The 72,089-nt window shown below is 42.5% G+C and overlaps 1 protein-coding gene across 1 annotated transcript; it reads left to right on the forward strand.

The window, feature by feature from the left end:
* Positions 1-16,616: 16,616 nt before the first annotated feature.
* Positions 16,617-56,964, forward strand: EPGN (epithelial mitogen). The gene is made up of 5 exons (XM_068271090.1): positions 16,617-16,694; positions 27,985-28,062; positions 30,265-30,361; positions 46,980-47,132; positions 55,310-56,964. The coding sequence occupies exons 1-5, from the start codon at positions 16,658-16,660 to the stop codon at positions 55,362-55,364; spliced, it is 420 nt and encodes a 139-aa protein (XP_068127191.1). The 5' UTR covers positions 16,617-16,657; the 3' UTR covers positions 55,365-56,964.
* Positions 56,965-72,089: the final 15,125 nt, after the last annotated feature.

Consider the following 72,089-nt stretch of genomic DNA (forward strand, 5'->3'; position numbering starts at 1 on the left):
CAGATAGGGGTCTAATCTGATAGGTAGCAGTGACAGGGGGTGATTGATGGGTAATTAGTGGGTGTTTAGGGTAGAGAATAGATGGAAACACTGCGCTTGGGTGGTGATCTGATGTCGGATCTGCGGGCGATCTATTGGTGTGGGTGATCAGTTTGCCCGCAAGGGGCAGGTTAGGGGCTGATTGATGGGTGGCAGTGACAGCGGGTGATTGATGGGTGGCAGTGACAGGGGGTGATTGATGGGTGGCAGTGACAGGGGGTGATTGATGGGTGATAGGTGATTGGCAGGTGATTGACAGGTGATCAGTGGGTTATTACAGGGAAGGACAGATGTAATTAATGCACTGGCGAATTGATAAGGGGGGGTCAGAGGGCAATCTGAGCGTGTGGGCGGGTGATTGGGTTCCCGCAAGGGGCAGATTAGGGTCTGATCTGATAGGTAACAGTGACAGGTGGTGATAGGGGGGTGATTGATGGGTGATTGATGGGTAATTAGTGGGTGTTTAGAGAAGATAACAGATGTAAACGATACATTTGGGAGGTAATCTGACGGCGGGTTTGCAGGCGATCTAATGTTGTGGGTGGGTGATCAGATTGCCCGCAAGGGGCAGGTTAGGGGCTGATTGATGGGTGGCAGTGACAGGGGGTGACAGGGGGTGATTGATGGGTGATAGGTGATTGGCAGGTGATTGACAGGTGATCAGTGGGTTATTACAGGGAAGAACAGATGTAATTAATGCACTGGTGAATTGATAAGGGGGGGTCAGAGGGCAATCTGAGCGTGTGGGCGGGTGATTGGGTGCCCGCAAGGGGCAGATTAGGGTCTAATCTGATAGGTAAAAGTGACAGGTGGTGATAGGGGGTGATTGATGGGTGATTGATGGGTAATTAGTGGGTGTTTAGAGGAGAGAATAGATGTAAACAATGGATTTGGGAGGTGATCTGATGTCGGATCTGCGGGCGATCTATTGGTGTGGGGGGGTGATCAGATTGCCCGCAAGGGGCAGGTTAGGGGCTGATTGATGGGTGGCAGTGACAGGGGGTGACAGGGGGTGATTGATGGGTGATAGGTGATTGGCAGGTGATTGACAGGTGATCAGTGGGTTATTACAGGGAAGAACAGATGTAATTAATGCACTGGTGAATTGATAAGGGGGGGTCAGAGGGCAATCTGAGCGTGTGGGCGGGTGATTGGGTGCCCGCAAGGGGCAGATTAGGGTCTGATCTGATAGGTAAAAGTGACAGGTGGTGATAGGGGGTGATTGATGGGTGATTGATGGGTAATTAGTGGGTGTTTAGAGGAGAGAATAGATGTAAACAATGGATTTGGGAGGTGATCTGATGTCGGATCTGCGGGCGATCTATTGGTGTGGGGGGGTGATCAGATTGCCCGCAAGGGGCAGGTTAGGGGCTGATTGATGGGTGGCAGTGACAGGGGGTGACAGGGGGTGATTGATGGGTGATAGGTGATTGGCAGGTGATTGACAGGTGATCAGTGGGTTATTACAGGGAAGAACAGATGTAATTAATGCACTGGTGAATTGATAAGGGGGGGTCAGAGGGCAATCTGAGCGTGTGGGCGGGTGATTGGGTGCCCGCAAGGGGCAGATTAGGGTCTGATCTGATAGGTAAAAGTGACAGGTGGTGATAGGGGGTGATTGATGGGTGATTGATGGGTAATTAGTGGGTGTTTAGAGGAGAGAATAGATGTAAACAATGGATTTGGGAGGTGATCTGATGTCGGATCTGCGGGCGATCTATTGGTGTGGGGGGGTGATCAGATTGCCCGCAAGGGGCAGGTTAGGGGCTGATTGATGGGTGGCAGTGACAGGGGGTGATTGATGGGTGATTGACGGGTGATTGACAGGTGATTGACAGGTGATTGACAGGTGATTGACAGGTGATCAGGGGGATAGATGCATACAGTAAACAGGGGGGGTGGTCTGGGGGGGGGGGGGGGTCTGGGGAGAATCTGAGGGGTGGGGGGTGATCAGGAGGGGGCAGGGAGCAGGGGGGGGGATAAAAAAAAAAATAGCGTTGACAGATAGTGACAGGGAGTGATTGATGGGTGATTAGGGGGGTGATTGGGTGCAAACAGGGGTCTGGGGGGTGGGCAGGGGGGGGGTCTGATGGGTGCTGTGGGCGATCTGGGGCAGGGGGGGTACAAAATCAGTGTGCTTGGTGCAGACTAGGGTGGCTGCAGCCTGCCCTGGTGGTCCCTCGGACACTGGGACCACCAGGGCAGGAGGCAGCCTGTATAATACACTTTGTAAACATTACAAAGTGTATTATACACTTTGTATGCGGCGATCGTCGGGTTAACATCCCGCCGGCGCTTCCGTATGGCCGGCGGGATGTTGCGGCGGGTGAGCGGCGCCAGGCGGAGGCGGAGGATCGCGTCACGGATGACGCGATCGCTCCGCCCATGCCCCTACAAGGACCGCCGCCATTTGTCAATACGGCGGTCCTTGCGGGGTGCACTTCCCGGCCGCCAATTGTACATACGGCGGTCGGGAAGTGGTTAAGACAGGTTTGAGAACCGCGTTTTAAAACAGGTTTGTTCAATTATACCAGCAATTGTTCCTACTGAATTTGCGTGCATGAAAAAAGGGCACAGTGAAAAAAGAGCCCGGGTGGATAACAAAATGGCGCGGGTGGATAACGAAATCTGATAACCATAAACATCGCTGACAAACTTGGTTAACTATAAATACCATTGTTAAAACAGACGGGTAATAATAATGAAAAGATATTAACGTTAAAGTTACGTAATTCAACAATACAGCTTAACCCAACCCTACTCTCACACAGAACCTTCCCCTGGTGGTGCCTAAAACTAACCACTCCCCTGGAGGCACCTAACCCTAACCGCCCCCCCCCCCCTGGTGATGCCTAACCCTAACCACCCCTCTGATGGTGCCTCACCCTAACCACCCCCCGGTGTTGTCTAAAACTAACTGCACCCCGGTGGTGCCTAACCCTAACCATTCCCCCTGGTGGTGCCTAACCCTAACCACTCACCCTGCAGAAACACCCTTTTACACATAGAAATTATAATATCTTTGATAACGTAAAATCTGAACATACAAACAAAATAATACGACAAAAACTATAACGTTGCAAGCTTCCAAAATGATAACATACTTCAAAAACTATAATGTTCTAATGTTGTTAATGATATTTATCGCGGCGCCCTTTTTTCAGCTTTTTTCGCTGTATTAATGATAATAACCTTACAGGTAATGGCGGTGCCCTTTTTGACCAACCCTCTGCCGGCGCTCTTTTTTCCTGCTACCCTGAATTCTTTGTATTTCCTTGTAATCGTGCTGTCCTGGTACACAGACATCACTATCTTTAAAATATATATATATTTTTTTTATGCAGTAATATGGGAAGTCATTTTAAATGCCAAGCATCGCTATACAAAATTCTCCTGAAAAAACAAGTAACACAATACTTCTATTCTCCTCAATCTGAGCTCCTCCCAATACTTTATTTTACAAAATTCTCATGTAAAAAAACAAACAAACAAAAACGTTGACGTTCTTCAGCTGGATGACATAGTGCCTTCGTTTACATAAAGGGTTCTGCTATTGCGTCTTCTGTTATCTGCAAAAGAACATTTTTTATGGTGTTCTTTACATAGATCAGTGCTGGTCAACTCCAGTCCTTAAGGGGCGAGATCTTCACACATTTTTGGCACAGCTCAAATTATTGAGGGGACTCAATCAGGAGAGTTGTGGTTCATCAAGTAGAAAATATTTCTTCATTTTTCTGTCCATCCTAAACACTAGCATGGATCTGGCCCTCAAGGACTGGAGTTGGACATCCCTGACCTAAATGAAGAGGGCTTTCAGGCTCACATTTACATCACAAGAGCCTATAGGCACAGATGTCCTGGAACGCTAGACTTTGTCCTCTGTGAACTTACAAACCTCCACCAAACTGCCCCACAAGTGTGCTGGCTTGCCCAGCTGTCACTTCTCCCTTATTTATTTTGCATTCATTGGTAGCTACAGGTGCCCCTTAGTATTAAGTGGCCAGAGGTACCCTTAGGCTGGTTTCACAGTGAGACGTTAAAGTCCCATGTTACAGCAGCCAGTAACACAGCCTAACTCACAGCACTGTAAAATCAATGTTGCTGTTCACAGTGCACACGTTGGGTTACATAGTAACACAGCACGTTTAAACAAAGTGCTGCATGCTGTACGTTATACTGGGCTAAGCCACGTTAGACTGTTTGCACATGCTCAGTAATGTTGGAGGAGGAGGTCTCCCCTCCTCCTCCGCGGCCAGCCACATGGCTAATTAATATTCACTGCACTGCAGAGACTCGTGGTGGGACTGTAGTGCTGTCCGGATCATGAACGAATCGTTAATTTGATCCGGATCTATTTTGTGAGTCGAATCATCCGGATCATCACAATGAAAGATTCGGTTCACAGTGGATGTCTGTCTGGAAGAAACAGGAACATACAGAATGTACAGTGCAGGGAAAGTCCTGTCCTGCTAGTCATTTCACCCAGTCTGCTTCCCTAGTAAAATGATTCAAATGATTTGGTTCAAAGATCCGGATCTTTTCAATGATTTGATTCAAATGATCCGAATCCTTAAAAAGATCCGGACTTCCTATCACTAACCTGGAGCGGCTGCTTTGAGAGCTGCATAACGCGGCTCAATCTGACGTCCAACTTCAACACCATCATGCGTTGCGTTAGGGGCACGTTATGCGACCACAACGTCCCCTAAAACGCAACGTCTTGGTGTGAAAGTAGCCTTAGTGTTAAGTAAGTAGAGGTGCCCCTGCTGAAGGGAGGTCTTGGCAGTCGAATGCCAAGAGCCAGGTGAGTAACTTCCTAATTTCAACTGTGCTCAGGACTCTGCATAGAGAAGGAGGGAGGGAGGCACTCGGGGAGGGGAGTGAGTTGCCTTTCCATCAACAGGCGCCTGTAGGGTGTGTGCATCAAATAAAGGCACACAGAAATTTGGGCGCCTAGTAATGGCGATAGTAAAATATCGGTATTTAATACCAATATTTTACAATAAAGTGTAAAATATTAGTAATAAATACCACTATATAGCTTTTTATGTACTTTTTAAGAAGATCCAATAAAGTAAACTTTTGTAAAGAGGTGTGCTGGATCATTTTGGAAGAATTGGATGGTTCACGGGTGGATCCACAGCACGCTTTTGTCCCCTGCATCATTTGAGTGCTGTCCTTTATATCTTTTTGGTGTATTAAATACCAATATTTTACTGTAGCTAAACCTAACCCAGAAATTTCCCATGACACCTAATGATTAAAACCCTCAACCTGCACAAACTACTTGCCAAATGGCTAACTCTTAATCCCCCCCTCACAAGTTACCTTCCTGACGCCTAACCCTTAAGCGCCTCCCCTGCACAAACTATCTCCCTGATGCCTTATCTTTAAACCCCCCACCACCTCCACTACCTCCCTGACACCTAACCTCCTGACCTCCATCTCGCCGCCGTCAACCCAGCGCCACCTCCACCACCATAAGTACCTATAGAAAAATCGATTTTGAGCCGTGTCACTGACGAACCGTGAAGAAACTCAATCAATCAGTTTTCTGATTGTGTTTCACGTTTCAATTCAGATTGCATGTGTAGGAACCAAAGGCCCTGGGGTCTGGCTAGGCTATTCCAGCTAGATAACAGATTCTACTCAGGAAACCATGTGGCAACTCTGTTCCGGAAAATAGCTTTTGCCCAGCTAACAACTAAGTGTGACTTCTAACTGAAACAAATTTTCCTTTTGCAGACCACTCACAGTTAGGGGTGAACTCCAACCATTTGACTTGCTACTGCCAGACAGAGCTTCCAACCCAGCAGAGACCAGACTTTTTAGAACCTCTCTTGCCATATTTAAAATAACAGTATTTATGCCTTCGTAAAAGATACCGTACTTATGATCTTTATGGAAATTATATGATCATGTGATCAGGTCCTGCTGAGCATCCCCATATTTGATGAAGCTGGAATAACCAGCAACCGGGTTAATAAACTTCCGAGTAATGGAATATCATACAATATTCATGTCTGGTATTACCGTGATCCATATTCTTTGGGGATTGTGAATTTGCTATTATTATTTGTGTACAATGAATGTGGCCTGAGTTATAGGAATGCCAGAATATTTGGGATTGAGGTTCCCTCCACAATTAAGAAAACACCAAGTAGGGGCAGAGCCTCAGTCCACCCCTCAGAGCAGATATGTATGACAGGAACAGGACATTTTCAGCAAAAGGTTCTCATTTTAACACCACGTATGGATTGAAGCTGGCAAGAGAGCCCATGGTTGGCTTCCTGAATCCTGAAACAAAGGAACTTTGAATTTCTTGGATTTCCATACAAAAGGACATCTTCCCTTTGATTTTCTCAAATGCATACCTGCTTTAAACAACACAGAAAGAATCCTAGCCTAGCTGAAGATTTGCTACCTGAAATATTGTGTCATTAGCCAGAGCAGAGTGTTTCACAATTTTCATTCACAGGTTTAGAATAGTCAGAGCAGGTTCCTCTGTCCTTATACATAGGTGGTGGAAGATACCTGAAATGTTGTGTAGTAACGTGGCTGTGCCGCTCGCACGCCCCCTAGTCTGTCTGATGCCCAATTCCAATGCCCAGTTTCAGTGCATCGATTGCATCTATGAGGTTGGATAGTCTGTGTGTTGAAATAGATTGGAAGGCATTGAGCAGTCCGGCCACTAGGGGGCGTGTGACAAGCCTGCTATTTATTGTGCGCCCAAATTACGTCTCAATGCCGATATTTCTATGGGCTCCTATGGTAGTACCCAAACTTCCAGCGCGAGTGGGAGCCCAAATTGCCTGCTTCGCCTGTAGGCACAAGCCTACAATGCCTTCTGGTATATTGGGCCCTGGGGGCTTAGTAATAAAAATGGAGTCCTGACATTTGTTCTCCTATAAAAACACCTGGAAAATGTAGTAATTTGCTGTGTTGTTTTTCTAGATGATGATGAGCCTAGCTCTCAATACCAGCTTCCTCTACAACACTCTGCAAAAAGCAGATAATCTGCTGTGTTGTTCTACTGGGTGATGCAGGATCCTGCAGTAAACATGGGGCCCTCCAGCTCTTGTATTGTATATTGTACTTGTGGACAAAGGAATAAATCCACTGCTCTGCACTACTGGATGATTTGGGGCCCTTGTCTAAATATGAAGTCTTGCCAGTGCTTGTATTCTACAAAAGTTTCCTAAAAAATTGTGAATCTGCTGTATTGTTATAATGGAGGATGAAGGCTGGGCCATTGGTATTGGTATGGGTCACTGTCAATGCTTGCATTAAACAAAATTCAAAATATGCTTTGTCGTTCTACTGGATGATGTGTGTCTTTGCTATAGATATAGAGCCCTGCCAACACTTCTGCAAAATTATAAAAAAAAAGGAGTCATTTTCTGTGTGAGACCTTTCTCCTAATATGAGGCTATGCCAATATACTTGTTCAACAAAGTTTTCTGCAGTTTTCTGACAGAAGTTCTGTAGGTGTCTGGCAGGCAGAGGCACTTTCAGACTTTTTCTACCTAATGGTGCCCATACATGGTACAATTTTTTTCATCCAATCTTACCATTTCTATGTAGTAAGGGAACTGCCTAAATTATCCTTTCAGTATATTCACTTGATATATTAATTTGAGTATGATCAATGGATCATACTCAAAATGGGAGACTTAGCAGTGGGGTCCCACAGCGGTCCATACTGGGTCCAGTGCTCTTCAATTTATTTATTAATGACCTAGTAGATTCAGTAGTGAGCAATGTTGCTATTTTTGCAGATGATACAAAATTGTGCAGAATCATCAACTATCAGGAAGATAGGGACATATTGCAACGGGATCTGGATAGGATGGCTATATGGGCACATAAATGGCAGATAAAATTCAATGTTGAAAAATGTAAAGTCATGCATTTTGGTCGTACCAATGGTCTAGCACCATACAAAATAAATGGGATACAATTGGGGACATCAAACTTGGAGAAGGACTTAGGAGTACTCATCGACAACAAGTTAAGTAATCATACTCAATGCCAAGCCGCTGCAGCTACAGCTAACAAAATTTTGGGATGCATTAAAAGGGAAATAAAAACTCAAGATGCTAGCATAATATTTCCCCTGTTTAACTCTCTAGTAAGGCCACATCTGGAATATGGAATTCAGTTCTGGGCACCACATTACAGGAAAGATATTGCAGTCTTAGAGCAGGTGCAGAGACGAGCAACAAAATTGATACGTGGGATGGAAGGTCTCACTTACCAAGTTAGATAAACTGGGTTTATTTAGTCTAGAGAAAAGACGCCTTAGAGGGGATCTAATTAACATGTATAAATACATCAGAGGGCAATATAAAAGCTTGGCGGATGAGCTTTTTGTCCCTAGGCCTTCTCAAAGGACTAGAGGACATGATCAGCGCATGGAGGAAAAACATTTTAGCCATTTATTTAGGAAAGGGTTCTTTACGGTAAGAGTGATTAAGATGTGGAATGCATTGCCACAGGAAGTAGTTATGGCAAACTCTATACCTGCATTTAAAGGGGGCTTAGATGCTTTCCTTGCATTGAAAGACATCCATGGCTACAATTACTAGGTAATGCCTAATAATGTTCATCCAGGGATTTTATTTGATTGCCATCTGGAGTCAGGAAGGAATTTTTTCCCTTTTGGGGCTATATGGACCATGCCTTGTAAGGGTTTTTCGCCTTCCTCTGGATCAACAGGGATATGTGAGAGAGTAGGCTGGTGTTGTACTTTGTTCTCTGGTTGAATTCGATGGACGTATGTCTTTTTTCAACCCAAATAACTATGTAACTATGTAACCCTTATACTACATAGAAATGATAAGATTGGATTAAAAAAAATTGTACCATGTATGGGCACCAGATGTTTCTGACATTATTGTCAGATCTGACAAGATTAGCTGCATACTTGTTTCTGGTTTTATTCAGACACTGCTGCAGCCAAATAGATCAGCAGGGCTGCCATGCAACTGGTATAGCTTAAAAGGAAAAAAAAATGGCAGCTTCCATATTGGACTCACTTCAGTTGTCCTTTAACCACTTTACCCCCAGCGGTAAGGATTTCTCCATCCCTTTTTCCACCCTGTCACCACCAAGGGACGGAGAAATCCGTACCTGACTGTCCGCGAGCCCGCCCGCTCGTCCGCGCGCCCCCTCGCTCGTTTATGCTGCGGCCCGCTCGCCGGGAGATCAATGAACGGGAAAAACCTTTCCCGTTCGTTGATCTCTGCCCCCCGCAATGATCAGCTGCTTCTACGAGAAGCAGCGTGATCTTTGTGAATAAAAAGTTGCCCAGCCTCCCTGGGTTGCATAAACAAAAACTCACTGTGGCCATCTTGTGGCCAAATAGTAAAACTACACCCTAAAGCATTTTTCATATACAAATACCTTAGTTAAACATAAAAAATTAACCCATTACCTCCCACACTCTAACATAGTAACATAGTAACATAGTTATTTTGGTTGAAAAAAGACATACGTCCATCGAGTTCAACCAGTATAAAGTACAACACCAGCCTGCTCCCTCACATATCCCTGTTGATCCAGAGGAAGGCGAAAAAACCCTTACAAGGCATGGTCCAATTAGCCCCTAAAGGGAAAAATTCCTTCCCGACTCCAGATGGCAATCAGATAAAATCCCTGGATCAACATCATTAGGCATTACCTAGTAATTGTAGCCATGGATGTCTTTCAACGCAAGGAAAGCATCTAAGCCCCCTTTAAATGCAGGTATAGAGTTTGCCATAACGACTTCCTGTGGCAATGCATTCCACATCTTAATCACTCTTACTGTAAAGAACCCTTTCCTAAATAAATGGCTAAAACATTTTTCCTCCATGCGCAGATCATGTCCTCTAGTCCTTTGAGAAGGCCTAGGGACAAAAAGCTCATCCGCCAAGGTATTATATTGCCCTCTGATGTATTTATACATGTTAATTAGATCCCCTCTAAGGCGTCTTTTCTCTAGACTAAATAAACCCAGTTTATCTAACCTTTCTCGATAAGTGAGACCTTCCATCCCACGCATCAATTTTGTTGCTCGTCTCTGCACCTGCTCTAAAACTGCAATATCTTTTTTGTAATGTGGTGCCCAGAAATGAATTCCATATTCCAGATGTGGCCTTACTAGAGAGTTAAACAGGGGCAATATTATGCTAGCATCTCGAGTTTTTATTTCCCTTTTAATGCATCCCAAAATTTTGTTAGCTTTAGCTGCAGCTGCTTGGCATTGAGTACGATTATTTAACTTGTTGTCAATGAGTACTCCTAAGTCCTTCTCCAAGTTTGATGTCCCCAACTGTATCCCATTTATTTTGTATGGTGCTAGACCATTAGTACGTCCAAAATGCATGACCTTACATTTGTCAACATTGAATTTCATCTGCCATGTATGTGCCCATATAGCCATCCTATCCAGATCCTGTTGCAATATGACACTATCTTCCTGAGAGTTAATGATTCTGCACAATTTTGTATCATCTGCAAAAATAGCAACATTGCTCACTACTGCATCTACTAGGTCATTAATAAATAAATTGAAGAGCACTGGACCCAGAACAGACCCCTGTGGGACCCCACTGCCAACAGTCTCCCATTTTGAGTACGATCCATTGACCACAACTCTTTGTTTTCTGTCCATTAGCCAGTTCCCTATCCATGAACACAGACTCTTCCCCAGTCCTTGCATCCTCAACTTTTGCACCAGACTTTTGTGGGGAACAGTGTCGAAGGCCTTTGCAAAGTCCAAGTATATCACATCTACAGCATTCCCAATATCCATATTAGCATTCACTACCTCATAAAAGCTGAGCATGTTAGTCAAACAGGACCTGTCTTTAGTAAACCCATGTTGATGCTGAGAAATAAGATTATTTTCTACTATGAAGTCATGTATAGTATCTCTTAGTAACCCCTCAAATAGTTTGCATACAACTGATGTTAAACTTACAGGTCTATAATTTCCTGGATCAGATTTTTTGCCCTTCTTAAATAATGGGAAAACGTGGGCTGTACGCCAATCCACTGGGACTCTGCCAGTTGCAAGAGAGCCACAAAAGATAAGATAAAGGGGTTTATCTATAACTGAACTTAATTCCCTTAGGACCCGAGGATGCATGCCATCTCTAATTTTTATTATTTTTGTAATTAAAAAAAAACCAAAAAACATACAATTAAAAAAAATACATAAATAGTTACCTTAGGGACTGAACTTTTTAAATAAATATTAAAATAATTATGTCAAGAGGGTAGAACACCGTTACTTTATAAACTATGGGCTTGTAATTAGGGATGGACGCAAAACTGAAAAAAATGCACCTTTATTTCCAAATAAAATATTGGCGCCAAACATTGTGATAGGGACATAATTTAAACGGTTTTATAACCGGGACAAATGGGCAAATACATTTCATGGGTTTTAATTATAGTAGCATGCATTATTTAAAAAACTATAAAGGCCGAAAACTGAAAAATAATAAATTTTTTCCCAAATTTTTTCCTATTTTCCTTTTAAAACACATTTAGAATAAAATAATTCTTGGCATAATGTTCCACCTAAAGAAAGCCTAATTGGTGGCGAAAAAAATCAAGATATAGTTAATTTCATTGTGTTAAGTAATGATAAAGTTATAGACGAATGAATGGAAGGAGAGCTGAAAGGTGAAAATTGCTCTGGTGCTCAAGGGGTAAAACCCCTCAGTGGTGAAGTGGTTAAACCATACCCTAAAATGATTCCTCCAACACAGAGACACACTAAAAAGCACACTCACCACGCAGAGTGAGATGTCATGTGTGAGTCCCGGGCACTGTCAATAATTGCTGCATCAGCCAGAGCTCAAGTCAGCTGGATAGCGTACTGTTGCCTTAGATGTAGAGTTTGAGTATTTGACTGGGTTCAAATCCCAACTCAAGCTAGTACGTAAAACAGTAAGGAATCTTTGGGCAATTGCTGCACCATGTCAAGACTGCTGCCACAAATTCCTTATTGCAGGTTTTCCGTGGCTGAAAGGGGATCAGTTAAAAACAAAGGATTTTTTTAAAATAGTTTTTGCCTTTTATGGCAACAATGACAGACTGCTGTGGTGTGTTCTTTTGCCTCTTTGCCAAATTATGCTAGGATCCACCTCTGTTCTGCTTCTGGCAGGTTTGGCTTATAGCAGCCAACCCCAGCAGCTCTTTGACACATATGGAGCAAGGGTTTACACGCCATAAGGCTGCCGTGCTTGCATGCATGGTTGATGGAACCTGCTTTACATAGATAGGAGGACTGCACTAGACAGCTAGTTTGGAGGAGAAGAAATATTAAGGCAGTCTCGAGACTGACTAAACACTGAGGCCTGGTGCACACCAGAGGAGTTTTTCGGAGCGTTTTTAGTTTTTAAATCTGCCGCAAATGTTATCCTATGTGTCTGTGCACACTGGAGCAATGAGGTTTTGTAAAAAAACCCATAGCATTACATTGGGAAGAGCTTTTAGAGGTTTCAAAAGCTCTTCCCAATGTAATGCTATGGGTTTTTTTACAAAACCTCATTGCTCCAGTGTGCACAGACACATAGGATAACATTAGCAGCAGATTTAAAAAATCAAAACGCTCAGAAAAACTCCTCTGATGTGCACCAGGCCTCACTGACTTTTATGTACCAGCAGATGGATGCTAAATAATGTTGAATGGGACATGGGCCCCTTAAAGAGAACCAGAGATGAAGCACCCTCATGTATTTTACCATATACAGTATATCAATGGGGACATGACAGTAAACACCTACCCTGCTTTGTTTCTGCATCTCATTTGATCATATTTAGTTATATTTACATACCAAGTAAGGCAACAAAACTGAACTAAACTTTCCACTTCTTGATCTCAGCTATGTTGTGTTTTACATACCTAAATAACTGGTACATAGAGTCATCTCACCTGACAGAAGTTTTAACCTTTCACAATCTAGTAAAAAAAAAAGAGGATTCTCTTGCAGTCGGTGTTCTGAGTGGAGAGAATTTAACTCACTTCCTTGGTAAAACAGGAACCTAGGACAGAAAGTGATGTAATGTACACAATTATCTAGGGTGAAAAATAAATATGTATCCATCAAATTCAACCCCTTGAACCTCACTGCACCTCATTCAAGAGGAAAGAAAGGCAGAAATTATCTTTCCACATCTATAAATCAAAACTACTTTGTAAACAGCTGGTAAAATCTCCTTTCCTTCATGTATAGTTCATGTCTTCTTGTCCTTCGTACAGCTGTTGAAATAAAAAGCCCATTTGTCAAGCTTTTGTTTTGCTCTTGGATGTATTTGTACATGCTAATCAAAACATAACTTTTCAAGTTCCCGCAGGAACAAAAAAGGCATTGGGGGAGTAACCAACAAACACGATGATTATTAGTGAAGGGCAGCAATACTGGGGACACCTTTCCACACTTTAGATCTTTGGTCAAGACAACGAGGAATGTTTTTTTTGGAAATGGAAATATAAAATATGTACATAATAAAGAAAAGAAGGAGCTGCTTGTTAAAAGACTTACAAAATATTAAGAGAGTGCCACAATATAATTCCAGTGATAGAATGCAGATCTATAAGATGTGTATATGTACAGTGGCTTGCAAAAGTATTCGGCCCCCTTGAAGTTTTCCACATTTTGTCATATTACTGCCACAAACATGAATCAATTTTATTGGAATTCCACATGAAAGACCATTACAAAGTGGTGTACACGTGAGAAGTGGAATGAAGATCATACATGATTCCAAACATTTTTTACAAATCAATAACTGCAAAGTGGGGTGTGCATAATTATTCGGCCCCCTTTGATGTTAGTGCAGTCAGTTGCCCATAGACATTGCCTGATGAGTGCTAATGACTAAATAGAGTGCACCTGTGTGTAATCTAATGTCAGTACAAATACAGCTGCTCTGTGACGGCCTCAGAGGTTGTCTAAGAGAGAATATTGGGAGCATCAGCATCATGAAGTCCAAAGAACACACAAGACAGGTCAGGGATAAAGTTATTGAGAAATTTAAAGCAGGCTTAGTCTACAAAAAGATTTCCAAAGCCTTGAACATCCCACGGAGCACTGTTCAAGCGATCATTCGGAAATGGAAGGCGTATGGCACAACGGTACACCTACCACGACAAGGCCGTCCACCTAAACTCACAGGCTGAACAAGGAGAGCGCTGATCAGAAATGCAGTCAAGAGGCCCATGGTGACTCTGGACGAGCTGCAGAGATCTACAGCTTAAAGGAATACTGTAGGGGGTCGGGGGAAAATGAGTTGAACTTACCTGGGGGTTCTAATGGTCCCCCGCAGACATCCTGAGCCCGCGCAGCCACTCACTGATGCTCCGGCCCCGCCTCCGGTTCACTTCTGGAATTTCAGACTTTAAAGTGCGTTGCCGTGTCCTCACTCCTGCTGATGTCAAGGGGGCCGAATACTTTTGCAAGCCACGTAAGTGTGTTCTTGATTCAACATGACCTCATAAGAAAGATATCCTTACATAGCATAATTCCGTTTAAAACTTGATTCACTTATTATAAAAATGCACTCACATATATGGTGGATAACATGGGCACAGAGTATTACCGGCACTCCCCCGTTGCCTCCCGGGCAGGCTCTTCGGTATTCCTTGTTTACGCCGCCTTGTTAATCCACCACGCCGAGACACTTCCTGAATGTCCGTTTTGGCTCCACCCCACATGTTTTGTCACTCCGCGTGACTCATCAGGGGTGTCATTAAAAGACTTGAAATGTCTTCTACAGCACTAATGGGGTCCAGCTAACACTACCTTGTTTTTTTTTGGATATACCTTGTTGACCTGGATAAATACAAACTACAAAGACTTAAAGAGGAACCGTAAGGACATATAGTAGAATGCAGAAAATTATTTAGGATACCCTCTTTTACCTTACCATGGTTTCAGCATAAGAAACACTTTCTACAGCTATATATTTCTGTATATTTCTGTGTAGCCCCAACCTTCCATTGAGGCTCAGCCTAGGCTTTTTATGATGCAGGATTCGCCCCAAAGCATTTTGGGAGACCAGAGATATTTTCTACTAGCTTTAGGATTCTCAGTAAATTAACATTCTGCAGAGATCACCTGCCAGTACTAAAGATGTTGCAGCCTGTGATAAATTTCAGAAAGTAAATCGGGGAGAGGAAAGATTTCGGGCAATCACTGACTTTTATAAAGTATATATTTTTTGAAATTATAAAGGAATATTGCAAAACATAAGCTGTATGTTGTTGCTCTTTGATCTGTGTAATTGTAATCACATCAACAACCAAAAAACCTGACAGAGGTTCTTAAATTTTCCCCCACACAATCAAAACCAAACTTAAAAAAGTTGTGTCTGTAGTTCCACCTTAATCTGCTTAGTAGTCTGTATGGACCTTAATGTCAGACAACAGTAATAGCTATGACCTGTAAAGGACTGTACAGACGCCTGACTAAGGTGGTCGATAATGACCACCTGAGCTGATAGTCAGGCGTGTATAGCTGCCATTGACTCCCAACCTGTGAGTGGGTGGATCAACTCAGCTCCCACGAAGGCCGATCACATTGTCTGCGCCGATCCCCCACCTACCACATGGTGTCATGCACGTGTGCTTTATCATCCCTCTGCCACCCCACAAACAGAGCACGTCGTCGGCTACATAGCTGACACACATCTGTACAGGCCAGCCATCGATGTTGCCCTAGGTGATCAAGTCCCTATCCCCAACGGGCCACATAAACTCAAGAGGTGTGCACACAGCTTAAGGATTGAGCTTAATCCTTAGGTCAACACTGCAGGCAACAAACGCAAGGGGGGTATCCCAAGCAGCACAGACTGTTCCTGTGGAGAGGGAAGGAGGGGTGATGGGGCGTCATACAATGGAGCAGTTTCCGCTAGGTGGGGTACACCCTTGCTCAATGCTCTAGTTTGTCCGAGTCAGTTAGAGATTTGGCACGCCAGATCACTAAGTGACCTCATGGGGCACATGTACACTTGTAAGCTATCAAGTTAATGTCATGCACTTTATAGAACAATGGAGTGTAGAAAACCCACTGGAAGAATTAGTAAGCTTTCTCCCATATTCTTTACATCTAAGCAGCTGTATTTATCTAAAAGTGTTAACGACCCTCAGCGTGATGTGATGTATCCCCAAAAAAATCACAAATTCTTGTGCAGACGCATCTCCTATTAAAAGGGTGATATTTTTTCCCCCTTTAGGGAAAATGTGGACAAGAAGGTGACAAAATAGATTAGAATGGACTCCACCAGTGGGTGTTTCTGTTGTCACATTTCAGCATACTACAAATAATTCTAAAATTATATAAAAAAAAATAGCAGTACGTGTTGAAACTTTTTTGGCATTTGTCAATACACCCACTAGTTTGAATTTTTATGTGGTATCAGCATACATCTAGTTATTCCAATTGTTAATTGTATGGCCCCGGGGAGTTATGAAGCAGGTGTCATGCACAGACAGTTGTGACTGGTTAGGGAGGTCAGGTGACTCTCTGTTCTACATAAGGGACTAGAGTAAGGGCATTCCACCCGAACATTCTATTAATACTTCACAAGCAGTCTGGAGAGATCACACCTGTTCTTCACAATGACTTCACTCCGTCTCTTATCATTAGTGACGTGTGGTAGGTTTTCACTTTTACTGTCTTCTGGGTCTAGTAGTGTAGGTCTGCTTCTTAATCAATTGTTGTGATTGGTAAAAATCAGTTGTATATATTCAGTTACTGAACAGGAGAATCTTTTTGTTTATGTTTTACTAGCATGGAAATAATTTGGAGAAGTGAGTTTTATATTGTTCTTGATGTAACATATGTTTAATGTTAATTATTTTTCTGTTTTAATCTGTAGCTAATAATTTCCAAAATTAATTGTAATCTTAACTTGCTTTCCTTATGCAGCCTTAGCAACAGTACTCCGTGTACACTGTTAGAACGGTTGCTATGTGACTGTCCAGAAATCCACATCTTGCTGCAGGAGTAATTAGATGCATGGAAGGCTTTGTTACTTCCTCAAGCTAAATCCATTCATTCTCCACTTAGACGCACCTGTCTACCAGTTTCTGTTAAAAGCACTGTCAAATACTCATGTTTTATATGCACAAAAAAACCCAAAGTAATCGAGCTTAAATAATGTTTGCCATAAATCCATGCTATATATGGAGGTAGGGGCGTAGCAATAGGGGTTGCAGAGGGCCCTCCCTCAACTAGAGTATTAGCTCTTTATTGGTCATGTGGTCATAATGATCACTTCTATAGATACTTTGAATAGTGGTAATCATTAACTAGCGTTTCCCCATCCCCTTCTTGCACCTCTGACACTGTAGTTGCCATTGGCAAGTTTTGGTGGGCCGTAACAATTGTTATGTATAGAGTGCTTGGGGGCCCCACTGTAAAACTTGCATCGGGGCCCACAGCTCCTTAGCTATGCCACTGTGGAGGCAGTTTTTTCTCAACAACTCTTTAATGGCTGAAGTTGATGTTAAGCTGCATACCCAATCGACAGGTAGTCTTTGGGAAAAATTTACTTAACGCCCTAAAATGATAACAAAAAAACATGTTTGTCTCACAATCTGACAAATGAATAGATTTTTTTTCTGATAATCGTCCTTTCCACAAGGTGAGTATCAGATCGTCCAATATTTTCTAATGTTTGTGTGCACAGGGTAAGCGTGAAGAAGGAGGAAGTAAAATTGATTATAAAAGCATTTTTCTTGGGTCTTTTGCATGAACTGATCATTTGCATGTGTTTAACATTGTAAGAATAATCCATCATTCAAACCTCCCTGCCAAGCCTATGTAGCAGATTGATTCCTCGTTTACCAAAGATTTTAATCTCACATGTGTACACAGCTTTAGGCTTGCTGAAGAAGTTAGTTTTGGTTTGGAAGAGAGCTGAAGATAGGTGACACATCTACATGTTTGTTTTGTGCCCTAAATTCTGCACTATGACTACCATACTTCTGTTACTGGAGCCAAGAGGTAACATAGCAGGATTACTTGTCATGGTTGGAAACTCATTTAAAACAGTAACATGCTTTAGACTTGTTAGAAAAAAAAAAAATCAATTGAGCTGAATTGAGGCCACCCCTACTAAATATCCCTGGGTGTGCCAATTTGACTCAGCGTAAGTTAGTTCTGCAGTTACACTTCCAGGCACAGTAAGGTTAATTTATCATCACAGATGCCAAGAACATTGCAGCAGAGTGGAGCTGTTGCCCAGAGTAACCAAACAAGTTTCAGCTGTTAAATGAGACAAGGTTTCTGCTCAGTTTCTGTGAAGAAGCAGTCAATTTTTATTCTTGTGTTTCTTTGCATAGGCTGATACTGCATTCTCTATCCAGTCTCCCTACATGTACGGTCTAAAGCTAGGTATACACGGAAAGACGGATAGGGGAACCTGCACCAAGGAACGATCATTCCCCTATCCGTTTTTTCATTTTTGCAGAATTCTAAAACAAACAATGGAATGCGAACAATCATTTAAGCGATCTTGTCAATCTTTGCTAAAATCCATTGACTTTAGCGGAAATCTTTAAGAGAGTCTGAAGCCAATAAAATTACCTGTTATTATTCCCCAGTGCTCTTCAGTAGTATGACCAAAGATGATTCGCCGCATCTCCGCGGCAGAACAATGTATTTAACCCCCCAAAATCCCGGTGCAAAATTCTACGACTTTCCAAGTCGTAGATTTTGCTGCCTGGGGAGGCAGAACTGAGCGCAGTAGCTCTGCCCCCACTGTAGTTAATCTCCGCGGATCTCTGCCTATCCCTGCCCCTCTCAGTGAAAAAAGACTGAGAGGCGCAGAGAGAGGCGGAGATTGACTTCACTGAAGGCAGAGCTACTGCGCTCAGCTCTGCCTTTTCCAGGAAATAATGGACGATTTTGCCCCGGGGATTTCGGTGGGGTTAAATACATCATTCTGCCACTGGAATGCGGCAAATCATCTTTGGTCATACTACTGAGAAGAGAACTGGGGAATAAAAACAGGTCATTTTATTGGCTTCAGACTCTCTTTAACGACCATCTGCAATGTGATCCATCATGACGGTCAGATGTATTTAATCAGTAATACATTTTTGTTAACCTCTTGAGGACTGCAGTGTTAAACCTTCCTAAAGACCAGTGCAATTTTCAGTAAATAGGCTACTGCAGCTTTAAGGCCAAGCTGCAGGGCCGCACAACACAGCACACAAATGAGTCCCCCCTCCCCCCCTTTTCTCCCCACCAACAGAGCTCTCTGTTGGTGGGGTCTGATCACCCCCCAGTTGTTTGTTTTTTTCTTTTACAAATATGTATTGTTATTTATTTTTATTAAACAAATGTATTTTTCCCCCCCTCCTGCGCACCCCCAGCCAGCCAATCATGGTGATCGGCTGTCATAGGCTTCAGCCTATGAGAGCCAATCGCTCTCTGGTGCCCCAGGGGGACAGCCGTGTCACACCGCTGTCCCCAGTAAAGCGCTGCAGTGGATCGCAGCACTGTACTTAGTAGAAAGATGGCGGTTTCGCCGTCTAACAGTCTCCCGAGTGGCGATCGCCGCTCAGAGACTGAAGGTGGGGCGGAGCTCCGCCCCTCAAGCAGGAGATGCGTGCGCAGCCTTAGTGCAATCTCCTGCAGTAGCTGGCCCCAGGACCTGACGCCAATTGGCGTTAGGTGGTCCTGGGGTTGCCGCCGCGGTAACGCCAATTGGTGTGGAGCGGTCATAGTGTAGTTAAACGATGTTGCGTGGTGTTGCGAAAAACAAATCATTCATCGCCAAAAAATTGGCCCAAAAATCTTATGGTGGTGGGTAAGGACCTTAAAGGGTTACTCAAGGCAAAAAAGAAATCAGTTTAACTTACCTGGGTCTTCTTGCAGCCCCCTGCAGGCATTCTGTACCTGCGCTGTAACCTGCATCAACCCCCTGAAAGCTGGTTGGTTGCGACCAGTCAGAGGCTACTGCGCATGTGCGGCCCGAGCTGTGCGCACCCTGATTGCGCTCCTGTTGCCGGCAGCGTTCTGTGCATGCCCAGTAGCGACTTCCCTGTACTGCCCATGTGCACAACGCTGCCGTGCATGGGGACAAGGAGGCGCGTGGCCGGCCAGCTTTCAGGGGGTTGCCGCTGCTGGGAGGAGGGTAGAGCACAAAATTACTGTGGGGGGCTGCAAGAAACCGCACATATGATTACAATTTTGCCGGACACTGAGCATGATATTGTAAGCATGGCATTGGGACTTTTTTTGGTCAAACACTATTTATATATTTAATCGGTAGTTGTAAAATGCACAGTGTGGACCCAGAGCTGTCCTGGCTGGCATAATACTGCTGCGACTGTAATGAACGTTCGTGGCAGGGGAAGAAAAGAGGGGACACATGCATGTCACATGCACTGGAAAGGAGGAAGGGTAGATTCTTAAAAGAATCGTTGGATTACTGGATATTTATATTTGGCTTACTGAGTAAGACTCTATGATATGCATCTATTTGTCTGTCAGTTTGTGGTAATCACTAATGCACTGCCACTGGGCATGTTCTGCATTTCTAGCTTGCATCAACCAGTAAATCATTTTCAATCCAAATATTTAAAAGTCGCTCAAAAGTTGAAAAAGTGTGGGCACCTCTGGTCTAAGGCAACAGTACATTCCATGGGGACGTTTTATCAGCATACCACATATGCAAAGTAAAGTGGTGAAGAAGTGAAACAGTTGCTCAGAGTAACCACTTACAATTTTTGATTCATGTAACAGCTAAAGCCAGTTTGGTTGCTCTGGGCAACTGCTCCAGTTTTGCTCCAGTTTTCTTTCCACACAAAAAGGGCTCGTCTCCACTAGTGTGGCGTGCGTCTCGCAGACGCACACCGCACTGAGCAGGTGGGCGGGATCGCAGGCGAATCCCATGAGCCGTGCCATGCACGGCTATGGGATTCGCAGCCTCCACGGCGAATTCTGCGGGGGGTTCCGGCTGAATCGCACCCGCAAGCGATTCCACTGTGGCACCGTCATCCCCTATGGCAGAGTTTCCCCGTGCGAATCATGTGCGGGGAAACTCGGCGGAATCGCCGTAGTGGAAACGGGCCCTAAATCTCTCCCACAGTGCGATGCTGGTACTTCTTAAAGGGCAACTGAAGTGAGAGGTAAATGAAGGCTGCCATATTTATTTACTCTCAAACGATACCAGTTGCCTGGCAGTGCTCCTCTGGTCTATTTGGCTGTAGTAGGGGCTGAATCAAACCTGAAACAAGCATGCAGATAATCTTGTCAGATCTGACAATAAAGTCAGAAACAGCTGATCTGCTGCATGCTTGTTCAGGGTTCATGGCTAAAAGTATTAGAGGCAGAGGATCAGCAGGGCAGCCAGGCAACTAGTATTGCTGAAAAGGAAATAAATATGGCAGCCTTCATATCCCTCTCACCAGTTGTCTTTTAAGCAGCATCTAACTCATTGGCCTCAATTCACTAAGCTCATCTACTCATTTCTGAGCTGTTTCTAGTGTTATCACCATGGTGATAAGGCATGTAGTATTCACTAAACAGTTTACCTCAGGCAAACCTAAACTTAGCTCTTCTGTCTTTAAGTGAAGGAGAGATCTCTAAAGTTAAGGTCTGTACACACGCCGGACTGCAGGCAACGACGGGTCTGTCGTCACCTCCCGCTGGGCGGGTTTTCAGCAGACAGTCCGGCGTGTGTACAGTCTGTCGGCGGACTGATACGGCTGTTTCTGAGCGATACGCCGGGTGGATCGCCAGTCTGCAGACAGACTGTACACACGCCGGACTGTCGCTGGAACGCCCACCCAGCGGGAGGTGACGACGGACCCGTCGTTGCCTGCAGTCCGGCATGTGTATGGACCTTTAATGTTTCAATCCTTAAAATAACTACAGAATTCTAAAGTTAAAGACAGGCTGTTAATTACAGTAACTGCATGTGAAGATAACTACAGTGGAGGTAACGTAAGGACTGAAATGATAAGATAACTCTCTCAGGCCTCTTGCACACTACATGCAATTCCGATTTTTTTATTCAATCAGATTTTTGATCCGATTAAAAAACATAGCAGCATACAGTACTTCTTTAATCAGAATAAAAAATTGGATCGTATAAAACATCAGAATCGCATGTAGTGTGCAAGAGACCTCTAAAAACTTATCTCTACACCTTAACCACTTGAGGACCCACCCTTTACCCCCCCTTAAGGACCAGCGCTGTTTTAGCTGATCTGTGCTGGGTGGGCTGTGCAGCCCCCAGCACAGATCAGGGTGCAGGCAGAGCGACCAGATCGCCCCCTTTTTTCCCCACTAGGGGGATGAAGTGCTGGGGGGGTCTGATCGCTCCTGCCTGCCGGGTGTTGCGGGGGGGGGGGGGGGGGGCACCACAAAGCCCCCCTCCACGGCGAAATCCCCCCCCTCCCTCTCCTACCTGGCCCCCCTGGTGATCCGGGCTGCACAGGACGCTATCCGTCCTGTGCAGCCAGTGACAGGCTGTCCCCTGTCACATGGCGGCGATCCCCGGCCGCTGATTGGCCGTGGATCGCCGATCTGCCTTACGGCGCTGCCGCGCAGCAGCGCCGTACAATGTAAACAAAGCGGATTATTTCCGCTTGTGTTTACATTTAGCCTGCGAGCCGCGATCGGCGGCCCGCAGGCTATTCACGGAGCCCCCCGCCTCGAGCCCCCCTGCTTCCTGATTAATTAGCCTGCAGCCGGCGACGCAGAACTGCGTCGCTGGTCCTGCAGCTGCCACTTTGCCGACGCGCGGTATAAGCGTGCGGTCGGCAAGTGGTTAATAGGGCAAGATGGATGTGTGGTGGTAAGTTTTCACTTGCCTTATTATCACCCGCATGATCTTAGTGAATTGAGGCCAATGTCTTGGAATCAGTTTTGCAAGAGATACAGAGGCCCTTATCCAATTTACTTTTTTCCCCCAAGTTTTCTCCTAGGAGATAATTTTTCTGTTAATCTTCTGTTTAAATATAATTTTGAACACTTTGCAATTGAGTACCAAAAAGTGGGTGAAAAGTTTCTGTCAAAATTATTCTGAGTATTTTCTTAAAGGGCATTTTATTGCTAAGGTGTGAAAATATCACCTAGAAGAAAACTTAGGAGAAAAAGTGAATAGGATCCTCATCCTGCCCCTAGTCTCATAGTAAGTGAATCTAAGATGTGTGCTGCTGATGGAAAAATTCACAGTATGATACAGCATTTACAGGGATAGCTGCCCATCTGCCATGGGTACCTGTTCTCTCTGTTTATGCCCCTTCTGGTGAGTCAAACAATAGCAGTCTCAATGTCAAAGATCTCCGGCGGCAGCCCCATTTCTAGGGGCGCAGTGCAGGAAAGGGGAGCAGCGGGTTCACTGAGACAAAGCCCCAGAAAGAAGTGGACGCAGAGCTCTGCGGGGAGGAGAGCCTGACTGAGGTGTAAGCAAGAAGTTTTAAATCAGGATGATACCATTTATTGGCTAACTACAAATGAATAAGAATAAACAAGCTTTCGGCCTTGCAGCCTTCGTCAGGTTTGACTGAGGTGTGTGTGTGTGTGTATGTGTGGAGGGGTGCTGCATGTGGCTAACTATACTGGGGGTGGGTCTGCCTACCTATACTGGGGTGGATGGGGGGGGGGGGCACTGCAAGTGGCCAACTATACTAAGGGGACAGCTGGCTACCTGTACTGGGTGGGGGCTATATTTAACTACCTAATAATGGGGCCACCTCTGGCTCACTCATACTAGGGGCTGCCTAATTCTGGGGGTTACCTCTGGCTACCACATTGCTAATAGCGTGCTCAATCCTAGTGGGGGAGGGGCGATTTTATACCCTTGCCCTGGGAATGATTTAGCCTAGAAACTGCCCTGGCTGGTGGTCCTGAGCACAGAATGTGACAGCAATAAAAACATGGCACTCTACAAAGAGGCTGTGGCTGATGCTGTATTTATAGCTGTTGTACAATCCTAGACACTTATCAGGAGTTCAGGACGGGAAATGAAGGAAATTCTTCCTGTACTGGATTATTTCCAATGTCTCTGCTGTAAAATCTAGCAACCCTCGTATACTGTAGGTAATACTGAAGCAAACTGGATGTTGACAAAAGGTTAGAACATTTGTGAATGTATGACTGCAGCCTCATACAAATGTCTGAAGTGAGAACTTTTTATTATTATTTGTTTTTATAAAGTCAGTTAGTTAGTTGCCATTCACTGCCTGTGATCTGATATGACTCAGGTGAGGGTAGTTAATCCTAATCACTTATTATCAGACACTTTTTTAATTAATTCACTGCAAGTTTGATGGATCACTTATGGTATGTGCACTTGAGATGCTTGGAGATCTCTGAAGATACTTCATTTATCAGGTCCATAGTGTTGTTAGTCTGTAGCAGAAATCATGGAGAAGTGTGTGATCATTTTGAGTCACTTAAGTGTCCTGTGTAAGCTATGGCAGGAAGTGATAACAGCAAAATCAGGAAGTGATCAAATTGACTGCATGTTTCACCATATTTTATGCCACACACAATCAGCTCTAATAACAAAAATCCACTTATTCTTTTGGATTTTCATTAATACTGAGCACAGCAAAATGTTTTCTTATACATTGATATTAAAGCGGTATAAAACTCTGACATATTATTCAATAAAAACATGTTTTCCTACTTTTTATATCCCATACAGTTATCATATTTGCTTTTGTGCATAAGTATTATTATTCATTTATCCAAAGCACATTTTTTTTGCTCTGAGAGCTGCTATTGCTTTTTATTCATAACTGGTCAATTTATATTGTAATGTACCCAGTAATGATTTCGGAGTAGCTGTCTGTGTTCTGGAGTCTGCATTGCCAGAGAATAATTACATTCCTCACTTGAGACAATTAAGTAAACACAAGATAATCACTAGTTCGGATGCAGCTGTCCCTGCAGGGAGCTTAAAGATAACCAGAGGCGGGTATTTTGAATATTAAAGGCGCGTAAAAATGCCATACCGCCGGCAACGACGGGTCCTCTCGCTGGGCGGACGTTCAGCCGACAGTAGCACGTGTGTATGCACTGTCGGCAGACTGATAAGGCTGATAAAACAGCTAGCCTTCTATTTACCTGTAGCCTGTCATTCAGTCAACGCTCCCCCGCCTCTGTCCCCGCTGCTGCCCGCCCCTGTGAGTTTCCTCCACTCGAAAACTAAGCCGCGATCAGGTCGTACTTCCTGGGTCGCGACTTAGCTTCCCATTGGAGGAAGCTCACGGAGGCGGGCAGCGGCATGGATTGGAGGAAGCTCACAGAGGCAGGCAGAGGCATGTGATTATGCACAGGACATGCCTCTGTGTTCTCTTAAAATTTCAAAATACCCCCGCCTCTGGTTCTCTTTAACCACTTCAGGAACACAGGCTTTACCCCCCCCCCCCATAAAGACCAGGCCATTTTTCACAAAAATGGCCACTGCAGCTTTAAGGGCTCCCTGCAGGGCCGCACAACTCAGCACAAAAGTGATCCTCCCCCTTTTCTCTCTACCAACAGAGCTCTCTGTTGGTGGGGTCTGATCGCTCCCCCAATGTTTGTTTTTTTCCACAAATATTTATTGTATTATTTTTATAATGCCTATGACAGTCCATCACCCCTGATCCCCTGGAGGGAACAGCCGTGTCACACGCCTGTCCCCAGTACAGCGCTGCCTTAGATCGCAGTGCTGTACAGGCATAAAAAATGATATCTTTTAGTCTCCTAGCGGCGATCGCCGCTGGGAGACTGAAGGCGGGTCCCCGTGGCATGTTGTGAAGAGTGAATATGACCATTTCACAATCATATTTCTGTGAAGATATGAATTTTGTGGAAAAAAACGTCATTTTCATGAAGATGAGAATTTTGGGGAAAGCATTTTTTATTTTCATTAAATTTGGAAACAATATATTTCATTTTCATGAAGATGACAACTTTGGGGAAAATATATTTTGTTTTCACAAAGATAATAATTTTAAGAAAATGTACTGAAGTCAGAAAATATTTTTTAATTTTTATTAAAAAAAAAAGAATTTTGGGGACAATATATTTCAATTTCAAAAATGTACCGAAGCCAACAGTGCTTTTTCATGAACATTTCTCTTCTGGTTTTTGCTTTGTTTCCTCTTTTGCAAATTTTGCAAGCTCATCTCTATTTAATAGTCCTTACAATTAAGGTTTACGAATTCAGAAATGATAGCCAGTAATCATAAATGCATCAATAATTTATCAAGATAGTGAAGGTGGCACAGAGTGCCAGATTTCTATTGAATAATTTGTTAAAAGCAGTCTTCCAACTAATTAGAGGATTTTGTTAAAGGAGGACTCTGTAAATTTTTATTACAATGGGCATTAAGTAGAAATAAACTTGAAATGACAAAAATACAGGGAGATCGGGAGCCCAATCTGGTGTATTAACGTTGGACTAACGTCAGGTCACTAGTAGTATAAGAGTAATACTCACAAGTGTGGGTTGCTGGAGGCAACCACTCGTCTTGGCATGTGGGGGAATACCGCCCTCACTCGGCCTTTTCCCGTCCGGTTAGGTCGTCGCTCCCAGAAAAGTTCAGATATGACAGGGTAAACCTGGTATCTGCGGATCCTCTAGGGGGATATAGCACAAGCTTAGAAATGGTTGGAGGCGCCCGTGTCGGATTTACAATATTTACAATATGATTTACAATATGCCTCTCAAAATTTCTGGCTCTTTTAGCCATATGTTTTTTCTGTACAAATTTAAATCCTGAGCGCTTTTTGCAAACTGTTTTTATGTTCTTATTTCAAGCACGTATATTTGACCTGATGAAGCGGCTACGACCGTGAAACGCGTTGTCGATGTGCACAAATAAACTTTGAACCTCCTATTACACGGTTTGATTACTACTAATAAGGTAGGCTATCTCTAGAGTTGTTAGAGCTGTGATATCAGTTACCACATACATGCATACAAACCAGGGACGCTACCTTAAGTCCTCTCGATCCGACACGGGCGCCTCCAACCATTTCTAAGATTAAGTAGAAATAGCATTTATGAAATATACCCTTTAATATGTTTTTGTCCTTCAGAAGTTACAAGCTGCACAAGGTTTTACATTTTTCAAACTTTCTCTCTAGCCATCTGTCTGACTGATACTCGAATGAGTCACTGAGTTATCTATAAAGACAATAAAGCTAAGTACACACGGACCAACTTGCAGCTTTACATTACATTAGTCTGTTGGATGATAATCAGGCATGTGTACGCGTGCAAACAACTTGATGAGCAACTGATAACAGGTGGTTTGATCAGTCCAACTGTTGGATATATGTTGGTCTGATATTATGTAGTTGGTGCGCAGTTGCAGTTGCAGTTGTGTGTACAAGTTGTTAGACTTGTACTTGTTTTGAATGTGTAGTTCGTCAGTCCTTTTGCGTGCGTAGTATGTTAATTGAGTTAGTTGTTTAGCCATCTAGGCATGTGTACGTACAGGTCATGTGGTTTGTCTGGTTGTGTGGTTTGTCATGTTGGTCATGTGGTTGTGTGCATGTTGGACGTGTGTATGAGCCTTAACATGACTGGGGTCTGCCTGAATAATTTGAAAAAATCATCCTTAAGGTTTTATTTAAGCAGTGTGTTTCTCAAGCTATCTTTATGACACATTCAGATAGCAAGAGTTGCAGCTATTAACCTTTGAGGGACATTTTAGAAAGGTAAAATTACAAATGTGATTTCGATTGAATGCCCAATTCAGTGAAACTCTACATAGCTCTTCAATTAAATGCAGACAGCACGATGACAGATCTGTCTATAATATGTCTCTGCAGTCTCATGAGTAATTATGTGTTCTGTATAGCCATGAATTATGCTTAATCATCTTTGTCTCATTTACATTTGTAATAGTATTTCATCAACTGTCATCAGCTGTATTCTGAATGATGTATAAACAATATCTGTCATGTTTCATGGAACCTATAGCACTGATGACTGTGTATGGCGAAGAACCCTCAGCTACCAAAATACCTGCAACAAACTCTACGAAAAGTTTAACAAAGGGTAATGCTGTTGTTTTTTTTCTTGTGACACAAAAAGAAAATCTGAATAGCATGTAAACAAATAAAATATATAGGAATATGTATTGTATTTTTCAGAATATAAGACGCTCTGAACTATAAGACGCACCTAGGTTTAGAAGGGAAAAAAACGGGAAAAAAATATACTTAACCTGGTGCCTCTATGGTCCAGGAGTGTCTTGTAGATGTTCTCCCCCAATTATTGTGAAACTCTTGTGTCCTCCTGTGTCCCCATTTGGCCTCTTCTGTCGCCCATGTATCCTCAATGGGTCCTCCTGTGTCCTCATGTGGCCCCCATGTGACCTCCTTTGTCCCCTATTACTCCTCCTCTGCCCCCCTTGTGTTCTTTGTCTCCCTTTGTCCTCCTCCTCTCCCCCCATGTTCCCCTCTGCTCCCCCCGTGTCCTCCTTCCCTCCTTTTGAATAGATGAAAGCAACAGAAGCAAGTCTCACCTAATACACCAGAGACCATGGCGGTCAGAGACCTCTCTTATCTCTCACTGTTCCCCTACTGATGGTTTCTGCTAATTGCATCATCAGCAGAAGTCAGCACTAAGAGAACAGTGAGGGAGAGGAGAGGTCCCTGATCACCATGGGCTCTTATGGTTTGGGTGAGAGACGTGCTGCCGCTGCTTTCATCTGTTCAGGGTGAGTGGAGGAAGACATGGGGGGAGCAGAGGATGACACGGGTACAATTCAGGGAGTCCCTGACATTGCGGCGGATCGGCGTTTTTTAGTGGCTGGTGTTCGTAACTTGGGGACTCCCTGTATTTGGAGTATAAAACGCAGTGATTTTTTTCACCCCATTTTTGAGGGAGAAGGAGGTTGTCTTATGTTCCTTGGTACTGGTCCAAGCCCTATCCCATAGAGTTATATCAATTCATACCATGCACATATGAGGACCAATAAGTCCGAAACAGGCTGTACATATGTTGGGTTGGTGTGGCTCTGTAAAACCTATTAGCTACAGGCTTATAATACACCAGCAGTTCTGGATGTGCAGCCTTGCTTTCAAGGGCATAAGGAAATGATTTGCACATTCGAGAGTGATGTATCACGGGGAACCACAGTTGCTAACGTACAGCTAAATTATTGCAAATATCTTCTGTTTTAAGAAATATAATGTATGTGTTACCTATACCTGCAATATCAAGGAACATGCAGACATGCAGAAAGTCGCACACCAAGCAGTATTTGGAGGTGCTGGACCAGAAGTAAAATCACCGTTTAATCTACAGGGTCTGCACGCTCAGTAGAAGCAAAGGATATTTTATTCACATACCAGATGTCCATTCCAGTACCAAGGAACATTTCCTGGCAGGTCCCCTTTGTCAAGGCATTAAATAGAATGGTAAACAGTGGTACCGGATAACCTGAGACTCTACTGTACATGAATGCATGTACAGCAAGATACATTTCTAAAGCCTGAAATATGTATTTTTTGTAGCCTAGAAATGTCACATCTTGTAACAGCACCAGTTAGCTGCACAGACTAGGAGCTTGTTACCCATTCTCCCCACATGAAACTAATCCATTAAATGGTAGCAAATCTGGACACTTCCACATCACAGTCTTTGTAAGGAACCTTTTGGAATAAAGGATATTACATACATCTAATTTTGATTAGCCAATTTGACAACTTCCAAGCAGTATGAGAGCTTACCTACACAATGCGTTCATAGTATTCAAATTCTGTTGTCCCTCACACTACATGGAAGTGATAAAATCGGACAATCAAAATTGGATGTGTCATGTGTGTATGCACCCAACTGTGTTTTACATTCTCATGTTTTGCGCGATCAGTTACAGTGTCTGGCAATACCGAATATTATGCATCCCCTTTTTTTAACTATTTACCAGTAAAGTTTTTTTAACCCTTAGGTTTTGTTTATGCACTATATAATTATATTGGTGTAAACTTTATGTATAGTATCAAAATGAAGCCACCCAAATTCTCTAAAAATGTATGAATTGGTTAGGTTGACTACAAAATTAAGGTTCATCCATTTGATCATGCAGATGTCCACGACCTCAAATATCAGACTTGAGTCCAAATAGGTTAACATTGCTGTCACAATCTCCTCTCTAACTGATGTTAATATTTTCTCATGATCAAAATACTGCACAATGCATTTCAGAGATCAGTGTTCATGCTCTTTACTGACATTCTCATTGTTTCTCATTAGGTATAGGAAGTGACTTTGCATGTCCAGGAGAGTATTCCAACTACTGTTTTAACGGTCAGTGTGTATTCCACACAAGCCTTGAGATTCCATTTTGCAGGTATGTATCTCAGGTATTTGCCCACGGTATTCACATTCTTAACTCTCTTACATTGTTCAGCCGTCTTAAATTCCCACGTTTTTTACACTGACTGGGATACCAAACATGTCATACTGTAACAATAACATTCAAGCCTTCAGCTCCTGCTTCAGCTAGTTATGTGTGCTTGCATCATGTATGCTGTGAGTGGGAGCAAACAACTCTCAGGTCATCCAGAAAACTCCAGGCAGCAGCTACTGACTCATACATGTCAACCTTCCACCACCTGCCACCTTAGGCTAAGTGCTTAATATGCCCGATGGCAAATTAACTCCAGTAGAATGAGGATATACAGGAACCATCAGTGACTGCCCTGTTTGTTTTAAACTAAACAATGTTATGTGATAAATGCTACATTTGTAATTACATCCCTTTCACTTAACAGCTATTGTTACTTCTAGGACATTCAGGCTTTTAAATCTCTAGAGGTCATAAGGCTGTAAAGACATACCTTGAATTCCTGTTCCCTATCATGCGGGTTGAAGGAACTGAGCTTAGAAAGACATAGCTGCCATATAATGACATAGTTTGAATGTTATTACCTGTATGGTTTAATTCCTTGTTTGCCTTTAGTGTAATGTTTTTCTTGAAATAGACATGCTGTGTCTAGACTATTACTTATTTTGTGTTTTATTTTACTTATTTATGTAGTCTTAACAAAGCAGACTGTACCTATGTAGATACATTTGTGCCACCTCCAAAGCATGCAGACCCATGATGCCACTTTACAGATTTATTAATTTTTTGCTCACCCTTACAGTGAGGCGGGTGATCTATTAAACACAAAATACTAGGCTGCCATCACCTCCTTTTGATACTAATACCTGCAAATAGAACGGTTAAAAAACACCCTGTTCTGACTAATAACAATTCTCAGTAGCGATCTTCAGAAGCTAGAATTCGGTTTGTGTGGTTGAATAGCAGGGGTAGCTGAACAAATGAATGACTTTTAGAAGTCTTTTATTATAAATGCAATATAAATAATTAATATATACAGAAAATCATTAAAATCAACAATTATAGAGACAATCGTAGCGCAGTATAAAAATAAAAAGGGAAGAAAAATACGTATACTTAAGGTCAGGTGAAAATATGTCCTTTCTGGGAAATCTGAGCACATGGAAAATGTCCTTTGTTTCAGTTCAGGAAATGACTGCCAGCCACATGGTCCCCTGGCTGGCTGGCTTGATCAGGTGATGGTACACAAGGGAGGATTGCCCCTCCTTGTATGCATCCTGGTTTTATGGAAGCTAGTTTTGGGGGTAGAACAAAGCCGGCCCCCTCCGGTTCACAAACCAATCACAGTTCATTCCCTTGGAGAGAGATTGTAGATTTACCTGTAAAATGCTGTAATTCAAAAACAGGAAATGCCATATTTGGGCGGATGACAGATTCATACTCTTCAGAATATGACAATTCCTATGACATCAGACTTGGCTACCACATTATGTTTAGTTCCTGAGAGGTTTAATACTTTGTCGTGGCTTATCCCTGACCCCCCCAAGACTGGTATCAAAATGTCCATCAAGACACCCCAAATCAAATTATATAACTTTCATACCTCTCATATAAACAGTATTCCTTAAACAGGCTAAAAATCATATACCACATTTATGTTCCCTCTGTCTCCAATGGAGTCGAGAAGTCTGATCTCCTGCTAGGTTTATCCTGTCTCTTCAAAAAGGCAGCAACACTTTGCCATTTGGGCTTACTGCTAGGAGCTTTCACACCTAGGTGTCACTGGCCCAGGAAGGAACTCCTTTTGATCAAGTTAATGTACACAAACAGGTCTTATCAGAGAGCATACTTGGCTCTCATGAAAAGAACTCTGCTAACAGCTATGAAGAAAACAGAGACCACCCAAGCTGACTGCAAGGACCTACACACATAAGATTTTGATCTGGCACGTCAACGACAATCGGTGCAGCAAACCGATTGCGATCGCGTTCTCTTTTCTCGCGGCTCTTCCGTGACAATGATGATGTTAAATTAGCAATTGACTAAAAGCGGAAGGGAGGGGCTTCATGGTGACTGACAGTCAGCACCCCCACACACACCTTCTCAGCGCCAAGTCAGTCAGGAAGAGAAGAGAGATATTAAGTGCTGTGCAACCAGCATTAGCAACAGGGACTAGCCTGAGCCTATGTCACATACCCAGGTAGTAGCAGGCAGCATAGTTCACACTAAATGTGAGTGATATAGGTAGCCTCTAGCCACCCTGGTCAGCAAGCCAATTTATTCAACCGTTCTAGAAGACAAACCCATCAGCAAGCCAGTTCCAGTGGGTAAAACCATTGTAGCCAAGTCCGCACCAGTGCCAAACCACTTCAGTCAGCAAACCAGTTCCAGTCATCAACTAAGGCCAAGGAGGACAGATTTAGATGACCCTGCTCACCAAGGGTTACCCTCCTTCCACACCCTCCCCACCCAGTGTCGTCACCCTCCCCACCCAGTGTCACCCTCCTCCCACACTCTCCCTACCCAGTTTCACCCTCCTCTCACTCAGTGACACCCCCCTCCCACCCAATGCCACCCCACTCAGCAGCTTCATCCCACCCCACTAGCACCCAGTGAGCAATTGATTAATGCAGGTAACATTTGCTGCATTTCATATATGTGGGGTAATGTATGTGCATTTCAGGTGTGTCAGTGATACCGTTTTCTGAATTTCATGTTTGCTGCATTACATTTATGGGAGGTAACGTTTACTGCATTTTAACAAGTGTGAGAGGTAATGTTTGCTGCAATCCATGTTTGCTGCATTTCCTGTCCTGTGTCAGTGGTAAAGATTGCCTCATTGCATGTGAGGGAGGTAAAGCTTGCTGCATTTCAGGTGATGAGGTAACGGTTGCTGCATTTCATGTGTCGGAGGTAACATTTGCTGAATTTATTACTTGATGGGCCTAGTGGCTGCATTTGCTACTTTGGTGTTGTTGTTGCAGCATTTGGCATTTTGGGGACTCATGGTTATTAATACTACTCTAATAAATGAAACCAAAGAAATAAATTGATATCTTTTGCTGGCAACTTTATTTGGTATGACTGCCTTATTGTTCATGGCATTCCTCAGAGGTTTTAGTTCGCATTCATATGATAGCATCTCACAATTTCTGCGGATTTATTGTCTGCACATGATGCAGTTGAGAATCTCCGGTTTCACCACTTCATGGAGGGTACACTGCTTTCTTATGTGTTTGGGGACGTTGTCCAATTACCTTTAGGGTCACTTTGCCTAACTGTGCTTTGGGAAGAAACTTAGGGCACTGACTTAGGAATTACCCCGTTAAATTACAGTTATCTCCGTCCATGTCATGTCATGGCCACACCTATTTTTAGCCCCACTCACGCCTTTCCTTTTGGGGGGGGGCTGTCTGTAAATAATCATCACCGGGTGTCAAATACACTAGCTACCCACTGATAGCAACAAAACAACAGATTTTGAAAGTTTACATAGCTTTAGGCTGCTTACATACTAAGACGTTACAGGCGCACGTTAGTGCGCCTGTAAAGCTCCCACAACGCTCAGCAGTGTAACACAAGTGGGCTGTTCACACAGCGCACGTTGCGTTACATGTAACGCTGCACGTTCTGCCGAAAGTGCAGCATGCTACGGCGTCAGAGCGGCTATAGCCGTGTTAGACTGTTTGCACATGCTCAGTGGGGGGTGGAGAGGAGGCGGGGAGATGCAGCTACAGTAGCCGCGCACATGGCTACTTAATATTCACTGCACTGGCGACCGCTGATTGGCCGGCGGGACCACGTGATGCGGAGTGTCTCGCTCCGCATCACGTGGTCCCGCCGGCCAATCAGTGCCACTCTAGGAGACCTTATACGGATAGAGCCGCCTAACGCGGCTCACTCTACTGTCCTCTCCTGCACCACCATACGTTGTGTTAGGTGCACGTTATGCGACCTTAACGTAGCACCTAACGCAACGTCTTGGTGTGCAAGTAGCCTAAGAACCATTGATTTTGTCGATACCATATGCACATAAAGCATTAATGCAGCCTTAATAAATACTAAAATATTTCTATATTTTTATAGCGGACCCATAATGTAAAAATTAATTCCACATTGGCTATAATTCATAAAGCATTTCCGCATGCGGAAATGCTTAAAACAGCTGACTTTACCGAACACTCGGAAAGTATTGCATTCATAAAGCCTCTTTCCGCATGAAAAACTGACACTACCGAGCAGAGTGATAAATCACCGCCTTGTGCAGTGATTATCGGAACAAATGTAACAAAATGTAAATTCATAAAGAATACCGCAAGCGGTATGAGGTCGGGAAGTACCGCTCCCTCTGATGTGGCGATACCAATGTAAAGTGAATGGAGACACAGACCTCCCAGGCAGCTGCAGTAGAGCGGAACACGGAGAAATGTATCAACTCGGCTGCTTCCTGTGCTTCCGCAAGCTTACCGCCTGCCTACCGACTGCCTAGTTCGGGGAATCTCCGCACTGCTATCACAACTGGATACATTTTTATGAATGCCCACCCAGAAGTATAAAATACCGGCAGTGGTGTTTTCCCGCATTGATTCTACTTACCGACAGCTCCTTTATGAATGATAGCCATTGTCAGCACAGTCCACGCCAGTTAAAATAGAGTAGCCTGAATACATTTTTGGAGTATATAATTAAATAATTGTTGCTGCTAAATCTCGTACTGATTCTTCAATGGGGAGGTAAGTGATACCTTCCCCTATTTTTATTTATTTTAACTTTGTTTTAATCTGATTGGCGCCTCTGTCTACCTGCTTACTATATATCTGGTCCACCTTGCATGGAGTGGTCTTTCCCCAATTTTCTAACTCTATGGAAAGCGACATCTTAACTTCCCAGAGGGGACGGCCTTAAGTTCCCCTACGGCCTATTAAGTGGTTACCTACAGCTAACCCACACTTGTGAGTATAACTTATTATTCAATTTGATTCTGTTTATCCAAAATACTACACTATAATGGGCTCTCGATTTCTTCTTTTATCATTTAAATAAATGTTTACCCTTAAATCACAATCACACACCATCCCCATAGCCTAATGCTGCCACCACCATGTTTCACTGTAGTGATGGTTTCCTTGGTTTGATGAGATGTTTTGCTCCAGACAGAGCATTTTCCTTGGTGGCTGAAATGTTAAGAAATGTTCAGTTGTAGTCTCATCTGACCATAGCATCTTCCTTTAAACCTTAGGTGAGTTGCCTACATGACTTTCGGCAAACTCAATATGTGCCTTTTTATTTTTAATGTTAATCAATATTTGATAAAAAAAAAAAAATCAAATGTGCCATTGATGCTGACAGGAGTGTGAGAGCCAGAGGTGGAGCATGTACAAAGGACAGCTGTGTCACACAAAGATAACTGTCTAACACACTAAGATTACTAGCAGTATAAGCTGTGGATTCTTGTAAAATTTGCTCGCTCATCGCTAAGATGTCTATTGAAGGGTGGTATCTCTTTCATAGTTAGAGTTTATGTTCTAATGATCACTTCTGCCAACAGTCTCTGTTAGCCATGTGACCATTCATGCATGCTTTGCTTGGCCAGTAGCTATAATTCTTTGACCACATCCCATCCATTTGACCGTGCCCAGTCTTGCTGCAGTGCCTGAAGCATGCTGTCTCTTCTTCCTCTCTTTGTATGTCTTTTTCTCACTTTCCAGTTTTTGAAGTTGTGTAACATATTCGGGTGACTCACCACTTTTGTGCTTGGATAGATGCTTTTCCTTCAGTTTGTGTACTTTTCCTGGCATACATAACTTGGCACCGAGCTGTCAATACCAGTTCTGACAGAGAAGTTCAGCGTAACTGAAAGGAATGGGGCTCAGCAGTAGCAAGGCTATGACACATTTCTTCAGCTGTCTTCTGACAGTGTACAGTGCTGCTGACACATGTCTGTGTCTGAAGCAGCCTCTTACAATGTAAGGTTGGACCAGACCAGAACGCACAGCAATTTCACTATTTCATACATGAGATTAGATGTACTTTGTAGGCACTAGCATGATGAGACCTGGAAATGTGATGCAAATTGATGACAGCACATCATTAACTGCTTCTGGACCTTGGTGATTGATATCTACGGCCTTATTACTGCCTCTTATTCCTGCCAAGGTGTGGATTTCAATGACTCCCACTGCATGGTCTCATTGCTCTCACCACTCTGCCTCTGACACCGCTGCAGCCTGTTCACTGTCCGAATGATAATTGTTCTCCATATGCCAGTAACATAGCTCCCAACTGTCCCTCTTTTGGAGGGACAGTCCCTCTTTGGGAGCCCTGTCCCTCTCTCCCTCTTTCTGCCTCACTTGTCCCTCTTTCTATGTAAATAAATATATTTCTCTACTAAAAAATGTGTTTGATTACTCTAGACTTTATTTCCATCCTTTAAATTGATATATTACTAATTTTAAAATCATTTTTTTTTTCAAAAAGACCTTATACTTTTTGAGAAAATCGAGTTTAAATTCATTCTATTCAATGCATTAAAAAGAACCGGATTATTTATGAACCGGTTAATATAGCTTAGAATGCGTCCTGTGCAGGATGCATAGCTGTGGCTCCCGCTGTCTCTCCCCACCTTCCTTCACCCGTCAACCCCCACCTAGGCTGGCATCCGGTGCACCCATGGGTAGGTGAGGGTGAGAGGTGAGGAGGCAGGGAGGACAGTGGGAGCCGGCAGCTATGCGTACCACAGGACGCATTATCTGCTATGTGGGGGGCGGCGGAGATCTTCAATCAACTTAATTGAATATCGCGAGATAGGAGGATACTGTATCCGTGGGACATTTCCAAGGATATTGTCGTAGCAATTTTTTTTAAAGGTACAGGTAAGTATTTCTGGTTAATTAAGAACATTAAAGGACTTTTTTTGTTGTTGTGTTTTTATTTCATTTAACCCTTTGTGGAAATGAGTAAGGGGTAAGGCCATGGCGGGGATTTACGTTCGTCACCGGCATCATTGCCAAAAAAACAAGCTTTTGTGACCCTAGGGTATGACCTCTTTGGCCTAGGGGCCCGAAACTCACCAGTCCTGAACCCCCTAAGAGTCCCTACAATGCTAGAAAATTTGCCACTGCTGAGCCATCGTCCTTTGAAAAGATTTGAGATTTTTGAAAGTGAAATAGGAAGCCCAATGAAAGCCAATGGCAAAATTCTGCACTTTTGCACCCCCATAACTTTAGTTTGCAGAGATGTAGGAAACCCAAAATTGGAGTGCAAGTACAACAATATGCCTTCTACCTGCATGCGAAATGTCGTGAGCTTCAGACTTTGCTAACGGACATGGCGGCGATTTACGTTTGTCACCGGCATCATTGCCAAAAAAACAAGCTTTTGTGACCCTAGGCTATGACCTTTTTGGCCTACGGACCCCAAACTCACCAGTCCTGAGCCCCCTAAGAGTCTCTACAATGCTAGAAAATTTGCCACTGCTGAGCCATCCTCCTTTGAAAAGATTTGAGATTTTTGAACGTGAAATAGGAAGCCCAATGAAAGCCAATGGCAAAATTCTGCACTTTTGCACCCCCATAACTTTAGTTTGCAGAGATGTAGGAAACCCAAAATTGGAGTGCAAGCACAACAATATGCCTTCTACCTGCATGCGAAATGTCGTGAGCTTCAGACTTTGCTAATGGACATGGCGGCGATTTACGTTTGTCACCGGCATCATTGCCAAAAAAACAAACTTTTGTGACCCTAGGCTATGACCTCTTTGGCCTAGGGGCTCCAAACTCACCTGTCCTGAGCCCCCGAAGAGTCCCTACAATGCTAGAAAATTTGCCACTGCTGAGCCATCATCCTTTGAAGAGATTTGAGGTTTTTAACAGTGAAATAGCAAGCCCAATACAAGCCAACGGCAAAATTCAGCATTTTTGCACCCCCATAACTCTGGTTGGTTATCACCCACCGACTTTAGCAGTTAATAGCAAAGGCCCCCTTACATCCTAGCAACACCAAATTTGCAGAATATGTTAAAAAGATAGTAGGAAACAATATGAAAAAAAATGTATTGTATTTTATGTGCTGGGTGTGAGTGTGGGAAATCTGAAAAAAAATGGCGTGGGGTCCCCCCTCCCAAGCTCTCTGTAACCCCTTGTCCCCCATGCAGGCTGGGATAGCCAGAATGCGGAGCCCCAGCCGACTGAGGCTTCGCACCGTGAGCTATACCAGCCCGCATGGTCCATGGTATGGGGGGCTCTGGGGGAGAGGGGCAGCCAAGCCTTCCCCTCTCCCCCCGAGCCCTTGTCCAATCCATGGACAAGGGGCTTCTACCCCACCTCCGATGCCCCAGGAGGAGGTGGGGGCGACGACTCCCTGGGGGGTTCATAATGGCATCTGGGAGTCCCCTTTAAGAAGGGGACCCCATATGCCCACCCCCCTCCCAGGAGAAATGAGTATAGTGGTAAAAAGTACCCCTTACCCATTTCCACAAAGGGTTAAATGAAATTAAAACACAAAGATGAAAAAAGTCCTTTAATGTTCTTAATTAACCAGAAATACTTACCTGTACCTTTAAGAAAAAGTCCTCAAGCCAATATGCTTGGAAAAGGTCCCACACTATAATCTGTTATGTCCCACAATGACAGTATCCTCTATCTTGCGATCTTCAGAAATACTTACCTGTACCTTTTAAGAAAAATTTCCCACGCCAATATCCTCGGGAAATGTCCCACGGTTACAGTATCCTCTAATCTTAAGTTAAATGAAGATCTCCGCTGCCCCCCCACATAGCAGAGAATGCGTCGCATAGGATGCATAACTGGCGGCTCCCGCTGTCCTCCCCGCCGCCTCACCTCTCACTCTCACCTAGCCTGGCACCTGGTCAGGGGTGTCAGGTGAAGGCAGGTGGGGAGAGCCAGCGGGAGCCAGCAGCTATATGTCCTGCACAGGATGCATTCTAAGCTATACTAACTAGTTCATGAATGATCCGGTTCTTTTTAATGAATCGTCTCTTTTTAATGAATCAAATGAATCGGCTCTGTAACTTTTCCTTTGAAACTTTAAAATCGATTTTCTCAAAAAGTATAAGGTCTTTTTGAAAAAAAAATTCCCTCTTGTTCCCACTGTTCTTCTTAACATTCCCAGCAAATTTGGTGGTTTTTATCTTTTGAGGGGACTTTGCTATCAACCGCTAAATTCGGCGGGCGTTTAATTTTCCCACGGTCAGAAGGATAATTTTAAAATCGATTTTTCTCAAAAACTATAAGGTCTTTTTGAAACATTGTTTTCCTCTTGTAGTCACCGTCCCCCTCTACATTCCCTGCAAATTTGGTGCTTCTACTATGTAAGGGGACTTTTCAATTAACCGATAAAGTCGGCTGGCATTAAAGTCTATGGAAAAAATGCGAACCCGAAAAGTTCTCGGTTCACCTCGAATGCAAACCACCGATGTTCGCGAGAATCGGTTCGCGGGCAAACCAATCGGGCCATCTCTACTCCTGGTCTATTTGGCGGCAGTAGTGTCTGAAGTACACCAGAAACAAGCGTGCAGATCTCACAATTTTGTCAGAAACACCATATCTTCATGTTCAGGGTCTATACCTAAAAGTTTTAGAGGCAAGGCGGACTTCCAAAGAACTGGTATTGCTTAATGGAATCATTAACTGTTTTAAGACCATTCCCCCCCCCCCCCCCGATCTACTTACCTGTGGCTTCCTCCGGCTCCTTCCCGGCGATATGTCCCACGATTCAGCTCCGCTCGCAGCCCAGCGCCCTCGCCGGTACTGAGGCCGACCTCGGGGTTGGCCTCGTACTGCGCCTGCACGAACACCGCAGTCAATTACAGACATGTTGTCCACGGTGTACTGTACAGGCACAGTAGTTCTGCACCTGCGCAGTACACCACGGACAACGTGGCCATGATTGACAGTGGCGCTCACGCAGTCGCCTTATGAGGTCAACCCCAAAGTCGGCCTCAGTATCGACGGGGTCACCAGGCTGCAAGCTGCGTTGTGGGATAGGTCGGAGGAAGCCACGGGTACGTAGATCGGGGGGGGGGGGGGGGTTCATAAAACGGCTGATGATTCCTTTACAGGGTAATAAATTTTGCAGCCTCCATAGCTCTCTTTCAACAGTTGTTCTTTATAGCGTACCTGCAATAACATGTGACAAGACACAGAACAATTATATATATTTATTCTCCTGACTGGCAGACTAAACGCCAGAGCTGCAGCCACTAGCGCACACTCTATAGGCAGTAGCAGTGTTAGGGAATCTTGCCCAAGGTCTCCTCACTGATTAGGTGCAGGCTCACTGAACAGGAAAAGATTCAAACCCTTGTCTCCTGTGTTAGAGGCAGAGCCCTTAACCAGTACACTTTCCAGCTACTGCCTGAAATGAGCTAAACATATACACAAGTTCTCCAAATTCAGATTCAATACGTTCTTCAACGCCTAGGCAGTAATGATCTCACAAAAATAGTACAGTAAAAGTATAAGGACTTGAATTGTATTTTGGTCTGATGACCTTTTCTTTGCTGATGGGAAAAGAGTAACATCAGGAGAACTACTCCCTTGCTGTTAGGGGTGAGTAAGTAAGTGGATAAGAGGCTATTTCCTCTTGACATAGTATATCTCGAGCCATGCAGCCAGCAGTAATGAATCTCATGAAATAACAAGCACTAAGCTCATGTTTATCACACTCCATTTTGTAATATATCATTGTCTGGAGTACACTTTGTGCAGCTTCACACCATCCTACTAACAGATTAGCACTACAATAACTCTGCAACTCTTCTAAAACCTCATTTCTCATGACCAAATTCTATGTACTTAAGGTACCCTCAGCTTTGCTACACTTTCAGAACTCAGTTTGCTGTACACTCCTTAGTTATGGAATCTCATCCTATGGAAGAACCGTTAATCCACTCACAGGGGTCACATCAGAGTTATATGGGGTAGTATTAGCTGGAGATATGGGAAGTTTTAGGAAGCCTCTGCTAGATGGAATATTTAGGACCTGATTGAGAAAGAATGGCCTGAGCTCATCTCACACTTTACAAAAACACCTTTTGCAGCGCAACATAAACTGCTCACTCTAAAAATTCTTTACAGAAATTGATGGAATTTATAGAAATGACTTACAGACTATTGAAAATAGGTAGACTCACTTAGGATGCATGATAGAGGTGTGGTGATTCAGGGACTAAGTTTCTGCACATGTTTTGGTTGGGCCCTGGGGTTAAGGACTTCTGGAGCCAAATACATGATATCGTAGTCATAGACTTATTACTAAGCAATTGGGGTGTACTGAGGGCTCATTCACACCTAGGGCATTTTTTCCCTTTTTTCAAGCCCCTGCAATTTTGAAAATCACCCTAAAAGGCTTGTGCAATGATTCCCTATGGGAGCGTTCATATCTGAGCGGTTAATTTCCGATCTGCTCAGCAAAAAGCTGCCTGTACTATTTTCTGAGCATTTTTGCTCAATAGAAGGTATAGGGAAATCGCAAAGCGCTTGAAAAAGTGCTTTGTATAGCAATTTACCCAGCGCTTTTAAGAATAAATACGTTGTACGCACAGCTGAGCGCCAGAAGGAGAAAAAAAAACATGCGCAAAAAAAATCAGAAATCGCTGCCGCCAGCAATTTCGATTTTACATGTGAACAAAGCCTTACAAAGCCATGTTTCTTGGTCTATTTTTGGAGAGATGCATATTAAGGAACGAAGGCTACTGGGTAAGACTACTTATATTTTATGCCAAGAAACTGGTGGCTCTTAAGTGTAAAATCCCATGTCCCTGACTGTGGTGGAATTTATTGCATCTGTGAATGTGGATTTGCCTGTGTGTAAAAATGTTTATGAAAATTGAGAGTCTACAAAAATGTTTTACAAGATAAGGATCTCGTTGTCCATGTTTTAAGATTGACATGTAATTGTACTCTATGTTTCACCCGCTGCAACTTATCTTATTTCATGATACAACAAAATGATTCAATTTCACAGCAATTCAATAAAAAGGATCAGCTTGTCTGAAAAATCTAAAGCTTTTTTTTCCCAATCAACTAACAATAAGATTGAATTTCACATTTTTTTCGATTTTTATCGATCTGGAATGCTGGAAATCTTTCTTCAATTTTACCAAAGATTGGATAGGGTCTGTTAGATTGTAAATGTATGTGCAACCAATTAAAATCAAACAGAAGTATTAAATTTATGAATACCTTTATTAGTGGAAAGTATAAACAAGAAAGGATTTTTTTAAAGGTTAAAGGTAGTTGAGGCTGGACAAACAGTGGGCCAGTTAAGATGCTTGGTTCTAGATATCTGGTACCTCCTCCCCCCCCCCCCCCCCAAAAAAAAAAAAAAAAAATGAGGAGGGAGATAGGAATAGGCTGCTACTCCTAAAGGGAGTGGAGTGGATAAGGAGGATTTTATAATTTGCTTCAGAAAAAAAATAATGTAATTCGCAGGAAATGTATGAAGACTCCTCCACTGACTTGTGTAGAGTAAACTTTATGTAGCGCCCTGTATTGGAATTTTTGTATGGACCAGACTTAATTGTGTTGTATTATATGATTCGCAAGAGGTAACTGCACAGTGGATGGGTACTTCCTCTTTAGGATGTCCTTTAACCCTTTCCAATCCTTTTTTGAACCCCCCCCCATCCCACTTACTTTTTTCCAGGTTGAGTGTATGTGTGTGTGAATTTGGGTGATCGCTGTGTGCTGAGCAGCGGGGAAATGGTAGGGTCTCCACCTCTGGCCTTTTGTGAATACTCCCCAAGATGTCATGTTGCAGCTGTTTGTAAACGCTGGAGTTGTGCTGTCTTCTCCGCTAATTGGAGTAAATGCAATTATGTAATAGTGTTCAAGAGGGGCTCTTATTAGAGTTTTCTGTAAAGCAAAAATGTAAAGTATACTTTTGTGAAAGACATACAACAATAAACAAGATTTGTAAAACACTTCTCTCCCGTAGGACTCAAAGCTCATAAGCATAGCTCAGACCAGTATTTGGTTGATAGGTAAATTTTGGCACAAAGGAGGAATTATAAAAGTCCACAAATGCCAGGCTAAACAGGTGCTTCAGAAGAAAAGTTTATGAGTAAAATTGCAGTGCACTACCTGCGCATGGTAATTGTATATCTGGTACATGAATGAATCCCTAGGCTTCTATTGCAAACAATAAAATGAAAAGTGCTACATTTACAGTATGCAGAAAAACAAAACTTTCAGGGTTCAAGTAAATGCAATTATCAGTAGCAACAATTCAAATGCACCAAATTGCTTGTCTGCACTATTACACAATAGCAACATCAGTTCTGATTTATTGTATTTCCCCTGCTCTTTAAAGAACAAGCGACACCCATGCTAACCTAGAAATAAAAACCACATATATAAGTAGATAAATACTACTTCTACTTACATAACAGATGTATTGTGCTATCCACGTAATAATTCCTGTGAATTTTATAAAGGAAAAGCAGAAAATCATATTCTAGGCAGTGGCCATCTTGCCAATTTAATGCTGACATCATATCTCCCTGACTCTTGTTTCCCCCTCTCCTTTCTCTTGCTCATTGTGTATTCATTAGCTGCCCTCCTCCCAGAGTCTTTTTTTTATTTACACATCCAATCACTGAGTCACCTCAGCCTTGCTTGTAAACACAAGTGATCAGCTAGGCAGGGAAATAAATGGAAGAGGAGGAATATATTATAGATAAAAAGAACTACCAGCATTCAAAAGAACTCCAAGCATTCAACTTTTTGGCACTGTTTCAGAATCAGAATCAGAATCAATTTATTTTCGCCAAGTAAGTTTGCACCTACAAGGAATTTGTCTTGGCAGTTGCTTAACAAACACAAACAAAAACAATATAAGGACAGACAGTGTGAATATTACAAGTTAAGGATATTATAAGTAGTGGCAGTAAGCAATGTGAGAATTGTTCATTTACAGTTCTGTGCTGATTACTATCAAGTCCTGGCAGCTCTAACGTGGTTCAGCATTAAGTATGGCTACCGCTTAAGGAAAAAAGCTGTTCCTGTGTCTGGAGGTTTTGGTAGCGATTGACCGGAATCTTACTCCTGAAGGCATGCGCTGGAAGATGGAGTGAGCTGGGTGAGAGGGGTCAGAGGCAATTTTGGTTGCTCTCTTTTTGCACCTGCTAGCGTAAAGATCCTGCAGGGTAGGTAAGCTACAGCCAATTATCCTTTCCGCTGATCGGATGATGCGCTGCAGCCTCCCCTTTTCTAATGCTGAGCAGGAGCCGAACCATACAGTCATAGATGATGTTATGGTGGATTCGATGATTGCAGTGTAGAACTGCACCATTCGATTTTGAGGTAGGCCAAACTTTTTCAACTGCCTTAGATGGTACATTCTCTGTTGCGCTTTCTTGACAATAGTGGCAGTGTTGTTGTCCCATTTTAAGTCGTTTGAGATCGTGGACCCAAGAAACTTGAATGACTCTACCTGGGTTATTGTGGATCCATTTATGGTTAAGGGGAGGTGCTGAGGGGGAGATCTCCTAAAGTCTATTATCATCTCCATAGTTTTGAGAGCATTTAGTTCCAAGTTGTTGCTGCTGCACCTAAAGTATGTGATAACTGCAAACCATAACAGCAGAAAAAGTTTTGAATGCAGGATTAGCATCTTTATCACTTAATACACAGACAAGTTGCTGTTGAAATTTGATTTTTATGGTGACAATACCGCTTTAAACAGATAACACAAGATAAGTACAATTATAAAATGCTTTGCTTCTTTGCTGTCCATTGTAAAACTAGCATGTTGGTCAGTGTGGCAGCTTGATTGCATTTAAGTTGGGAATCCTTAAAGAGACTCTGTAACAAAATTTTCAGCCTTAGTTCTTCTATCCTATAAGTTCATTTGCCTGTTCTAATGTGCTCTGGCTTACTGCAGCCTTTCCTAATTGCACAGTGGCTGTGTTATCTCTGTTATATGATCTAATCTGTTTTCTTCAGTCGGCTCTGTCAGCTAAGGATGGAATGTGTGGAATGTGCAGGGCTGCTTGTGATTGGATAGAAGCGATACACACCCTCTGCAGGCCCCCTGAAGACTCTGTATGACTCACACACTCTGCTTATGTGAGCCTATCACAAGCTGGTTAGTTTGTTTGTAAACACTGCCTAAAACTGTTAATTACAAGCCAGGATTGCAGCAGAGAGTGGCAGAAGCAGCACAGAGGGGTCCAGGAGAACATAATGAATAGAATGGTATGCTTTTTGCTGTAAAAATGTTAGAGTACGGATTCTCTTTAAGGCCTGGAATGCACTACCAGTACATTATTAAGCCATTTTTAAGCGCTTGTGATTTGAAAAGCTCTTGCTAATGCAATGCTCTGGGTAAAAATCACCCATAGCATTGCATTAGCAAGAGTTTTTCAAATCACAAGCGCTTAGAAAAGGCTGCTAGCCTCCTTAGCGGTAACCACACGCTAGACTTGGGGTGGAAAACCACAGCTAAGAGCGGTAACCCACTACACTCATGGTAGCCACCGGGAGGTCCATGTAAAGCAGGGGTAGGGAACCTATGGCTCGGGAGCCACATGTGGCTCTTTTGATGGCTACATCTGGCTCACACACAAATCAGTAGGGGTTGATTCACTAAGCTACACTGCTCAAGCAGCGCAGCTTAGTATGGCAGCGCAAGTAAAGTTTTCAAAGTAGGCATGCTACTGCTGTAGCATGCACTACTAACTTACTTGAGCTGCCCCAAAATGAATGGCTGCTCCAATTGTCCAATTGTCCCACTCTGGATCCTGTCAGGTCCAGTGACTTTGGAGGACGAGATCCCCACACTTTTATTGGCCCAATAGGCTGCCTGTCACTTGACAGGCAGCCTATTGGGCCAAAGTGCGGTGATTTTGTCCTAAAAAGTGAATCAACCCCCAAGTCAGATAGCTAATTGTACAAGCTGTCAGTATTTCTTCTGTCTCTCGGGAAAATTGCTGATGTTGCTGAAACCCAAGAGAAGTTAAAGACGTGTCTGACACTTCCATTGCCTAGCGGATCAACTTTATACACACTACCATGGCAACAGGGCTGTGAGCCCTACTGTCCTAGTTGAAAACATATTGTATGGCTCTCACGGAATTACCTTTTAAAAAATGTGGCGTTTACGACTCTCTCAGCCAAAAAGGTTCCTGACCCCTGATGTAGAGCATTGCGTGCAGCGGGCGATTTCACTCACCTCCCGGGCGATCCAGACGCTAGCGGCCATTCTTCTTCCTGTCCACGGAGGCTCTGCATCCCCTGGTGAGATCGCTGACTGTCGTCATGACAACAGCCAGGAATCTCACTATAGGGTTACAGCACCACCCGGAGGACGGAGGGAGAACTGCAGAGCTGGATCCTGAGAGGTGATTAAGTGCAGGGGCTGCTCCAGGCTCTCTCATGGTATAATTTTTTTTTTTGCTTTTAGTATCTAAAAGCACATGAAAAAAAATGGTACCTTTTTTAGACCCTAAAATTAGGAAGGAATCATACCGCCAGGGAGGTTAGTGATTCCCAGGCCTTAAAACTACAAGTACAAAGGTGTGTTTTTCCCTGCACAAGCACAGCACTTGGGAATCATTTGTGAAAATGCTAAACTTCTGCTTTGCCTTCTGTCCACTTAGGTGTTCTTCTGGGTTCACAGGGGATAGATGTGCACATGTTGTTCTACCAGTTCACCAGCCACAAACAGAAGCAACATACATAGCCATTGGAATATTAGTTGGATTATTAATAAGTGGATTGCTAGCCATGCTCTGGTGCTATAAAGAAAAAAGGTATGTACAATTTGATACATTAAACAATAATTGATGTCAATATTTGCAATTCATATACTAGCCTCTGCATTTAAACTGATCTTGTCCTTAAATGGCCACTATTGTGAAAATGTATAAAATGTAAAATACAAGATGTGTTAATACTGACAGATCATGTGCCACTTAGATTGCTCACAGGTAGACTTTATTTCACCAATTAAGTGAATTTTGATGGTATTTGGTTGCAACAGCACCTTTTAGCAGTTTTTCACCTGATTCAATACATTCGTGAACATATTGTGAGTTGTCACAAGATATGCATTTTTGTGTTTTGGAAATGTGTTATCTTGTGTCCATTGACTTGAATTCATTTGGAAAATGTATTATTGCATGCCCATACATTTTCAACCATATAATCATCTGTGTGAAAATGGGGTAATAATCTCATACCCAGATATTTTCACAAATGTTCTAATTTGTGTGACAATGTGACATTTTCATGAAAATTATGGTGAAACAAAAATGGCCAAATTTGCTCCTGAGTAGTGGCAAAAAATATTGGCCTGACTGTTTGTGTAAAGGGCCCTCTACCTCCTACGTGTAGAACTGCAGGTGTGTTTTTTTTTTATAATATAGAAGTACTCGGGGTCTAATGAGCCCCTAAAAATGAAATAGCTTGTTGACTACCGAAAGGCAAAAAAGGTAATGGGCTGATGCAGCTTGGTACTCTGGTGTACAAAAAAAAAGTAAGCTTACATCACAATAAAACAGACAACATGCCTGTAAAATGTGTGTAACCTATATGTGAAATCTGCAGTATTACAAAATGCATGACAAAACCATTCTGGTTAACTGAGCTCATCTTTTAATCCTAAAATAGTCTCATAATTCACGTTTAATGCCAACTGTAGCCTGTAATACTGAAGAAAGGCCAGTAATGATAGCAAGTGCTTGCATTCCGATGATATGGTGTGCAGACATTTTTCTGGAGTCAGTGAAATGCGTCATTGGTGGCAGAATGACAAAACTTGTGCACTTAAAGGTTACAGTGAGATTTGTGATGTTCTGAAAAATCATGAGTTAAGCCATGTAAAGAAATGATCTATCTGCTCTATGCTAAAGCACACAAAATATTGAACTGCCACTTTGTGCAAATGAAAATGAAGGATGAAGACAGATGCATAACTAAAGAGGGTAAATCCCAAACAGCCACAGGAGAGCACAGGGATATTGGGGGCCACAGCTTGTTACTCTCCCTTTATCCAATTCCGTGAATACCACTTCCTGGCAAATACACCTTCTATCCCCCAGTGGAAATGGAAGGTGAACACTAAGTGCCCTTTCAAAGTTTTGCTGAAGAGTCCCATGATGCTGCTTGCTTGGAAGGAAAGCTATAGCAAGTTTGGACAAGATACTGAAGAATAAGGATGTCACTTTACCAACAAAGATCAGGATAGTTAGAGCCATGGTATTTCCTGTAGTAACATATGGCTGTGAATATTGGACCATAAATAAGGTCATATGTAGAAAATTGATGCTTTTGAACTGTGGGCATGGAGAGAGATACTGAGAGTTCCCTGGACTGCTAGAATTTTTTATTTTTTTTCTACATTAACTCTTTTTCTGGGCAAGAACAAAATTTTAGTTCAAATGTTTTGTTCAAAAAGTTTAAAATCAAAAGTTTTACAGAGTATGAAAATAATTTGACAATAGGATTAAATATATCCATTAACAATTGTAGTGGTATCCATGCTGGATGTTTGAGATGATATAAGAACATGTAGTCACCAAGGCTATAAACATGAACATAAGAACTCAGTAAATTCTTTATTAAGACATAGCAAGATAGGCAAACATACTCTTGTTTCAATAGACCTATAGCTAATGGTATATTGTTTTCCCTTGCTGTAACTCAGTGTTTCTAGTAAAATAGGTAACCGTAGTTTTAAAGAGGTTTGTAAGAAAGTTATATAGCTTACTACCATTATTAAATACAGCCTCAAGTCAAAGAGGGTCTCAATCTTTTTTCCATATTTACAATCATATCTGCTAGTGTAATAATATGTCTTGGGGTAGGAATATCCTTGGAAGTCCAGTTTGATAGAATCAAGTGTCTGGTGGCACAATAACAATTTATAGAGGGTACTGTAAGGGTATTTATTCTAATCCGATGTGTAAAATATCTGATTGTGGTGTTAAATTGAAAGGGGCCCAGAGACAAGATATGGCATGCATCGCGAGACCTTGCCAAAGGTCATACTAACGGGCAAAACCATAAGATGTGTGCTAATGATCTTATTTCTCCACAATCTCTCCAACATTCAGGGGGTTTTACTTTAACATATTTAGACATATTTAGGGGTGCAGTATACCAGTTCAACAACATTTTCTGGAATGTTTCCCTATGTGTAATGCACTGCACTTTGAGTATCGACAATAATAATGGTTAGTTGTTAGTTGGATTTGTTCAAGAGTAATGCGTGATTTAAGTTAAAGTGAACCTCCGGACTAAAAATCTACTCAGCAGAACTGAAAAGGCTTGGTGTTTCTTTAACAGTTTCACAGCATCAGAACTGTTTTTCTTACTAAAGCATCGTTTTTAGCTGCATTTTTATCTAAGCTCCACCCATCAAAACAAAAAAGCCCTGGCTTTTTTTCCCTGATGCTGTGCAGAGCATGATGGGATTTCCTATGTTGTTATTCACATTGCCTAGCAACTGGGAGAGGTGCTCAGGACACAGGACAGTTGGAACTGTGTCTCATGCTCCCTGTCACCTCCTTTCAACCAAAAAGATGGCTGCCATCATGAAATCAAACATTTGCCTGTTCTTTTAAAACAGGGTGGGTAAGAGATTGTATTACCTATCTATTTTAATTAACATAACTAATGTAACTTAATGACAGTATGTTTGTTTAGGCTGGCGTTCCTCTTTAAAGAGTCCATGTTTCGATTTATTTAAGAAGTTGCTGATCAGAGTTTCCTAGAAGTTCAGCGTAGCATAAAGATTTTTTTTTTCAAGCAGTATAGGTGCCATAACGTATAGGGTTTTGGTACATTTAGGAGATCATTTTTAATACTGGCCCATAGATGCTGTAATTGAAAATAAGTGTGATGTTTCCCAGTGAGTAGGGTGAATTCTGTTTGGATTTGAAAAAAGGATTTGAGGGTTTAATGGCAGAGAAGGCTGTTGAAATAATTGATTCCTGCTTCTTTCCATCTCCCTATATTTATGAGATACTACTATTAACTTTCAAATATTTGGTCACATAATGAGATCAGATCCTTTGGCTAAATCCTTGACACTTGGAAAAATTAATGAAGAAGAGGACAACAGGGGCTAAGATGGACAGACAGCATATGTAAAACTATGAACATGCCTATGCAACAGCTGAACAAAGCTGTGATGTGATTGACAGATTGGCATGCTCAAGTCGACTAACCCAATGAGGAGAGAGAATGTTGACTGATGTCATGCAAAGAGCTTAGAAAATGTTTTTACTTGCAGTAATAGCTATGCACTGTCCCTATTTATTTATTTATTGTGCTCTGCATCTTTATGACTGACCTATGCATATCTCAAAACTTTCAGGGTTTCACGATTTGCATAGACATACTTGAGCCAGGCGCACGGATGTGATAGTCATGTCCATGACTGCAATTGCTGCAGCCACTGGGATGTAACTATTATGTTCATGCATTTAGCTGGGTGACTTGTGCGCTACTGATGGCCCACAGCAGGAAGGATCGGTAGGAGGGTACAGGTGTCCCATGAGCAAGTCCATGGCTGTTATGTGAGAATGATTGCTGTAACAGCTAGTAACAGTGATCATTCTCAAAAAAAGCATACAGGAAGTACGCGACTGCCTGTAGCAATCATGCGTGCGTTTACATGTGACACCGCCCTACCCCCCCCCTCCCACTGCAGCAGTGATTGGTCAAAGGAATCATGTGATCCCTTGACCCCTGTGACTGCAGTGATTGGCCCAAGGGATCATGTGATTCCCGATCCATCTTCACGTGGGTACTTATCTTATACTTGAATGATGACTGTTACAGCCAATAACAGTAATCATTCATAAAAACAAGTAACAATCAGATAGATTCACTAACCTGCTCTGCTACAGCAGCACGTGTTAAAAACCACTTCCGAGCGCTATACACTATGCGCAGTCATGCTGCATAGTGTCACGTGCGTTCTATAGTTACGTGCGCTTGTTTACATAGTAACACGTGCTCCTTTAACTACCGGGTGCTGGGGAGTATTGCAATCACAATATTTAACTAGCACTGCTGCTACTATGTTAATTTTAACTATGTTAATTAACATGGTAACGGCCACACTGGTGATGTATCGTGGTTGTGATACTTTACAGCACTTAAAGGTGTGTGTGTTGCTATGTAAACAGCAAGTCATTATGGAATGTATGCTACGAAGCTCGACTGCGCATAGTGTGCATAGTGCTCCCAAATAGTTTTATAACTCGCGCTGCTGCAGCAGCACAGTGCAGTGAATCTACCTGAATGTTAGATAACCAGTAAGGCTTTGTTGAAATGCATGTGCAATTTTGCACTTTGCTTTTTAGTGGTGATGCGCACGTTTGTTTTCTGGCTGCGATTCACACGTATAACAAAAAAGGATTCCTTGGTGCATGAAATCACAATGTACGTACAATTCCCATAGACTAGTAGCAGGTGCCGTGCCGGCATTCTATGGCGGACAATGAGCACGCGAAAACACGCAAATGATGCAAAAAATTGGCCACAGGAAAACACTAGTTGTTTTCTGTGGACACAAGTGTGGCCTCTCCTTAAAGAGACACTGAAGCGAAAAAAAATGATGATATTATTATTTGTATGTGTAGTACAGCTAAGAAATAAAACATTAAGATCAGATACATCAGTCTACTTGTTTCCAGTGCAGGAAGAGTTGAGAAACTCCAGTTGTTATCTCTATGCAAAAAAGCTATTAAGCTCTCCGACTAAGTTAGTCGTGGAGAGGGCTGTTATCTGACTTTTATTATCTCAACTGTAATTGAACTGTTTACTTTCCCTCTGCTAGAAATTTAGGTGCCAACACAGGCGCCATGTAAAGCACTGCTAATATTGGTTATAACAGTAAATGAAATTGGGGCCGATGGGAATGCCCACTATAGAGAATTGGCTATCATTATAGCGGCTATAAATATAAAAATAGCAGGCACCCATTATTTATAACTGCAGTTTCTGTAGTCCCGATATGGGAGAGTGAGTGTTAGGCATAGATAGGGGTGTAGCTATAATAGTGGAACGAGGAAAAATACTGTAGGTGCAAAAGTAAAGGTAATAGGCACAACATAATTTAAATAGAATATCAGTAATTTTACCAATATTCACTAGTGGTTATAGTGTAATGGTTAAGGGCTCTGCATCTGACAGGTGACCTGGGTTCAAATCTTGGCTCTTCCTGTGCAGTAAGGAGTCCTTGGGCAAGACTCCCTAACTCTCATACTGCCTATTGAGCGTGCCCTAGTGGCTGTAGTTTAAGCACTTTGAGTCTGCCAGAAGAAAAGCACATTATAAATGTTATTTGTCTTGTCTGTTATTCACAATAGTAGAATATCAGTTATCTAACCACCCCCAACTACTCTAAACTCTATCCACCCACCACCTACTCCTAACACCAACCAGCCCCATCTGAATGAACTGCAAAAAGCCATAGGCGCACCTTAAGAAAATTAGATTGCTGTAAGGTGTAAGGTGAAAACAATCCACTGGCTGAAGTGGTTAAAACACAACTGATGAGGAACATTACTGAATATAATTGATTACATTTTACAATATTCATTTATAAATTATTTATAAATAATTTAGTCAATGTTGGCCCTTTGTAAAATCTTTCCTCACCCTAATTTACATTCTTCAATGTATCCGGTTCAGCGCCGCAGTGCCGAAAATCTCATGCATCCGAGCAACGTTCACCTCCTGTGAGGAAACGCGGAAAAGCCGCCGCGTGTGCCAAGAGCTAGGCGGCTGACTCCGCGTCCTACGCGGCGGTTTGCACGCGTCTGAATGGTGTGGTGGAACGCGGAAAAGCCGCCGCATGTCCCGACAGCAAAGCGGCTGTTTGCATGCAGCAGCATGTGCTTGGTGTGGCTGGGTCTGTTAGTGCACCTAGGCAGATGGAGAGCTATGCTCGCGCGGGCCTGAATTCAGGACCTTTATACCTGCAGAGGAAGTGTCAGCTGATCAGGAAGGTCAGCTGATTCCTGCAGGACTCATGATTGGCTGAATGGTTCGGGCGGGGCAGCAGAGTCCAGCAACTATATATTCTGCTGCTTATTCAGTTGCTGGTTGTCTGGCGTTGTGATCACATACGTGGGAGCACCCAGATCCGTAGTCAGATCCGCAAGTGTGCCGGGACCAGCTGGAGCTGTAATCCTACACTTAGCTAGTTTCTGTTGATAGCTTAAAGTACTAGTTTCATTGTGATTATCTGTTTTGACCTTTTGCCTGCCTGACTATCCTCCTGAACTCTGATCTTGTACCTCGATATTTCTGATACTCTGTTGCCGAACCCCGGCTCGTCCTTAGACTCTGTTTCTGCCTACTGATCTTGTACCTCGATATTTCTGATACCCTGTTGCCGAAACCTGCCTGTACCTGACTCCGCCTTTGCCTCTTGATATTGTACTTTATCTGTCCGTGTGTGTACGACCTGGCTTGTCCGACCTCGAGAACCGACCTCACTGTTGGAGGCGGTTCCCCGTTCTGTCAGTGACACTTTCCTCCAGAGTGTTACTTTTAGACAATCCTTCCTACTCGCAGCCTGACTCCTCCCGTCTTGGAGAGTCCAGGTCTTCGGAAGGAATCCGTGCAGTATACCTTACTGCGCTGAGGCTTAGTCCTCAAAGTGTTACTGTTACACCAAACACTACACTCTACTCAGGTGAACAGAGGTTAGCTGGTATATCGAATTATCGGTGATACTGCAGATCATTTATAATCTGGTATACATCTGTATTCCCAGTGATACTGCAGATCACCGGTAATCAGATCCTCTCTGTGCTTCACCGATCGTTACACCTCCCATTCATTCGCCTATAACTTTATTGCTACTTATCACAATGAATTGATCTATATCTTGTTTTTTCCGCCACCAACTAGGCCTTCTTTGGGGGGTACATTTTGCTAAGAGCCACTTTACTGTAAATGCATTTTAACAGGAAGAATAAGAGAAAAAACGGAAAAAATTCATTATTTCTCAGTTTTTGGCCATTATAGTTTGAAATTAATATACGCTCCGTAATTAAAACGCATGTATTTTATTTGCCCATATGTCCCGGCTCTTACACCGTTTAAACGATGTCCCTATCACAATTTATGGTGCCGATATTTCATTTAGAAATAAAGGTGCATTTTTTCAATTTGCGTCCATCCCTATTTATAAGCTTATAATTTGAAATAATATAATAACATATTCTCTTGACATGCATAATTAAAAAGTTCAGACCCTTGGGTAACTATTTATGTTGTTTTCGTTTTTTTTTTATTGTATTTTTTTTTTTTTTTAATAAAAAAAGTATATGTGGGTAATTTTTGGTGTGGGAGGGAAACTGCTAATTTTAAATGTAAAATTATATTTTTTTTTAATCAAAAATGTATGTGGGTGCAGTTTACTATTTGGCCACAAGATGGCCACAGTGAAAAAAGTCCTGGATGCGAACGATCTCGCATCCAGGAACTAAAATGCTGGGAAAAAGTTTCCTGGGGGCAGAAATACCGCGCTCTCTGCAGAGAAAGCGTCGGTATTTCTGCGGGGAAGTTAGATCGGTGAATGGGAATTATATTCCCATTCACTGATCGGGGGGCTAGCGGCGGGCGGCGGGTGCACGCAGGGAAAACAGCAGTGCCTATCTGGACGAGGAAACTCGTCCAGATAGGCCGAACTGGGTATTATTTATGGCAGCATCTTTGCTTTTGGCAAAGTGCATCGCTGTTGAATGTTTTTTGGGATGGGTGCAAACACATCACATGATTTTCCAGGGCGGGAGGCTGTGGGACATTATAGCCTAGGCTATGCATCATTGAGAGGGTGTGGTTATCAATATATTGCAATGTGTAGATGTAGGAAGTACTTCTGATTCTGAAACAATGATAATTTCAGTTCACGACTTACCTTAAACACGTAATCATTCACTTCTGTTTTTCTCTTTTTCAGATGTCAAAAGTCGGCACGAAATTATGGAGTGTTTAATCGAGAGGAAACACTGTAGGCTTCGAATTTATACATCTAACTGCTGGGAGAAGGATGTCAGCATTGTTAGTGCTTCTTATGCAATTTCTTTACTCCACAGAAAATAAGAACATAGAGTCTTTCCGTTGCTTATAAGGACTGTTGTGACTTCACAGCCATGAGTTGGAAACCCCTTACATTCCTTTACTGGACTGCATACACTCAGCCCCCGGGCAGTCCTCCTGACTGACTATGGAGGATTCTGCAGGGCAGTAACAGGATTAGTAGTCCTCCTCAGAAGTTCAAAATTTTCTTTCATAAAGGAAAGTTGCAGTGACATTGTTACTGCCCTGTATGGGATGTCCTGTATTACACATTTCTGAATTATCCGTTTACCAAGTAGCATCTAAATGTTATAGTCCGGAGGATACTAAGAATGGAATAGCCCAGTACTGTGTCTGTGTCCTATTGCTTTCTCCCAGGCAAATCTGTACTGTATACATGTATATGCCAGGGGTGGCTCATTAGGTGCAAGGCAAATGTCTTAGTTCTGCATGTACTCAGGGATGGGACTACCATGATGCCACCGGAATGTGATTCAGGCGGCAAAATCTAGGGGGCAGCATTAGGACAAACAGTGTGGGCCACCTGGTGTCTGCCTTCTCTCTGCTCTCCCGCTTGCCTTCCTGGCACACACACTGCCCTCCTCATCCACGCATCCCTGAATCCCTGTCCTCATTCGACCGGTGGCACCTGCCGCCCTTCCCTGTGACATCATAAGCAGGTGAGGTGTCAATATATTCCTCTTATTGAGGCATGCTATGGTAAAAACCCATCACTGGAGAGAGATCACTATGGCCAGTCAGAGGAGAAGCTTTGGCATGTAACCAATCAGGCAGGGGTGCTGGTACCAAACCGGCCAATCACAGCCGCCCGCTGCTCTTTTGTTAACTGGTGCTGATGGTCTCGTGGGCTGGACCACAGCACCGTCATTGGGCCAATCACTGCACTCAATGAGTAGCAGTGACATTTGATAGGTGTGTGTGTGTGCGAGGTGGGTTTGCTTGAGACAGCAGAAAGTCTAGAACAGGCCCTGCATGTACTGAAATAGTCACTTGAATCTAATCATTTCCTTTCAAATCCTATATAGAGTGTGTATAGCTACATATTATAACTGGCAATATGCCTTTGGCAGCAAGGATGTGGGATCTGACATGAGATGAGCTCTCTCCTGGGATCCTGTTGCATTTGTTTTCTTCACGGGCATAACAATCAACCAGATTTCATTTTATTTCATTGCCATTGAATACAGATCCTTAATTAGGTTAGAATTACTGGATTGCTTATTTTTTTTTCTCTTTCACACTGTCTACATAGCAGCATGTGATCCTGTATCAATGTTCCAGTGGAGACAGTTCAGTATTATTGAAAGCGCTGCCACTTGGCTCTGTGTCTCACAACCAAAGACAGATTGTATATTTGAGAAGCAATAGGCTTCTAAAAGATCTTCCTGCAGTAAGAAGAACATACAGTAGTAAGGGTATGTCATGTCTGTATTTCATATCTATATGTCCTACCTGAGTTAATACAGTTACTTGAGACAGTATGAAGCTAGAACAAGCCAACACTTTTCTAGTCATGTGCACTTTTTACTGAACCTTGTGTTTGGTACTAAGGTTTTGGCATGAGTTTTTTTAGCTCTTTTTTTTCATATCATTTACATTTGTGTATTATCCTTCCAGATCCTAAAAATGCAAACATTATTCAAGGAAAGTTTGTCCTGGTTTTATTAAGCCATTTACTTTGATATAAACTCTTAAAGCAAACCTAAACCCAGGACTTCCTCTCTGCTCTGAAAAATAAGCAACAGCATAATGGCCTTTACAGTAAACCATTTCTTTGTTACAGCCAACAGAACTCCTACAGAGATTGTGCAGTGTACAGTAGTTACTTCCTGGTTTCATTGAAGCACAGAAATGGTTAATCCCCTGTGTTTACATATACCCTGTCTGAAACCTTGGCACAGATCAGACAGAGGTGACAGCTCAAATTACAGTGGCTCATTACTAGCAGATAAGGGAGAATTAGACAGGCTGTTATCTCTAAATACAAATAGGGTGGGCTCCTCTGTGTTTTCCTTCTCTCATTTGGAAGCGTTTAGGTCCTCTTTATATGGCTTGTTATAAAATTAATTATAGAAGTACCAAACATGATTTCCAGTCATAATTATTTACTACTAGCTTTAGTACTTTATCAGTACTGCATCTACTTTTACTAGTGACAATTTCTGAGGGCCCGTTTCCATTACAGCGGAAACTGGGCCGAATCCGCAGAGTTTCCCCGCAGGCGAATCGCGCGGGGAAACTCTGCCATAGGAAAGTATGGCGCCACCGGCCGAATCGCTTACCTTAGCAATTCGGCCGACATTGCCGTCAGTTTCCATGCGGGAGGCTGTGAATCCCATAGCTGTGCATGGGACGGCTTCTGGGATTCGTCAGCGTTCCCGCTGACAAGGAAGTGCCACCGCGCGTCTCGCAACCGCGTGCGGTGGCCAGTGGAAACGAGCCCTCAGAGAAGAGCATTCTTTTACTAAAACTGTGTGTTGTTACTAGAATTCTGGTCTCTGGTACTATATCAACATGATCAAATACTAAGCAATCTGCTAGAATATTTTTACCACCTACTTGTAGGCTGCTGTAGCTCAGATTTGCTAACCTTGCCCATTTCAGTCATTGGTGCTTATGGCCACTATGATCTAAAAATGTATTGTTTTAGATTTCCCTTTTAATTAAGCTCCCATATAAAGTTGCATAATTAACAGGAAACCTGAAGACCCATCTTGATTAACCACTTAATGACAACGGGACGTTTATAAACGTCCAGTGTATTTGTCGAGAGTGCACTATCAGTTTGTTACTAAATGAGGCACATGTGGTATCATTTTTATCCGAGACGAGTTGTAGAATACATTTTGGTGTGTATTAACCATCTTAGCGGTATGGACGAGCTCAGCTCGTCCATCACCGCCGATGGCTGCCGCTCAGGCCCTGCTGGGCCGATTTTGTTGAAATAAAAAGCAGCACACGCAGCCGGCACTTTGCCAGCCGCGTGTGCTGCCTGATCGCCGCCGCTCTGCGGCGATCCGCCGCTAGCAGCGGCAAAAGATGGTCCCCCCAGCCGCCTGAGCCCTGCGCAGCCGGAACAAATAATTCCGGCCAGCGCTAAGGGCTGGATCGGAGGTGGCTGACGTCAGGACGTCGGCTGACGTCCATGACGTCACTCCGCTCGTCGCCATGGCGACGAAGTAAGCAAAACACGGAAGGCCGCTCATTGCGGCCTTCCGTGTTACTTCTGGCCGCCGGAGGCGATCAGAAGAACGCCTCCGGAGCGCCCTCTAGTGGGCTTTCATGCAGCCAACTTTCAGTTGGCTGCATGAAATAGTTTTTTTTTTATTTAAAAAAAACCCTCCCGCAGCCGCCCTGGCGATCTTAATAGAACGCCAGGGTGGTTAAAGCTTGGACACACATCACCTAAAAAAATAGGTACAGGCAAACTTAATCCAACATAAAAAAGTCATTTTCTAAATTATGATCAATTTTGGGAAAGTTTTAGCAAAGCTACAAGAGACATACGTAGTAACATTTTAACTGTAAGTAGTAGAATAGAGTTGAGAAAGTTTTGGGGTTGAGGCCCATGTCTTGTGTATTCTTTTTAGCCACAAACTGAATCAAAGGCAATTACAATTTTGCATATGCTGTACCAAAATAAAAGTCTTGTAAAATGAAAAAAAAAGTGACAGAATATGAAAGAAACAACATATATTGTTAGCTTAGAAACTTGGCTTTTTAAATATGTATGTCATGAGGGTATATTACTATTATTTTTGCAAATAAGGTCTTATAATCATCATTAGTGTACAATGAGAAAACAAAAACGAAAAACAGAAAAAAGACACCTTTATTTTCAAATACAATATTGTCACCATACATTGTGCTAGGAACATAATCTAAATGTTGTTATAACCAGGATGAGTAAGCAAATAAAACTAGTGGGTTTAACTTATAGTTAGCACTGTTTATTGTAAAGCTAAAACAGATGTAAATGGAGAAATAGTGTGTTTTTCAGTTTTTTTTCTCTACTTTTCCCTTTAAAATGCATTGAAAATAAGGTAATTACTAAACAAAATTATCACACACTAAAAGCCTAATTTGTCCTGAAAATAACAATACAGTAGGATGCGAAAGTTTGCGCTATGTTGTTAATCATCAGGATTTTCCTATATAAATCGTTGGTTGTTACGATAAAAAATGTCAGTTAAATATATCATATAGGAGACACACACAGTGATATGTGAGAAGTGAAGTTAAGTTTATTGGATTTACAGAAAGTGTGCAATAATTGGTTAAACAAAATTAGGCAGGTGCATAAATTTGGGCACCACAAAAAAGAAATGAAAATAATATTTAGTAGATCCTCCTTTTGCAAAAATTACAGCCTCTAAACGCTTCCTATAGGTCCAATGAGAGTCTGGATTCTGGTTGAAGGTATTTTGGACCATTCCCCTTTACAAAACATCTCTAGTTGATTCAGGGTTGATGGCTTCCAAGCATTGACAGCTCTCTTTAACTCACACCACAGTCTGGGAACTGAGATGGCCATTCGAGAACATTGTACTTGTTCCTCTGCATGAATGTCTTAGTGGATTTTGAGCAGTGTTTAGGGTCGTTGTCTTGTTGAAAGATCCAGCCCCGGCGCAGCTTCAACTTTGTCACTGATTCCAGGACATTGGTCTCCAGAATCTGCTGATACTGAGTGGAATCTATGCGTCCCTCAACTTTTACAAGATTCCCAGTCCCTGCACTGGCCGCACAGCCCCACAGCATTAAGGAACCACCACCATATTTTACTGTAGGTAGCAGGTGTTTTTCTTGATATGCTGTGTTGTTTTTCATCCATGCTTAATGCCCCTTGTCATGCCCAAATAATTAAATTTTAGTTTCATCAGTCCACAGCACCTTATTCCAAAATGAAGCTGGCTTGTCCAAATGTACTTTAGCATACCTCAGGTGGCTCTGTTTGTGCAGTGGGCGGAGAAAAGTTTTCCTCTGCATACCGCATCTCTTTGTGTAAAGTGCCAGTGACTACATCTGCAGCTAGATGATGTTGTAGGTCTTTGGTGCTGGTCTGTGGGTTGACTCTGACTGTTCTCACCATTCGTCGCTTCTGTTTATCTGAGATTTTTCTTGGTCTGCCACTTCAAGCCTTAACTTGAACTGAGCCTGTGGTCTTCCATTTCCTCAATATGTTCCTAACTGTGGAAACAGACAGCTGAAATCTCTGAGACAGCTTTCTGTATCCTTCCCCTGAACCATGATGGTGAACAATCTTTGTCTTCAGGTCATTTGAGAGTTGTTTTGAGACTCCCATGTTGCTATTCTTCAGAGAAATTTAAAAGAGGAGGGAGACTTACAGTTGACCCCCTTAAATACTCTTTCTTTTTCCAACAATAAATTTTTATTATACACCAATAAAAAAATTACAACAGTTGTAGTAAATGGTACATTTAGAGGTGAAATTATTGACATACATTGTGAAGGATATTCAGCATTAGGAGATATTCTTATCCTCAACTGGTAAACTAGGTCCACCTACATCCACTAACCTAATCCGGCTGGATGAGGTGAAAAAAGTCACTCAGTAGATTTGTGCTACTGGAGCAGTGGCTTATTGCCATCCAATAGCTTAGATTGCAAGGTAGATGTCATAAGGATAAATTTGTCTTGATATATAGGTTTCCTTAATAATTTAGGTATGTCATATAATATACGATTCTCTATACAAGAGGTGAAGACGGTTTGTATTGACTGAAAATACTCTTTCTTATAATTGGATTCACCTGTGTATGTAGGTCAGGGGTCACTGAGCTTACCAAGCCAATTTGAGTTGCAATAATTAGTTCTAAAGGTTTTGGAATCAATAAAATGACAACATTGCCCAAATTTATGCACCTGCCTAATTGTATTTAAACAATTATTGTGCACTTTCTGTAAAAGAAATAAGAGTAATTTCACTTCTTAAATATCACTGTGTGTGTCTCCTATATGATATATTTAACTGACATTTTTTACCATAACAACTAATTATTTATACAGGAAAATCATGACGATTAACAACGTTGCCCAAACTTTCGCATCCCACTGTATATAGATCATTTAGGTGTGGTTAGTAGTAATACAGTTCTTGGCAAATGAATGGGAGCAGTGATTGTTAAATAGGAGAGATGAACATTGTGATGATGTTGAACCAAGAGGATCATAAGGGGTAAAACAACTTTATTCCCTAGCTTAGCATTGATGCCTAAAGCTCACCATTGACTGTACTGTATCATAACGTTCCAGTGGATTAAAAGGTAGATAGGTAGAAAGTTGTACTGGGCAGTAGCTGATTGATGAAGGAAAATCTTACCTTTGGTTAATATTAAAAGGACAGGAGGGAATTTCCTCTTCATCCTGTTTCATAAATTATTATATGTGGAAATGCAAAAGGATCAATGTAAGGTCATTAAGCTCATAATATAAAAATGCATTCATCCGCATCTAGAAGACCCACTATTTAGTCAGATGACTACGTGTAATGATTACATTTTAGGTAACAGTCAGTCCATTTTTTTAATAATTTACCTTAAAGTGCAAAGTAATTAGTTACTGTAGTTTGCATGTGGTCATTGAACTTTTACTGTTTGTTATATAACCCCAGTATAGTGGGCTTATGGGTAGATCACAAATGAAAAACTGTTCCTTTGAAGATGTTGAAACTCTTATGCCGTAAACACTAATGGCATTGGTCTGAGTAATGTCCTTTGTTTAATGTGATATCTATTTTCTAGATACGTTTGGTATGTGTGTTTATTATTGCCTTCTAGGGAAAAGGAATTATGACTTTAGACTGTGCAAGATAACAAAATACATATCAAGAAAGAGGTTGATACATGGAGCTTTATTTTATGTACAGACAGAACTGAATACCCAAGTAGCTCATCATAATGCAGAACCACTAGGAAAGTATAGGGGACTAAGAGAGACTGGAAAGCCCTCCTACTAAAAAGCAACGCTCAGTGTAATTTGCTTACATCTAGAACTGCTGCTGTATAGCAAGCTTATGGCTTGTACACAGAGCCACATCAACCCAACATGCAGACAGCCTGTTTTTAAACTTTTGGTCCTAACCAGTGCATGGCAGGGATTGATATGGCTCTATGGGATAGGGGCTTGGACCGGTACAAAAGAATACCCAAGTAACTCAGTGTGACCCAGAATCACTAGTAATGTATAGGCAACTAAAAGAGACCGAAAAGACCTCTTACTAAAAGCAACTTAGTATTTCTTCTATGTTACTATTCCAAAGATGGTTATAATTAGAATCTGTGTTGGGCGTGAATGGTCATAGGCCCTTATCCAATTCACTTTTTCTCCTAAGTTTTCTCCTAGGAGATCATTTTCATCTTCTGTTTAAAATAATTACAATTGCAATTGAAAAAAAAAAAACGAAAACTAGGTGAGAAGTACTGTCAAAATGATTCAGAGTATTTTCCTTCTTGCTGGTGGCTTAAAGGGAAGGTTCAGGGAGGGTGGGTAAAAAATCAAAATCAATTTCCACTTACCTGGGGCTTCCTCCAGCCCGTGGCAGGCAGGAGGTGCCCTCGCCGCCGCTCCGCAGGCTCCCGGTGGTGTCCGGTGGCGCGCCCGACCTGGCCAGGCCGGCTGCCAGGTCGGGCTCTTCTGCACTCCAAGGCCCGGAACTTCTGCGTCCCACGCTGGCGCGCTGACGTCATCGGACGTCCTCCGGGCTCTACTGCGCAGGCGCAGAACTACTGCGCCTGCGCAGTAGAGCCCAGAGGACGTCCGATGACGTCAGCGCGCCGGCGTGGGACGCAGAAGTTCCGGGCCTTGGAGCGCAGAAGAGCCCGACCTGGCAGCCGGCCTGGCCAGGTCGGGCGCGCCACCGGAGACCACCGGGAGCCTGCGGAGCGGCGGCGAGGGCACCTCCTGCCTGCCACGGGCTGGAGGAAGCCCCAGGTAAGTGGAAATTGATTTTGATTTTTTACCCACCCTCCCTGAACCTTCCCTTTAAAAGGCATTTTATAACAAGATGTAAAAATATCATCTAGGAGAAAACTTGAATTGGATCAGGGCCAATGACTAGTATGTATAAGGCAAATATGTGCCTGATGAACGTGGCGCAGGGAATTTTTTTTGCCTGGGTATAAACATCTGAAAGGTGGGTTGGCAAAGAATGGTTGGAGTGGAAATGAACACAGTGGAGTGGTAGGAGATATGGGCAAGACAAGTAAGGAAGTACATTTAACTAATACCTGTGCTGTAAATGATTGTCAGAGACAGTCACTGCTACAGACCTGATGGGAATGACCTGGAGTTCCTCTTTAGTTTGTGTTTGGTAGCTACCTACTTGTCTCTGGATGCTGCTCCCATTACAATACAGCATTATTTTGTGGATTTTGCAGTCAGCCATGTTTTTTCTCTATACTACAAGTATGCAAAATATACAGCTTTGATTCAAGCACCTGTTGAATTAGCTATTCCTAGAAAGAAATGTATGGCTGCTTTCATATGTTCCTACAGTATATTGTATGTTGTAATCTATGATTAAAATGTTAATAAAACCTGAATTTAAGAAAAGACAAAAAATGTTTATTGAAGTCTAGCCACAGATACGTGTTGCTGCAACTGCTTGCTAGTAGGGATGGTCAGTGAGATACTGTACAAATAGTTCCATATTGATGCAGGATTAAGCAAATACATGCAGCTTCAAAATAGACCAATCAAAATCCAACTAGGTGGTCCATTTTCAAGTTGGATACATTTGCATACAAAATTTGAATAAACCTGCATCAACTTGCAATTATTTGCATCTCATTGACAAATTCTCAGTTTGTCAACTATGAAATATAATTCTTCACAGTATTTTTAGTTCCCTACCTAAACTGTATCCACCTTTCTTATCAAGACCCTTTCTTGCTGTAGCTCAAAGACACTGTCCTTATTTTATAATTATATTGCTCTATGAAGATTTATTACGAATAGAAAAGAACAGTAAGGTTCGGTTCACACTGCCATTAAAAAAATGTTCCGTTTCGTGGATCAATATGGAAAGGATCCCAATGGATGCTAACAGATCCAATGCAAAGCAATAGGATCCATTCACATCAGTCCATTCTTAACAGATCCGTTCGGTCTGTTCTGGCAAACGGAACACAAGATTGGGTGGTCTGCTGCAATTCCGGATCATGTGTTGCGGGTATACTGAGCAGATGACAATGGATAACAAAACGGAACACACAGATGAAAAACTGATGCCCAGTGTTAAAAACTGATCCATTTGAAGGTTCAGTTTTTGATCCATGCAGTTTGGACTGGGTCTTAGAGTCTGAAGACATTAGTGCACTTCTGTCCACTTTTCAGCAACACATCAATGTTACAGACTGATAAATGTTGCTGAAAAGAGGAGATAAGTTGACATAAGTGAACAGAGTGTTCAGGCTTTTACTGTAGAGATTGGGAAGGGCTACCTGCCACCTTTCCAGATAAGTTTCTTGATAAGTTTCCCAGTATGCATACAGACCGCTCTATACAGGGGCAAACGCAGGATTTTTAAGGGGGGGATTCCTGAAAGTTCCAGAAGCACTTATGTCCTCGAGTGCTTCCGAATACAGGTGGCTCCATACTGCCCATGCACAAAGGTGCGCTGGCGTATTACGGAGCTGCCTATCTTTGGAAGTACTCAAGGACACGAGTGTTTCTGAGGGCTTCTGGTAGCAGCAAATTTGAACGGGGTACAGCGCTGGAACAACTCCCAGAGAGAGGAACGGGAGATAGACTTAGTTTAGACAATTCAGTGGAATATGCTACATAGTGTCACATACCACAAGCGATACCCATATGATGCAGGGATATATGCATCTGCGGAAGATTGCAGCAATATATAAATACTAAATAATATTTTGCCTCACTAGAATTGCACTTTTATTTAGCTTTCCTGTATGACAAGAAGACACAGCCAGCTCTAGGGGAAGAGGGAAACAAAAGTGAATGAAGGAGGCTGGTGCACACCAAGAGTGCTTCTGAGCGTTTTTCAAATCAACAGTGATTTGAAAAGCGCTTGGCTAATGTTACCCTATGAGGGTGTTCCCACAGCAGCGTTGTGACTTTTTCAAAATCGCATGTATACTGCATGTACCAAGTTTTTGAGCGATTCATTCAAAAATCGCTCTGAAAATCGCTTCACAAAATCACACTCACAAATTGCTAGCGATTGCTATTGTCATTTTGGCGTTGCACTAGCCCAGAGAGAGGAGTGGAGAAATTGAGAATAGCCTGAGATGGAGCAGAGAACTTATCTGTATTGCAGTCCCACATCAGACAGGCTACATGCCTGTAATCGGACTCCTGTCCCTGCCAGTCTCCCACACAAGTCAGAAAGAACCCTCCTGGAGTCTAGGGACTGTCAAAAACTTTTCAACTTGTTTAACACCTTATTCACACATGCAGTCATTATAACAATGGGGAGAGACCATACAGATGTTTGCCCACGGATCCTGAGTCCAGGCAAGCTCTGCATCATGCTGTGTATATTTACCAGCTTGCCTGCCCTCTAATTGCATCATGTCTGACACTTCTGTGCTGTGGAGAGTCTGGGACTCCAGAATCAACATTCTCTCACTGCAGGCTGCATCTCGTTGTGGGGGAAGCTCGTTGTGGGGGGAGCTCGGCTGCCTCTCTCATTCTATTAGCTGGAGGGAGGCACCAGAAGTAAGACGAGAGGGAGAATAAAGGCTGTTTATATTATGCGGGCTTCCCTGGCTGAATACACAGCTCAGTGCAGGGGGGGGGGGGGGGGTGTTCCAGACACCCGGAATAGCCCCCTCCGTTTGCCAGTGCTATATGCGCCTAACAGGAATTTATTATAAAGCACAGGCAACACATTTCGTGGGACTCTGAGCACTTCCTCAAGCCAATGAGGCCTGAGGAAGTGGGCAGAACCCTACGAAACGAGTTGCCTGTGCTTTATAATAAATTCCTATTCATCTCTTATATACGAATTGGTCTTTATTGAGGTAAGCCACTGAAAGGATATGTAGGTATATATGTATATATATATATATTAGTATATAGTATAGTATATAGATCAATTTCATATACAAGCATACATGTATCTAATCAGTGTGATATTAATGTGTCTATAGAAGAATCAGCCACCCACACACATCTCACATTTTTCAGTTTTATTTGTTTTTAACGTATTTTATTTCCTCTTCACCTTTGTCTTCAGTAGGGATGATCTATGAGATACAAATAATTTCTCATTGCATTCAAACTTCATTTAAATGTTACGCAGCTTGAACTTGGACAAAATAAAATTGTCAGGAAGTTTTTTCTGATTGGGCCAATTTTGAACTGCATATAATCTGCATATAATTTACATTAAATTTAAAGGCAAGGAGAAAATTATTTGCATCTCATTGATCTTCCCTACATTTCAGATGGCCATACAAAAGTCCCTTTTAATATTTATTAGTCCATTCAAACTTTTCATTGAATCAACCTAAATTGACTAGATTTGATTGAACAAAAATGATTCAAATGTACAATTAAAAGACACTCCTGTATACCCATAGACTTGAATGAACATAAGGTGAATAACCTGCATTTTAATCGATGTGCACCACAAAATTAACTATACATTAATTACCTCATACAGTGACCGATTCGGCTTTAATCAACAATCAATATTTTTATCAAAAGTTGTTCAATTCAATTTAAAAGTTGCTTGAACCAGTCAGATTGATATGGCTAGCATTAGGCATTAATCACATATTCAGGTGTCTGTTCTGATTCTTTTTCATATGTATTCATGATGAAGGCAAATAAAACTACAGTACTAAATAAAAGGTGTTTAACAACCATTTTTGTTGCCAGCTAATGGCTAAAACATATATACAGTTTCTAAGTACAGGTCCCCATTAAAGCAAACCTGAACTGAAAATTATAAGTCAAAATAAACATACACAGGTCATACTTTCCGTGTAGTCTACTCCTCAATCTCTTTCTCCTCTCCCACATCCTGTTTGTCCACTGTGATCAGTGGAATTCTCAATTTTAAAAATGCCAGTGACCCTGTAACAGCTTCTGGGTCAGCACACTGTTAAATTGTAATATCGCCCACTTGAGCCATAGGGAAACATGAAGATTACCTTGCACATCAGTTGTTCTTTCAGCTATAACTGACAGCAACTGATATATAACTGACAGAAACTGTTAGGAAGCATTGAAACAAGAAATGGTGAGCTTGTTAGAGGAACTGACAGTGAAGTAAATATGTAATATTCATTTGCTAATACATCAAGTGTTTATTTTAAATAATTTGACTCGGCTCAGGTTCCCTTTAAGGGAAAATTAACTTTGTCACAATTCTGTCCACTAATTACAAAACAAACGGGAACAACTATAACTCCAAGCCTGACCTGAGAGGTTTGAAATAAACTTAGAAGACGTATTAGCAGACCAGTAAGGAATCATAAAAAGTGCACATGAATTTTAATATAGTCAGGTTAGTTTTTCAAGATCTCTTACGATCATTGATGACTGCCTATGATTGCTTTGCTTCACGGTGCTTTAATAAATTAAATCCACGGGCCAATGAGAAGGTGGAGGCTGTAAAATAAGCCAAATTCCTTTGTCCAAGAAGGCGAAAAATATAATCTAGAATGGAGATCTAGAATGGAGATCTAGAATGGAGATCCAAAGTTAAACTTAAAGAGACTCCGTAACAAAAATTGCATCCTGTTTTTTTATCATCCTACAAGTTCCAAAAGCTATTCTAATGTGTTCTGGCTTACTGCAGCACGTTCTACTATAACCATCTCTGTAATAAATCAACTTATCTCTCTCTTGTCAGACTTGTCAGCCTGTGTCTGGAAGGCTGCCAAGTTCTTCAGAGTTGTGGTTCTGTGATGCATCTCCCCCCTCCAGGCCCCTCTCTGCACACTGCCTGTGTATTATTTAGATAAGGGCAGCTTCTCTCTTCTCTCTTATCTTTTACAAGCTGGATAAATCCTCCTCTGAGCTGGCTGGGCTTTCACATACTGAGGAATTACATACAGGCACAGCTGTCTGCACTCTGCAGGAAGAAACAGCCTGCCACTTCAGTGGAAGATAGCTGCAGGGGGAAAGAAACACACAAATGATCTCTTGAGATTCAAAAGGAAGGCTGTATACAGCCTGATTGTGTATGGATGTATTTTCTATGTGTGGACATACTGTACATAAACCTACTTCCTGTTTTGGTGGCCATTTTGTTTGTTTATAAACAAACTTTTTAAAACTGTTTTTAACCACTTTTAATGCGGCGAGGAGCGGCGAAATTGTGACAGAGGGTAATAGGAGATGTCCCCTAACACACTGGTATGTTTACTTTTGTGCAATTTTAACAATACAGATTCTCTTTAAACTGGGATTTCTATTTTGGTTGGAGAAGTTCTCGGATCAGTTTGTGAATCGCAGCGGAAGCTGTGTTGTAATGAAGAGGCAAGGAAGTCATATTTGTTATCTTTTATTGGTTAGTGTTTACTCTAAGCTATTTTATTTACATAAAATTACATAAACAGGAACAGCTGCACAAGAACACCATAGATACTGGCTGCTGAAAAACAGATGAAAACATGTCCAGAAAACTCAGATGTTTACATTCTACGTACAGTCATCCTCTAAAATGACAACCAATAACTTCCTGACAATACACATGACATGATGCTTATCGTGTCATCCCCTGTCACACTTTTTTAATTTTAGGAATGTTAGTGATTACATCATGTTCAGAAGAGATGTTGCAGTATTGTGAAATAGAATGGAAGAAAGTGCTTAAAGCGGACCTGAGCTCAGAACATCTTCTGTGCTCTAAAAGATACGCAACATGATAATCTTTAAACAAAAATATCTCAGGACAAAAAATATAAAATATATCTCCTAGGAGGAGGGCCCTTGTGTGATCTATAATTGGCCTTAAAGCAGACCTGAACTCAAAACTTCCTCTCTGCTTTAAAAGATACACAACAAAATAATAATGTAATGATCTGCTCTGCTGTCTGCACAGGCAGGCAGCTTTTTGACCATTTTTCAGGTCTGCATGCTGCAGGTCCCTGGAAAGGAGACCTGTTTTCACTCTGCATGTTTCAGACTTGCTGTTCTGGTGAGGGATTTGCATTCACTCATTTGGTTATTGATAGCTCTGCCTCTTTTGAAGGCTTGCAGTATAAATGCCATTTCCTCCCAGAATTCCCTGCTGGTCATAAAGGTTTGGTTCTGCTGGACTTACCTTGAGTTTCAGCCCTCTGCTATTGTTTGCTAATATTGTCTTAGAGTAGTTATCCTTGGGAGTGCACTAGCATTCCTTCTAGCACAGTCAGGTTGTTTATTATCTGTATTGCCTAGTTCTGTCTTGTCTATTTGGATTGCATTTGCCCTAGCGGTAGAGGCGGTGGATCCTTCTGTGCTCTGTCTTGGAGTGTAAGCCAGAGCAGCGGTTGCTACTGGTTACTCCTTCTGTCTGTCTGTTTGGATCGCATCCGCCCTAGCGGTAGAGGCGGTGGATCCTTCTGTACTCTGTCTTGGAGTGTAAGCCAGAGCTGCGGTTGCTACTAATTACTCCTTCTGTCTGTCTTGTCTTATCCGTGCGATGGTACTGTCGCCAGCGGTGGCTGACAGTGAATCGTTCTGTCCTGTTTCTAGATCGCATTTGCCCTAGTGTTAGAGGCGGTGGATCTCTCTTGTCTAAACCTTGGAGTTTAACCTTAGCTACTGGTTACTCCGTCTGTCTGTTTCGTCTGGAACGAACGCTTGCTGTTGTCTGGGTGAGGCAACCGATTAGCAAGCGTTTGCGTTATCTGTTTGCTTTCATTTTCCGTGTTTCATTTGTTAGTCAGGGTTGGTACGTTTTGTCGCTGTTGCACTTTTAACGTGCGGTGACCGTGCCTTGAACGCGCTTTGTCGCTATTGCGCTTAACGTGTGGTGTTTAGCTAGTCCTATCTGTTCCTTTGTGTTGGATTGCAGTTTGCTAATTGGTTCTGTCTTTATTCATTCTATGTCCTGTCTATACTCCGTCTAGTGTCTCTATTAGCAATCGCCATTCTTGCGATTGCTTTCTCACTTTGGTCTTTGCTGTTGTATGTCAACCGTCGCTGGGTGCTGACTAGATTGGTGGACATACATACATTCTGTCTCTGTGCTCACTCTCTCTCTTGTGGCTATCTTGCCCTGTTTTGCTTCACTTCGTACAATCTCCATCTGGCATCTGTGGTTGTACAGAGACCGAGTTCCTCTGTACTCCACAGCTCCATCTGCCGGTTGGAATTCCTCTCTACTGGTGCTAATTTGCACCAAAGCTGGGTTCCCTTATTCAAACGCTTGTGGAGGGTTTCCGCAGTGTCAGCGCACAGGTTGTGCGCTGACCACAGAGATAATTCCACATTCGTTACAAATAACCTTTAAACAAAAAACATTTCTTTGCTACACCTGATACAAATCCAAAAATAAATCTGCACTGTTTCTTCTTCCTGATTCATGGAAGCAGACATATTGTTAAAGTGAACCTCCAGACTAAAAATCGACTCAGGAGCACTGAAAAGGCCTGGTGTTTCTTTAACAGTTCCACAGCATCAGAACTTTGTTTCTCTTATACAAGCCTCATTTTTAGCTGCACAGAAGAAAACTGCCCGGGCTTTTTTCCCCTGATACTGTGCAAAGCATGATGGGATTTCTGATGATGTTGTTCTCGTTCTGCTGTTTTGGTGCAATTTGTTTTTTCTTACATTTTGAATTTGACATTTGAAGCCTAGCACATGCAGCTGGGAGGGGTTATCAGGACAAAGGACAGTTGGAACTGTGTCTTATGCTCCTTGTCACCTCCTTTCAACCAAAAAGATGACTGCCCCCATGACAAAGATGGCTGCCCCCATGAATCACAAACATTTGCCTATTCTTTTAAAACCAGGTGGGTAAAGAATTATATTACCTATCTGTTGTAATTAACATAACTAATGTAACTTAATGACAGTATGTTTGTTTAGGCTGAAGTTCCCCTTTAACTTCCAGTGCTTTCAAATGGCCTTATCTGCCATCTCTGCCATAGGCAGTCATGTGACATAGGGGGAGATCAGATTACAATTTTAGACACAAATGAGGGGGAATTAAACAGGTTAAACTGTCTAGATACGTTACAGGGTGCATTTCTCTATCTATTTTTTCAGTCCTGTGTTCAGGTCCACTTTAAATAATGGCTTTCTGGAGGATGTTATGGTCACTACAGACAATGGATAGTAATTTGTTGCTTAATCATGGTGTACCTCTATGTTGATCCAGAGGAAGGCAAAAAAAAAAAAATTAGCCCTAAAAGGGAAAAAAAATCCTTCCCAACTCCAGTGCTGGGAATTACCTAGTAATTATAGTCACAGATATCTTTCAGTGCAAGGAAAGCATCTAAGCCCCCACATATAGAATTTGACATAACTACTTCCTGTGCTTTCCTCCACATGCAGATAATGTCCCCTAGTCCTTTGCACAAGCCTAGGGACAAAAAAAAACCTCACCCACCTGCTTTTATATTACCCTCTGATGTATTTACACAGATATGTCCTGTGGTGGACTTATGGCAAATCTGGGAACATTTTTTAATAATAAGGGGACCCCAGATGTC

The sequence above is a fragment of the Hyperolius riggenbachi genome, chromosome 1 (genome assembly GCF_040937935.1).
Source record: "Hyperolius riggenbachi isolate aHypRig1 chromosome 1, aHypRig1.pri, whole genome shotgun sequence".
In the NCBI taxonomy this organism is placed as follows: domain Eukaryota; kingdom Metazoa; phylum Chordata; class Amphibia; order Anura; family Hyperoliidae; genus Hyperolius; species Hyperolius riggenbachi.

What these genes read in the sequence shown, in the direction of transcription:
- EPGN (XM_068271090.1), top strand. Translation starts at nt 16,658, where the DNA reads ATGACTTCACTCCGTCTCTTATCATTAGTGACGTGTG. An exon ending in TACGAAAAGTTTAACAAAGG is followed by an intron (nt 28,063 to 30,264) that starts GTAATGCTGTTG and finishes GTTTCTCATTAG; the next exon opens with GTATAGGAAGTGACTTTGCA. An exon ending in CTTGAGATTCCATTTTGCAG is followed by an intron (nt 30,362 to 46,979) that starts GTATGTATCTCA and finishes CTGTCCACTTAG; the next exon opens with GTGTTCTTCTGGGTTCACAG.